At 41.4% G+C, this 60,948-nt stretch overlaps 2 protein-coding genes across 4 annotated transcripts; one reads left to right on the forward strand and one right to left on the reverse strand.

Moving 5' to 3' along the window:
* The first annotated feature begins 11,856 nt into the window (after window positions 1-11,856).
* MED4 (mediator complex subunit 4) lies at window positions 11,857-25,157 on the forward strand. The gene is made up of 7 exons (XM_036889702.2): window positions 11,857-12,016; window positions 14,380-14,446; window positions 18,098-18,268; window positions 20,132-20,189; window positions 21,426-21,512; window positions 22,470-22,601; window positions 24,433-25,157. The coding sequence occupies exons 1-7, from the start codon at window positions 11,892-11,894 to the stop codon at window positions 24,603-24,605; spliced, it is 813 nt and encodes a 270-aa protein (XP_036745597.2). The 5' UTR covers window positions 11,857-11,891; the 3' UTR covers window positions 24,606-25,157.
* Window positions 25,158-41,723: 16,566 nt separating this feature from the next.
* On the reverse strand, window positions 41,724-59,599 carry NUDT15 (nudix hydrolase 15). 3 transcript variants are annotated; one of them, XM_036889725.2, is made up of 4 exons: window positions 59,408-59,599; window positions 54,633-54,829; window positions 51,506-51,618; window positions 41,724-41,768 (listed from the first exon to the last, which is right to left on the reverse strand). In XM_036889725.2, exons 1-4 carry the CDS (start codon window positions 59,563-59,565, stop codon window positions 41,739-41,741), a joined length of 498 nt encoding a protein of 165 aa, XP_036745620.1. In that variant the 5' UTR covers window positions 59,566-59,599; the 3' UTR covers window positions 41,724-41,738. The 3 variants fall into 3 exon arrangements, with proteins under 3 accessions (XP_036745620.1, XP_036745617.1, XP_036745619.1); XM_036889722.2 differs by lacking the exon at window positions 41,724-41,768 and adding an exon at window positions 50,560-50,717; XM_036889724.2 differs by lacking the exon at window positions 41,724-41,768 and having other exon boundaries at window positions 50,560-51,618; window positions 59,408-59,598.
* Window positions 59,600-60,948: the final 1,349 nt, after the last annotated feature.

Below are 60,948 nucleotides of genomic sequence, written 5' to 3' on the forward strand. Positions count from 1 at the left end.
TGAAAAGGGGGCTGCTAGTGAACACTTCGGTGGAGGGAGGAAAGTGAAGGTACAAAGGCTCGGAGCAGCCTTTCAGAGGGCAGTCTGATGTGGCAATGAGGGTAGTAACTTTTGTTTGATGCTGTGTGTAAGTCTGTCTGACCTTGAATCGCCATACAAAGGAGGCTGAGGTGAAGGGGAAGACAATAGAAATGAAGAACGAGAGCAAGAGAGCAGTAAAGGAAGAAAAGGTCATGATTCGGGTATGGATGGCAAAGGGGGTGAACGGGAGATGAGGAGTTTCAAGGGATCAGAGGGATGAAGCGTGGAAGAGTAGAAAGCATCTTGGGCTTATCCGAAGGACTCTGGGTTGGGTCTTGGGTGTCCAGAGGAGGTGGGTCCTGGGTGTTTGGTTTCAACCTGGAGATATGAATCCAAGGGGGTGACAGAGTTATCAGGCAGTGAGAGCTTAGCGGCCGAGGGGGTGCAAAGAATGACTGGGTGTGGACCTTCCCATTTTGGGGTGAGAGGGGGCTTATTTTCTGGAGGCTTATAAAACACTAGTTGACCGGGTCGTAAGACAGGAGGGTTTTGGGAAGCGGATGGATCTGGGAGGAGCCAATCCTGATATTTCCATAATTCAATGCGGAGGAGAAAGAGTAGCGGAAGGGCCATGTTGGGAGGAATTGGTCCTTTGTGGGGAGGGAGCACTGGGGGTAAAATTGGGCGGCCGTACATGATCTCAAAGGGTGACAAGAAGGAAGGTTTTTTTGGGAGGGCCCGAATGCGGAGTAGAGCTAAGGGAAGTAAGCGAACCCAGTCCAGGTGTAATTCCAGAGATAGTTTGGTCAGGACATCTTTTAGAGTCCTATTGGCTCTTTCTACTTTTCCCGAAGCCTGTGGTCGATAAGGACAGTGCAGATGCCAGGGGAGTGAGAGTGACTTGGAGAGGTTCTGAATGATTTGGGCAGTGAACTCAGGGCCGTTATCTGATTGGAGGGAAGTGGGCATACAGAACCTAGGAAAGATCTGGGTGAGGAGGATAGAGGCAACCGCGGACGCTCGTTTGTTAGTGGTGGGGAAAGCTTTGACCCATCCTGAAAATGTATCTACTAACACGAGTAGGTATCTGGTATGCCGTATGGGGGGCATGTTAGTGAAGTCTATTTGCCAATCTGCAGTGGAGACATTACCCCTTGCTTGATGAGCTGGGAAGGGTCAGGCCTTGAAGGGGGTATTAGGGTTAGTGCGTTGGCAGATGGTGCTCCTGCGGGTGATTTGGTTAAGTAGGGTTTTGTCTTCAGGAGAGAGAGAGAAAAAAAGGATTGTAAAAAATGGATCAAGGATTGGGGGCTAGGATGGAACAGATCATGTAAGAGGCAGAAGAGAGACTCTCTGTCCTGGGAATAGAGGGTGTCTTGTGATAAGGCTAAAACCGCAAGGGCAGACGGATCGCTGTCTCGTGTGTCTTCCAATAGGGCAACTGACCAGGCTACTCTGTCAGCTTTGTTGTTACCCCTTGTAATGGGGGAGTCATCTTTTTGATGTGATTTGCAGTGGACTATTTCCAGTCAGTGTGGGAGTTGTGAAGCCTCTATAAGTTTGGTAATTAAGGCTGAATTAGTGATAGAATTTCCTTTTGTGGTGAGAAGGCCTTGTTCTTTCCATACTGCTGCATGGGACAAGAGAATGTGGAATACGTATTTGGAATCAGTGTACAGTGTGAGAGATGTGGCCCGGGCTAGAGTGCAAGCTCTGGTGGCCGCAATGAGTTCGGCCTGTTGATTGGTTGTACCAGAGGGTAGGGCTTGTGCTTCGATGACATCTTTGAGGGAGACTACTGCATATCCTGCATAGTGGGTGCCCTCATGTTTAAAGGAGGACCCATCAGTAAACCAGATGAGGTTGGAGTGTGAGAGGGCTCCTCCGGAGATCATGGAGTGGCACGGAAGGAAGTTGTGAAGGGCTTCCAGGCAATCATGCAAGGGAGTATGAGGAGAGTAGGGTAGAGGAAGAAGAGTGGCCGGATTCAGGGGCAGGCAGGGGAGGAAAGAAATGTCTGGATTTTGGAGGAAAGAGGACAGTAAGGTCAGGAGTCTGGAGGGAGGGAGAGTCTGTAAACTTTTGTAGGTTAAGAGATCCTTTAGGTGATGGGACAGAATGGTAAGGGGCGCCCCGAATGTCAGTTTATGAGCTTCCTTCTGCAAGAGCTGTCCAGCGGCTAATGCCTGCAGGTAGGGGGCCCATCCCCGAACTGTGCAGTCTAATTGCTTGGAAAGATAAGCTACTGGGGCAAAGGATGGGCCATAATGTTGGCCTAGGACTCCTAGAGCTTGACTGGACCTCTCATGAATGTATAATGAGAAGGGCTTCAACAAATCAGGAAGATGGAGAGCTGGGGCTTCCACAAGGGCTCCACGGAGCTTAATGAAGGAGTGTCGGGGTGAGGAGGATAATGGTTCTTCAGGGGGGCCCTTGCTGAGGTTGTATAGGGGTCTTGCCAACAGGGAGAAGTTAGGGATCCACGCTCTAAAATACCCAGCCAGGCCTAGAAAGAAAAGGATTTCTGTCTTGGTTTTGGGAATGGGCAGGTCAGAGAGGAGTTGTTTTCTGTCCAAGGTAATGGACTTTCTTTGTTGAGATAGAAGAAATCCGAGGTAAGTGACAGAAGAGGAAGAGATTTGAGCTTTGACAGGGGATACCCGGTAACCTCTGGAAGCTAGAAGGTTAAGTAGGGAGGCAGTGTCAAGTTGAGACTGTTCCCACAAGGGACTGCAGAGTAGAAGATCTTATTGTAGAAGCAGAGAAGAAGCTTATTGTAATAAGGTGGACTCAGAGTGATCATGATGAAACTGTTTGAGGTCCTGAGCTAGGACCTGTCCAAAAATATGGGGACTATCTCAGAAACCTTGTGACAAAACTGTCCAAGTGAGTTGTTCAGAATGTCTTGTGTATGGGTCCGTCCATGTGAAGGTGAAAAAATCTTGGGAGGAGGGGTCCAGAGGGATAGAAAAAATGCGTCCTTGAGATCTAGGACTGAGAAGTGGGAGGCCGAGGCAAGGATCCATGATTAAAAGGGTGTATGGATTTGGAACTAAGGAATGGATAGGGACGATGGCCATGTTAATGAGGCGGAGATCTTGGACTAGGCAGAAAGATCCGTTGGTTTTCTTAACAGCTAATATGGGGGTATTAAACGGAGAGTGAGTGGGTCTGAGGTAATTTCTGTTTAAAAGGTCCTGAATGATGGGTTGGAGGCCTATGAGGGCTGAAGTGGTTAGGGGGTATTGGGCCTGACAGATATACTGTGAGGGGTCCCGTAATTTAATAGAGGCAGGAGGACATAGAGCCATGGAGGGACTTGTAATGTCCCAGACCTTGGGATCTACAGGGTGTATGAGGGTGAAACTGGAGCTTTCATTGGATAGAGGGGGGTCATCGGCTATGAGGGCCATCAGAAAGGGCATACTGGGGACTGTGGGAGTGGATATAGTTATGGAAACATGGAGGAGAGAAAGGATTTTCCGTCCTAGTAAAGGGATGGGACACTGGGGCATAACCAGGAAGGAGTGGGAAAAAGGTATGGGATTGTCCTGGATTGTGCATAAAAGGGGAGGGGTTTTCAATGGGAAGATCTGTTTTCCTCCTACCCCGACTATAGGAGTAATGGCTGGCGTGGTAGGGCCCTGGTATTCTCGCAAGACTGAGAAGGTGGCTCCTGTATCTAGGAGGAAGGAGATGGGGCAGCCGTCTACTGTTAAAGTAACCCTGGGCTCCTGTTTGGTGATGGAAATGGTCGGGCGAGAAGACCCCGGGGCCTGTCAATCCTCCTCCGCCAGTCCCACTATGGCGGGCTTAGGATGGGGGTTGTTCGTCCAGTCTCCCCTTCCGGTGGCTGGGCAATCAGACCCCCAGTGGCCCTTTTTGTGGCATCTGGGGCATGGGGGTGGTAGGAGATCTGCGGGAGGGGCATGCCCTTGACCAATGTCCTTCTTTCCCTCACTTGAAACAAGCTCCTGGGGGGTGCTTATTTGTGGAGGGGCGCCCAGGTTGTGGTTTTATCAGCTGGGCCAATATCTGAAAGTTGGCCTGATCAGCCTTTTGTTTACGGCGTTCTTTCTCCTCCTCGCAGTTATGGAAGACTTTAAAGGCCACTGTTAGGATCTCAGTCTGCAGGGTAGTGGGGCCCTGTTCTAACTTTTAGAGTTTAGCTTTAATGTCGGGGTAGCTTTGAGCCAGGAAGTATGTCATAAGGATATGTCTTCCGTCCAGCGTTTCTGGGTCTAGGCTGGTAACTGTAATAGGGCTTGGGTGAGTCTATCTAGGAATTCGGAGGGAGTTTCTTCCTTTTTTTGAATTATGTCCTGGAGCTTTTGAAAATTGACTATTTTATGAGCTGCCTTTTTCAGACCTGCTATTAAGCAGGAGGTGAAAATATCCCGAGAGCGGAGACCTACAGCGGTGTTATAATCTCAGTGAGGGTCTTGTTCGGGGACAGTGGTGGGGCCAGTGGGATAGGTGGGGTCAGTCCTGTGGGTTTCGGTAGCGTGTGTTTGGGCAAAGTCCCAAACTCATCTATGCTCTTCAGGAAGGAGGGTATTGTCTAGGAGCATGAAAATGTCATGATGTGTGAGGCTGTAAGACTGGAGGGTCCACTGAAACTCCCTGATATATGTCGTGGGATCAGTGGAAAAGGAACCAAGGCGTTTTTCAAGTTGGGCTAAATCCCCTAAGGAGAAAGGTACGTGAACTCGCACGATGCCTTCGGGTCCCACACCTCTCTGAGGGGGGCGATAATTTGGGGAGGCCCCCGGGATCGAGTCTGAGGGGGACTGAAGGGTTCTGGCTCAGTCTGTGGGGGAGAAACAGGTGATGAGGGCAAAGATGGAGGAGGCCCCTGGGACCTAGTTAAAGGGGGGCTGAAAGGCTCAGGCTCAATCCGCAGGGGAGGGGCAGGTGAGGGGGGTGAAGGCGGAGGAGGTGAGATGGGGGAGGAGATGGTGGGAGAGGAAGGGGGAAGGGCTGTTGTAAGAGAAGAAGGGGAAGGGAGTGGGCGGGAGGCCTCTGCAGGGGAGGAGGTGGAGGTGGCGGCGATGGCGGAAGAGGGTGGAGGGGTTTAGGAGGGGGAGGGGCTGAAGGAGGAAGCCTGTATGGCGGAGGTTTGTCAGCTGGGTTAAAGGTAATCGAAGAGGGACTGGGAGTGTGTGGAGGGGAGGGAGGCGGCCTGCAGGCTAGGAGAACTTGGGGCGGGAAACAGGTGGTGCAGAGGCAGGGATTTTGGGCTAGGAGGCGAAAAGCCTCGATATAGGGAATCTCCTTCCATTTTTTCAGGCGCTGGCAGTAGTTAAAAAGATCACGAGTGATGTTAGGATCAAGAGTTCCCCCTGTGGGCCATTGGTTGTGATTGTCTAGGGGGTATGTCAGCCAATCTTGGGAGCAGTATTTATGGAGAAGTTTTGGTTTTATATCAGGCGTCAGGGAGAGGGTGGCTAGATGCTTGAGCAGGCATTCAAGAGGTGAGCTTCCAGGGAGGGATGAGGAGGCTCCCATGGCTAAAGGACAGAGAAGGAGACACACAGGCGAAGACGAACGGAGACCCTCGGACTGGGAGCAGACGGCAAGGAGACAGAGGGCGTCCCCGATGATCTTTGGGGGTCTGCGGAAACTCGTATACGAGTCGGAATTTCTTAGGAAGTGTGGGTCGTCACCCAGACTTCTCTAGGAAGGCAGAGTGCCGGAGTCACGAGGAACCTAGTACTAGGAATTTTGGGCGGAAGGAACGGAAGGAGAAATGGGGGAAAAAGGGAGCGTTCTCATCCGCAAAGGAGTCTCCTCGTTTATGGCTGTTGAAGGGGGGCCTGAGGGTCTGCCGCAGCCGTGAAAGCCTGAGGCGGGGAGAGTTCCCTCCTCGTCCCCGAGCGTCAGGGCCTTGCCGGACGATCACGGTCAATGGCACTGCGATAGCTCGGGGAAGAGCAGCCTGCTCTGGGGGAAAACTTACCCAAAGGCCAGAGAGGAGTGGTGAGTGTGAGGAGCCAGCGCCGGAAAAAGAGGACGAGGGCAAGCTGCTGCTGGTGTCGGGGGAAGACGGGGCCCAGTTGGGGTGTCCCGTCTCCCGGGTTTCAGCACCAAAATGAAAGGAAGGAGCAACACACAGCAGCAATTCACCTGAGAGTTCCACTTTATAGGGGAAAAGTACTAGGTTATATAGGGAGGGACATAAACTGATTGAGGTGTCACTTCAATGGGACTGGTGGCTATTGGCCAGGTGCTGGGATTGGGGGGTGGGGGCGAAAGGTGATTGGGCCTCGGGTGGCGCTGGCGGGAACCAAAGACCCAGAAGAGAAGCAGGAAGTTTGCCATCTTACGCGTGGGGGCCCTTCAATACTTTTCTCTAAAATCACCCTCATTTTTATTAGAAGTAACCAGGTTAAGAAAATAATTAACAGCTGGCTTGATTATTTGCATAAGTGCAGCAAGAAGAGCAATTGATTACACAGGCTCTTTTAAATACACTTTGCTGAAACTTTTTGTAAGGAATTTCAGATTAAATTTTTAAGGGCTTCTTGAGGCCAGAAAGCCAAGCCAGACTTGCCATGAGCTTGTGCCTTCAGTACCTGTAGATTTGGGTGAATTCTTCTCTTCTTGAGGTTCCTGCACCTGCCAGGAAGTGACCTTCCTTACTCACCTGGTAAGGCTGCTGGAAACTCTGTAAGCAAGGTACCAGGTCAGTTCTTCTAAGGGGCTTTGTTGGCTTTATAAAGTCAATCTTAGTTCCTTAAAGTTGTTCATATCTGAGTTTATGCACATGTCTCTCAGGTATGACATTCCAGTCAAAGCCTTGGTAGTATAAACGGTGTTTTTAATTAGTCTTCTTACAAGGAAAGCAGATTCTTATTGAACTTGTGCAACTAAACATACTGCCATGGAATATAAAAATAGTCACTGAAAGTTTTTAAATTCTGGAGGGATGAGGTAGAGAGAAAGATAAATGTTTCAATTCTGCTTATAACGATAGTCATTTACTAAACTGTTGTCAGCTTAAGAGAACAAGCTTAAAACACTTTATCAGCAACATTTGAAACAAAAAGACACAAAATCATTTTCTTTAGTTTATGTAATCTTATGTAACTAATACCTGTTCTGCTGAAATCCAGTTCTTTACTAGTTTAGGAATAATAAAACAGTGACTATAAATGACAAAAGACTTACAAATGACAATGGCTAAAGACTTGATGAGAACTTACTGTAAGAGTTGATATAAGAAAATTTGGGTATTTCTGTAACACAAAACATTCAGTAACAAAGTTTAGCATCATTCTCTTTGACAGTGCTTTCCTGGTAAATATATGTATATATCAGATAAATAAGCCAAATTAGTCAAATACTTTCTCCAATGAGAAAAAATTCCTCTGACATGTTCCAGGGGCCCTCTGGAAAATATCAGAGTTAACTAGAGGTAAAAGCACCTTTTTGCATTTGATTTTTTTTGGGGGGGGCACTTGCTTAAATAGGATTATAGGTTGCTATGAAGCAATACTTATCTATTTAACCAGAATGATAACAAAATATTTCAAAGGCAAATAAAAGTTACACAGTTGTTAACAAACTTTAGCTTTTAGTCTTTTTAATATTAAGATTTCATTAAAAAAAAAATATTCCGGCAACTCCCTGAGACTTTAAGCATGAGAAACTGCTTTGATAAAACAATTAGAGAACCTTTTGCAATCTTTCAACATTTAGAGCTGACTAACAGTTAAAGAAAACTTTGTTTTTTTTTAAACTGGAAACAAAAATTCTAATTTTGCTGTGCACTTGATATCAAGACTCACTTTCTTTAATTTCACTTAGCACGACTATATCTGTAAGAATATAGTAATTTATTCTTCATTTGCCCCATGGTCCCAAGCACATAAGCTGGTGAGAATTAAGCAACAGGCTGAGAGGATCCACCACAACAAAAGGCACCACGCTGCTGCACCACACTGCTCTCTCTCTCTTTGTTTCTGTCTCTCTGTCCCCCTTTAAATAAATAGCTGTAGTTTAGAACAAAGTTACTTTCTTTTATCAAAAAACACATTCTTTAGCATGCAGATGAGTTTTCATTCTTTATACCTTCTCTTATTAAAACATACATCTTTTAGCATAGAGAAATGTTTTCCTTATTTAAGTAGTTTTCATTAGAACTTAAAATCATTTGATACTTTAACTTTCAGTGAACACTGAAAAATAGGCCACCGTAAACTGTTACACTAGCATTCTTCAGATTGATACATCTATGAACATATAGTATCATTTTTGGAAATGTGCTTTACAACACAATTTCTCATTAGGCACAAAATATGTCTATATAACTTAGCAAACTTTAAAAATTTTGGTTACCACAAATATTCTCAGGCTGTTTGCATATATACACACTGTTATACATTAATACAGTATTATTATTAAGATGCTTATTTGCTACACTTGTTTACTTATTTTTAGCAACCATGCTAGATTACTTAGAAAACTTTTACTAAACATTAGACAAAGTCAAGCTTTTCTTTAAGCATCTTCTTGAAATGTTTAACAGGTAACATCAACTTAAATGACTTTAAGTAAACTTTGGCAGCTGATAACTATAAGGACATGCACGCCTCAGCCAAACCCAAATTAGCATTAATGCTTAACATTTTTTATCAGATTTTCTGGAAGTTTTAGAATGCCCAATTTTCACAAGCGCTTGTCTTTAAATCAATTTCATTAATACCATCTGGAGGTAGAAAGATATTTTCATTTACACACTTAGACACACAAACATACAGACTGAGTATTAGTGATAAGGTTCCCTCTGGCAGCCATCCGACATTGAAAACTGGCTACTCACTAGAACAAAAAGTCTGCCACTGACCCTTCTGGACTTCCACACTGAGGTAAAAGAGTGGTTGGATTAAATGTTCCCTCCGGCAGCCAGCCAACGTCAAAGGACGGCCACTCGGAGGTGCAGAAAACACAAAATTTTCCCTGACGTCCGTGCTCAAATTGTGAGCTCTCTCCCTAACATCTGAGAAAAATGGTCTGTCATGAGAGAAGGGGGTCGTCTGAGTCTGTCCCATTTCTTCTGTCAACAAGACTAAGACAAACACGACAAACAACAAACAGGCGCCTACAGAGAAGAATCTGCCACGGCCGTGGAGGCAAAACTGAAAGTAAGTTGAGGGCCTGTTGGACTGCAGCAGCAGCCGACTTTCCTCACAGATGAGGACTTCATCCTCCAGACGGGGGCAAGGGACGTCTCCCAAGACCCCCGGTCGACGACCTGCCAGCACATCCGCCTAAGTCAATGCCGACCCTGATACAGATTGGAGCTCCTACAGGCTTATACAGGCTTCAGGCTTGTTCGAAAACAAAAACAGTGAGACACAGACAAAGACAGACAGATAACTGAGTGCACTCACCAGCCGGCACAGGGCTCTCCCGGTCGGGGGTCCTGGGGGTCTCTGGGATCCCGGATGAGCCCCCAAATGTTGTGCCCAAAGTCGCGAATCCCAGAAGACCACCAAGGAGCTAACACCGATGCAAAAGCAAAGAGCCTTTATTCGAGCTAGCTCGAGCTCAGTCTCTCATCTACACCAACGCAGTGGCAAGATGCCAGAAGGAATTTCCTGCCTTGATTTCTCTTTGAGATACTGGAGTCTTGGTCTGGGAGCATATCAAAAGGCCGCCTGCCCAGCCCCCAAGGTGGGCTGAGGTATTGTCTGTTTGCTAAAGAGTAAGTTAAGAATTTTACTTGTTAAACTTCCTGGGTGTTAAAGTGCAATCTTATCTTTAAGGTGGAATCCTTCCTGCCTTTTACTATGTTGTTTATACCTGGGCTTACTTGCTAAATCAGTTGCCCAGTTTGCAAATCACTTCATCAGATCTGAAGGAGGAAAGACAGCACATAGCCCTGGGCCTTTTAGCATGCTAAAGTGAATCTTACACGATTACAAATGATTAGCATAATAAAAACATGTGCTACTCTTCTTTATCTGAGGAATATTAACTGATCTCACTGAAGAATGACTCTAGAGCTTAATGTTTAACACAGAGTTTTGGTAGGGGGTTTCCTTGCATGTAGTTACATTGCTCTGACTGTAAATATCCTGCCTTGCTTTTTCCAGAGGCCCTCACCCTACTCTAAGTCCATGGTTCCTGTCTCAGTACTATATTGATTCATTCAGTTCAACAGTCATCATGAACGATGAGCAAAACATTTTGTTGGAAGACACATGATTATAACGATGGATTATGAATATGTGGAAATGGTCCAAACATCTATTGTCAGATGAATGGCTAAGCAAAATGTGATATATACACAGAATGGAATATTAGTCTTAAAAAGGAAAGAAATTCTGACACATACCAAAATATGAATGAACCTAGAAGACTTAATGCTAAGTGAAATAAGCCAGTCGGGAAATGACAACTACTGTATGGGTTCACTCATCTGAAGTACCTAGCACAGTCAAAATCATAAAGACAAAGTTAGGACGGTGGTTGCCAAGGGTAGGGAAAGAAATAGTGGGGAGTTTAACTGATACAGCTTTAGTTTCGCAAGACGAAAAGAGGTCTGGAGATGGATGTCTGTGCTGGCTGCATAACGATATGAATTATACTTAATGTCACCGAACTGTACACGTAAACATAGTTAAGATGGTATATTTTATGAGTATTTACCACAATAAAGAAAAATTGAAGGAAAAAAAGATTGATTATGGCTGTTGTCTTAAGGTGCGTACAGCCTCCATGAGAGTCTAAACAGGAGAGTGGGAATAGCGTCGTGGGGATGCAGGCCAAGGACAGGTTAATACTGAGACTGCAGCAATACTATTAGGAAGGAAAATAGATATGAGCCGGGTGGAAAGAGAAAAAGGCCAGAAAGTCCATTAAAAAAGACCCCAAATTAATCAATTAAAGCTCAAACAGCCAAGAGCAACTTGGCCTGGAATCTTTGAATATTTCCCAGATAAAGGAAGGTCCCTCAGCACTGCCCATGTCTTTCTTGTGTTAATCATGCAGGCCCAGGTTACTTTCTTTACTTTTACCTATATGTTGTTTTTTCTCCTTCCGGCCCTAATTAAGTAGTTTGTAACCTAGGCAACTAATTTGGCATGCAGGCCCAGCCATAAACAACACCGCGAAAGGCAGGAAGGATTCCATCCTAAAGATTGTATTTTAATACCCAGGAAGTTAAAAATGTAAAATTCTTAACTTACTCTTGAGCAAACAGACAATAGCTCAGCCCACCGTGGGGGCTGGGCAGGCAGCCTGTTTGATCTGCTCTGTGTTAAGTTAATTCTAAGTATTCAAAGACCACTTGACAAGTCTGCACCCCCAGCCCTTAGTCACATTCCTAAAGAATCCTAAAAAGTGGGAACCCCCGGCCTTTCGGGACGCTCCTCTCTCTGAGGTCACCCACACTTTCTAAGTGGGTAACCTTTTAATCTTAAACTTTCTCTCTCTAAACCTTTCAGGTGCCTCTCCTTGCTGAGGCCGCCTGCTGCACTTCTCTATGTCACTTTAAATAAAACTTTTACTCTGCTTCACTACTGTGTCTCTGCCCTTCAATTCTTTGTCGCGGCAGGGACAAGGACGGAGGAAAATACACAACGCTCCCCCAACAATACATAAGTCATTACGTAATTCCCTCAAATGCTTAAGATCCGCTGAGCAGAAGGCTCCCCTTCCTGCTTGAGAACCAGAAGGCACAGGAGAAAGCGGGCCGTCGCGCCCCCAGCTGTCTGGCTCCGCTCCCGGGTCGGCCTGAGCCCGTCGGACGCACCTCCACGGGCGCAGGGGGCGCTCTGGCCAGCCTCTCCTCCCGCCGCCTCGGTGACCCTTTCTTTCGTCCCCGCCCGCCGCGCGCGGCTGCACAGACGCCTGCAGGGACCATGGCTACGGCCTTGGGCGGTGAGAAGGAGAAGGAGCGGCCCGGGGGCGGCTCGGGAGCGGCGGGCGGTAACAGCACGCGAGAGCGGCTGCTGTCTGCGCTGGAAGATCTCGAGGTCTTGTCGAGGTAATGCCGTCGCCAGAGGGCCAGGCTGGGGCTGGGCTGCGAGGACTCCCTCCAGCCCGGCCGGGCCTGCGTTGGCGCGGGTTCCCGGGGCTCGGCCGGGAGGCCGTGCACGAGTGTCGTGGGCCTGGCGCCCGCAGTCCGCCCGGGCGGCATCTTGTCCCCTTAGAGGACACTAATAGTGACAGTGACCCCGGAAGCCCCAGACGGTCAGACCCTGGCGGACCTTAGAGGTCGCGCGGTGTGACTCCCTGCATCCACAGGCGTTTAAGGAACTTGTCCTGGGTTACTTGCGCCGAGGGACGGTAGTGTTGGGGGGACTGCATGCCGACGTGGAGGAGCCCTGTGTCAAGGGGAAGAGACTCGAGTAAACAGTGGGGCGGAAGCTGTTTTTATCAGAGGCGTGCGCTGCGTGCTGCTGGAGCATTAGGACTGGGCGCCTCTCCCGGTTGCAGTAGGGGGAAAGCTGCTTGGAGAAAAAGGACTGCCTGGGAAAATGAGTTCACCGGAGTCACTAGGCGGCAGGTAGCCGGAACAGCCTGTGCAGAGGCCAGGAAACATGAACACGACCTACTTGTTGGAATTGCAAGCTTGGGTTAGTTGGAGTGCAGGGTGTGTCGCAGAGGAAGGAGTGAATTTGTATGTCATTCTCCTTATCCTGTCATCTTTTATGGTAACCTGTTAGGTTGAAGCTTCCTTAAGTCCCTCACATTCACCTCAATGTTAAAATTGTTTGGTTTATCTTTGATCTCTTCTTCCCATCACCACTGTCATTACTATTTCTTGTGCAGCCTCCTACCAGTTTTACTTGCCGTAATGCTTCTGCACTTTATCCTTTGACATTGCCCAAGAACAGAGCTATCTTTTTAAAAGGCATTTTGTCTCACTTTTCTGCTTTGAAATATTTGGTAGGTTCTCTTTGCCCAATGAGATAAAATCCATACTCCCTAGCTTAGTGTGTGATAAGGCCATTCTCTATCTCCTTTTCATCCATCCTGTTACCCTGATTTGCTGCCACACTCCTCCGCCTTCCATACCCGTCTCTCTAGCCTGGGTGCATGTTCCCCATTCTTCTTCATCTTCAGTGCCGTTCTCGCTCCACCTCCAACCTGATGGATAATTCCTTCATCCTTAAGAATCCAACTCACATGTCACCTTTTCTGTGGCCAACATTCTCTGACAGCTTTAGGATAAATCGTATATATTGTACTACCTGATTTGTTCTTAGAGCCTTTTATCATTGCTGTGAGTTTATTCTTGCCATAGCAAGCACTACTTACAAGATTACTAGGTCATGATTGTTTATAGTTCATAATGCGTGATCAAAACCGAAAGTTTCTGTGATGACTGCCCTTGTACTGTTCACCATGTAAGAACGTATTCACTATGTAAGAATTTGTTCACCATGTAAGAACTTGTTCGTTATGCTTCAGAAGATTGGAGACTGACGAGAATTAGGCTTGGGGTGGATTAATGATTGTGCATTGAGCTTTGACTCCCCTATAAAGAATTTTATTGTTAACAACCATTTGATCAATAAATATGAGAGGTGACCTCTCAAAAAAAAAGAAAAGATTACTAGGTCAGCACAATATTAAATGGTGTAATAAAGCCTAAAATCACACAAACACCAGAAGTTAAATACTTACATGTTTAATCCACTATTTAGACTGTGTTAGAGTCAAATACTGCCTGACAACAGATAGGACACGTGGAATTTTCGGCCAGACAGCAGTCATTACAGTGAGCAAGAAACTCACAAAGGCAGCTGTCTAAATGGGTTGTTCTATGTAAATATTTACACAGATTAATGCAAGTGCTGTCTCCTTCTTTGTTAGTTTTGTAGTTTGTGATGGAGAACTTGTTAGTGTCCTCTAGTTAAGCCTATCAAATGAATACTAATGAATGATTTTTTAGTAAAAAGACCTTAGCAAGATAGAGTTTGTGGTATGAAGTTTGCAGTTAAATTGTATTTAGTATTAGGGCAGACTCTTGATGAATTATTTTGATTTTTCCCTGGTTCTTTACATTTGTCCTTTGCAAATTTCTCTTGAATCTTCCCTAGCATTCAACAACTCTGTTTACAATAATAATTTATTGGCATTTCTGTAATGGATATGAATTTATATAACTGGAGTGACAAGTAAAACTTGCATAAATGGATCTGTTAACAGGTACAACTGAGTCTCCATGAGCATTCACTGCAGCAGGTAAGAGCTGAAGTCCACAGTTACGGTGGACTGTGGGGCAGTGGCTGTGAGTACTCAGCATGTTGTGGGTACCGTGAATCCAGCAAGACAGGCTGAGATCAATTAAGAAAGGCTCTATTGTATTTATTTTGCTAAGGTTTTTTTTTTCTTTTTTAGAGAACTTATAGAAATGTTGGCAATTTCAAGAAACCAAAAGTTGTTACAGACTGAGGAGGAAAACCAGGTAAGTGGTTTCTTTTTGAATTAAAAAGAAAAACCTTCATCATTTCTGAAATTTTCCTATTTATATTTATTTTGTAAGAATAGGAACATTTTATTCTACCAAATTATTAATTGCAACTTGTAAATTGATTTTTTTTGCATCGTTTAAATAAGATAATGTGCTTGGGAAGAAATAGTTGACTAATGGTTTAGCAGTATTTTATTATTTTCTCTCATAGTTTCTAGGTACACATTTATTGATTTTTGTCTTTTGACTTAACCAACGAAGGTTTGTTAATGGATATTAAAACAGTATTTGGGATCAAAAAAGTTAATGCTGTCATTAAGTAGCTCTTATTGTAGGCTTGGTTTCCCTAATGCAGCTTGAGAATGAAGACATAAAAGTGCATGTAAGTGTTAATAGAGGTTATTTTGTGGGTCTTGAGTTTACAAGTAGTTTTTATTAATACCTTTCTGCACTTTGTAATTTTTCACAATGAACAGATTTTTTTTCTTTTTAAAGAGGGTATCTTTACAGGAAGACTATCCTTTTTAAAGATGCGAACAGAGGAGGAAACAGCCCCTAGTAGATCTCTTCTCCTTACCTTCTGCCCCATGTTATCTTAGTTTTATCTTATGATGTGTTTTGAGGGCAGATAAATTTGATGTACTCTCAATAGTGAAGTGTCAGAAAACTTGTTTTCTTCAAGGATTAATCCCCTCATGAGAAGAGTGGGAATCAGGTAGGGCTACAAGTTTTAAAAAGCTGCTAATTTTAGGGGTATTAGGGTTGTTTTTTGCTTGTTGATTTTGTTTTGAGAAAAAGAGCCTACAGAGAAATGTGTTAATAGAAGAATCCCAGTCTCAGATACTTTATTAATAATTACCCTGTGGGATTAAATAGGAATTTATTACAAAATGAGCACAAAATCAAATGAGCAAGTTTTAACTTCACTTCCTAGGCACTATTACCCGTTTACTATGAGCCAGGCACACAGATTATTCGGTAGGTCATAACTAAGACCTGCATAATCAACACTAATGTTTCTTACACTTTTCAAGGACTACCAGTTCTGTCCTTAAAAATAACAGTACCTAATCACCTAAGGTTGTTGTGATGACTGATGATAATATATGCTAAGTATGCATAGGAAGAGCTCAATAAAGGCTAGTCATCATCACTATCCCACTACAGAATTAAACCTTGGACTTACTACTGTGAATTCCTATAAAACTTTCATTGAAACTGTTAAATTTTAGTGGGATGTACCCATTTGAAAATTTTCTAGCCATCATTTTATTTGAATTTTCATATATTCATATAATGTAGACTTTTAGTTAGAAAGGATCTTAATGGTCTTCAGTTGAATCTCCTGTGGATTGAACTCCAGGGGTGGATAAGTGAGCTATAGGTTAATGGGTGAAAACTGAAACAGTGTCTTCTGACATTAGTTGAATAGTTTTTCTCTATTCAGTAATAAAGTCTAAAAAATAATCTTAACTATTCTCTGGAAGTATACAAAATAGGTCAAACTGTAAACTTCTTGAAAGTTGTCATGGAACTAACAAGTACTACCACTTTGGTTATTAACTTTTTAAATGTAGCTTTTTTAGAAATGAAAGCCTAGCTTTCCTCTCCTGTGACTTGAGTAGAATGAGAATTACAGGTCTATTAAATAAAATACACATTTTTTTACAGAAATGCTTTCTATTATAATAAATACTCGTTCTAGTAAAATACTCTTAATGCTTTCTGTGTTATGCTCTTTAACCCTTACAGTTTTTGCTCTATCTGTATACCTTTTGAAATTCCCCCCTTTTTAAACCATCTTCATCCTAAGGTACTGTACATGAAATCACAGATTTAATGTTAGTTTTATTTTTTCTTGAGCATATTAGCACTGATGTGTAACTGAAAGTTTTTAAGCACCATAGAAATACTTATCATAAAAGATAATATTTCTTTATCAGTTCAATTCTGAAGTAGGTAAAATGAGGCATTCACTATACTTGTATTTTGTCAGGTTTCCTTATATTATATTTTATTTTACTCATTTATTTGCTATAATAGTTGGTTATATACAGTTTGTGACTTTAAAAAAAAATTGTGCATTTTGTCATAGTGTCTTTGCTCTTGTTTAGTGCTTTGAGATTTTTTGTTCAGTTTAACTGAGACGTAATTGATATAGAATACTGTATCATTTTTAAGTGTGTAATCCATGATTTGAGATACATCTATATATATAGATAGAGTACAGATATAGGTAGAGTGAAATGATTATTACAATAAGTTTAGTTAATATCCATCACCTCACATAGTTACATTTTTTTTTCTTGTGATAAGAACTTTGAAGAAAATAGCAGGGAAAGTGACACCTTTTCATGTACCTATTGGTGATTTGTATGTCTCAAAATTTTTTTAATTCAGTTTCTTTGCATGGTTTTAAGAACGTTTTGAAGTTGCTACAATTTAATTTCTTAGCAACTTTCAAATACACAGTATAGTATTATTAACTGCAGCCACAATACTCTGCATTAGATCCCCAGAACTAATTTAACTTATAACTGGAAGTTTGTACCTATTGACCACCTTAATTCTTCTTCCTGCCCTGCCTCTGACAATGACCAGTTTGATCTCTTTTTCTGTGAGTTTGGCTTTTTTGGATTTCACATGTACATGAGATAATATAGTATTTGTCTTTGTCTGTCTGACTTATTTCACTTAGTATGATGCTCACAAGGTCTATCCATGTCACAAAAGGCAGGATTTCCTCCCTTTTATGGCTGAAAAATATTCCATTGTCTTTACACATTTTCTTTATCCATTCATCCATCAATGGACATTTAGGTTGCTTCTATGTCTTGTATTGTAAATATTGCAGTTGTAAAGATGCCTGAATATGTGGGTGTAGGTATCTTATTGAGTGATTTTGTTTTTCTCAGATAAATACACAGAAGTAGAATTGTTGGATCATATGGTAGTTCTGTTTTTATTTTTAGGTAACCTCTGTACTGTTTTCCACAGTGGTTGTACAAATTTACATTCCTGTCAACAGTGTACAAGGATTCCCTTTTCTCCATATCCTTGCTTTTCTCCATTTCCACATTTCTTGTGTTGTTGACATTAGTCACTTTGACTGGTTTACAGTAATACCCAATTGCAGTTTTGCTTTGTATTCCTCTGATGATTAGTGATGTTCACTGTCCTTTCATGTACCTTTGGCCATTTGTTTATCTTTGGAAAAATGTCTGTTCAGTTCTTCTGCCCATTTTTTAATTGTATTGTTTTGTAAAAGTTTTGAAATTCAATAAATGATCTCAAACACCAAATTGGGGGGAACCTCCATTACATTATATTTTTAAGGATAAACTTTAAATTTTTATCTTCCCAGGAAATTTAATAAATCTGCTTATTTTGGCATATTGCTAGTTCTGAAAGGCTTGTTTTGTATAAAAGCTTAGCATATAATTAGGAAAAGTAGAAAATCTTTATATTAATATGTTTCCAAATAATCATAGGTAAGGTAATTTTATTCTTAACAGTGCTTAGAAATAATAGCTTGAAGGTGTTAAAATTTTAAAGCCTAGCTAATTCACATTTGGATTCTTTTTTTCATTGGAATGTAGCTTTTCAGTATTCTCCTGTCTGCTTTAATCAACCATTATCTGACAGGTCCTGGAGATGTTAATTCACAGAGATGGGGAATTTCAAGAGTTAATGAAATTGGCACTTAATCAGGGAAAAATCCATCATGAAATGCAAGTTTTAGAAAAAGAAGTAGAGAAGAGAGACAGTGATATTCAACAACTACAAAAACAACTAAAGGAAGCAGAACAAATACTGGTAAGTTGACAGAGGCTGATTCTTAAAGTTAAAAAAGATATTGCCTAATCTATTTCTGAAACGTAAATCTATTATCAGTATTTTGAAGTGGCAGGAAACTTGTCTTTCCAAGTCTGAAAGTGACAATTTGTCAGTCTGATTAAATGAGAGGTCATTGCCATTCCTTTTTTTACTTCCTGTTTTCAGGTAGTCTGCACTACTTTTGAACCATATTTTCATTATTTAAAGATTTCACAGGATTAAATTAATAGAAATGGTAAGTTTTACTTTTAACCTGTACTGGTAAAAGTTTTCAGTTATTAGTAGTCTAAACCTTCAGCTTTTAAAATATTTTGAAATCAGTAAAATATGTACCAATTTTATAAATTGGTTAAAATTTACATTAGTTTATTTAGTCTGTCATTCTAAACTAGCTGGGATTTGAATATATGTCAAGGACTCATGTTTTCCTTTCTTGTTTTTGGCTGTTGTTTAAAAGATGCAATTTATTTGCTATTATTTGCCAGTTATTTCACTAAATACTAACTAATATAATTTTATGTGGTGGTATTGCAGACAGCTGAGTTTGATTCTCATATGAACCAGACATTGCTGGCATCCTTATCCCTGATGAATCTCTTCAAAATGTGTCAAAATGGGCTCTCATACATAGAAACCTGTGTGGTTGAGGGTAAATTAACCAGTCCTGCTGAAGAAGCAACCTTGAGTGAATGCTTTTTCAGAAATATATTGTAAAATCTGTTTTCCATTAGGAACATAGTATTTGCTTATTTAAAGGTACAGAAAGTATAGTAAAGTAGAAAGAAGAAAAAATAGGGACCGTTATTTCCACGGTTCAAAGACTGTCACTATTCACAGTTTTGTGCATTTCCTTTTAGTCTCAGATATATTAATTTTTTATTTTGTAATTAACAGGGCATTTTTCCTTTAATTATATCCTCTTCATTTATTTTTCCAAATTCCTGTTGTAAATAGTGTTTTGATGAATATCCTTGCAAAACAGCTTTTTTTTCTTCTGTATTTTGGAATATATTCTTTAGATGAGATTTCCAAAAAAGTAATTATTGAGTTAAAGAAAGTGAACACAAGGACCACAAAAAGATTGAGTTTTACGGTTTAGGTAAATAGCAGCTAACATTTATTGAGCACTTGTGCACCAGATACTGTGTTTGCATTTAACATGTTTTGTCTCAATCTTAACAATTATAAGAGGTTGATAGTATTATTCTATTTTATAGGTGAAAAACCAAGATTTTAATTGAATAACTGCATTGCTTATGGAGGGTAAAAAGTAGAGATGGAACTTAAACCTGGATCTCTCTGACTCTAATCACTGCGTTATATTTGAGAATGCATGTACTGGATTAACTTACCCTTTAGTGTACTTTTGTGAGGGTGGGGGTTAGTGAGAGTTTTTCATTATACTAGTCCTTAAGCATGGAGGTAATGGTAATGTATAAATGAATAAAGACTGTCAATCTAAGAATGTATCTTGTAAACTAAAAAAAAAAATTTGATATTTTATCCTTGAATTAGGTACCAGAATAGGATGCTTTGGGGGTGGTATGTAGTCTGGATCTCTTCTGCATGTTTGTGATAGACGTTAGGAAGCAATCCAGCTTATACTTTAACAACAAATTTGTAAATGGATACTGACTCATGAATGTATAATATTTTCTCATTAACTAACTGATGCAAATGATACTACTCACATGGTGTTTCAGAACATTACAAATAATTTGTGGGGATTTCCAAATTTTGTATATCGTGCCTATGGGATAAATTACTTTGTGAAGCCAAAAACTGTACTTGATGTAGCTACGAATAAACCATACTTATTTTTTTTAATGTTGTTTAAATTAGGCAACAGCTGTTTACCAAGCAAAAGAAAAACTCAAATCAATAGAAAAAGCAAGAAAAGGTTAGTACTGTGAACACTGAACAACATCCTAAAAATCCAAGTTTTGGTTTCAAGAAATTGATGAGAGTATTTTTGGTAATCACGCTGCTGTTGAAAAGGTTCCAATAAATTTTCATTGTAAAGTGTCTGCTGTGTTCTAGCACTGTGCTAGTTATTGTTAGAGAGGTATCTCATCTCTTTTCAGGTTATAAGAAGCAATATAAAGCAAGTTATGGCTGTGTACCCCAATGTGCAGTACAGATGGTGGGTTTATAAAATTGTTGGGAGAAGGGAAGACAACCATGGGCTGGAAGCAAGTGGGATTTCAGTTGGATCTTGCAAGATAGGACAGAATGAGAGGGAACATCTATTGGACAACTGGAGTGGGACTAGAACCTGAAGTCAGAAATAGACATAGACGTGGCTTTGGGATGTGTGCACTTTTAGTAGTGCAGAAGCCTGGCATGACTCTTTTTTCTGGCCCTGTTTCTCTCTCTAAAAGGCTTCCATTTTTGATCTTACAGTTTGCATACTAAAATCAGATTAAAATGAAAACTTTGGCCACTTGTTTTTCAGTTATTTGTAGATACAATTTACATTTAGTCATCTCAGTTGTCTGACTTTCCTCTTCTTTTCCTGTTTCACATAGCTATTGTTAATGTTGGGTGTGTGTTTCTTCCAGATTTTTTTTGATCTGTAATCCATACATAACAAGAACAATAGCAAATACATACATGTACATATATTCTAAAACAAAACCAGGTCATGCTATATGTATTTATCAGTTTTCTTTTTTCCACCTAATGAATATATTGTGGACTCTTTCTACCTACATCTACTTATACAGCCTTAGGGTGACATTAAGCAAACAATTGAGTGGTATAGTGTGAAGTGCTGCCCTGATTTAATAGCTTGCATGTCATTGGGAGAAGAAACACTTTTCTCTACTTTATTTGTGTTTACTGTTGCTTTCAGAACAATAAGAGTATTTAATGATAGTTAATAATTGACATTATTGAGTGTAATCATGCTAGTGTCCCAAATTTGATACTTGAATTTTGTTGGCTGATTTTTCTCAATATCTTGCCCTTTAGTTTGGAAATACATAATTTTAAGTTTCACTGTACATAATAGGCATTATTAGGGAAGGGAGGTAACTCAGATTATCCTGTTTTCAGATAATTTAAAATTAGATGTGATATATAACTGTGATGTATGTTTACTAGACTAAAATGTTATGCTGTCCTCTTGACTCAGGTGCTATCTCCTCTGAAGAAATAATTAAGTATGCACATAGGATTAGTGCAAGTAATGCTGTGTGCGCCCCACTGACCTGGGTTCCAGGTAAAAATACTTCTCTTTTTATTAGATACATGTGGTTTTGAAAAATCTTAGGTGACTATACATTAAAGCAAGAAAGAAAGATTTAAATATAGAATATCCTTAAAAACAACTACTACATATTTTCATGTCTTTAATGTCTTATAAGTAATAATATAGGGCCATGGGTTTTATCATTTTGGTTTCTACAAAACTATTGCCACTAGGGACTGTGTTTCTTTCCTTTTTAAAAAGTAATAACTAACTTTAGTACAGGGTAATATGTGATGATTCTAAAGCTATAGATTTATATGCCTGTAAAACCCAGGCTTCCCGGAAGCCAGTTTCTTAGAGCCATTAGGATTTCCACAAGAGTTCCAGCCTGGCAAACAGGCCATCCCAGCCCTGAGGTGATGAAGCTGAAGCCCTGAGCACCCAGCAGCAGAACACAGGCCTCTGCAAAGAGCTGGAGTGATTACCAACAGCAAAAAGTAACTAGCTGCAGCCTATGTTGGCAGTAGGGAAAACATTCATAAGCACAGACCTAAGATAGAGCAGCAGTATTTTGGGAGGAGTGGGAGATAGTTACTCAAGTTCAGTAACTCCTGATGGTGGCATTTTACCATACTAAAAACACTTAGGGTAACTGCAGTTGTGGCAGGAAGTAATCGAGTTTATGAGAAATACTACCAAAAGGTTAGTCCAAATCTAGCCAAGTTTTGATCAGTCCAAAACTGAACAGTATGATTTCCTGATTGGAAATGAACAGTATTGGCCTTATATTCCACTGGAAGTTCTAGGAATTCGTCTTTAAAGAGGTTGGTTAGAAAAAGGTTGTAATTCAGACAACCCTGCCAATAAGCACTCCAGTCCTTTCTGTCTTATAAAAAAAAGTGTCAAGATCTGTTTTCCCTCGAAGTATATACCATTGTGATTTTCTTACTAGAAAATGCAGGTAAATCAGTTTTTATTTTTTTTTAGGGGACCCACGGAGACCATACCCAACTGATTTAGAGATGAGAAGTGGATTATTGGGTCAGATGAACAATCCTTCCACTAATGGTGTGAATGGTCATTTACCAGGGGATGCACTTGCAGCAGGCAGATTGCCAGGTAACATTAATCAGAATGCTTTCAAACAGACCAAGGGTTTTCAGGCATCATGACGGAATATCTGGCTGTTGAACAAGTTTCAGGCTCCATACCCAACTCATTTTAACAGCTAGGTTCTCTGTCAGTTTATTGTGCTCTCTGCTGAGTTGAAAGATGTTCTAGATGGAGGTTATGAAATTAGAATAAAGTGACTCTTTCTCTCCGTTTGTTAATATGCCATTTTCCTCAGGCAGTTAGGCCTTCCCTCTTTTGTTACTAAGCTTAAAGCTTTTTTAAAATTGTGAAACATATTGTATAAGCAGAATAAGAGATGCAAATGTTTGATTAAAGAATACAAAGTGAACACACTCCCGAAGAACCCAGATTAACAAAATTACTAACAAATCTTTTTATATACATTTTAATAACTGAATAAACTAACGTTTTTGTAAGACTCCCTTTCATTCTCAGCTTCAGCCTTAAATTTTGCATATAGGTTTGTGTTATTCTGTATTATAGTCTATAATTTATATTATGTTCTCCATCTATTACCTCCTGGGGTGAGTTGTTTTGATTTGGTAGAACACTTAAAAGTAAAAAGAGCCATAAGAAAAGGAAAAATATTACCCTTTTTTGAGTGATTATTTTATCTTTTTCATTTTTCCTGTATTTACATATTGTTAAAAACATGCTATAGATAATGCTTTTTTAAATGTTTCATTATAAGGATGTACTATTATTAAAAATGCTACTTTGTAAGCATAAGCATTGTTTTTGTTAACCACCTAAAGTACAAACTGGGAACTCAACTATACATTAGTTTCCCTGGATATCATTCTTCCCATTGTGATTGTATCATATCTATGTCAGTCCAGTCAGGAGAGAGAAACCACACCAGCAATATGAATCAGGAAAATTTAAAGAATTATCAGCTATAGTAACAAGATATTAATGACTAAAGGATTAAGATAACTATTTTTTATAAACCAGTAATAACAGATATGGGGAGCAGCTAAGGCCAAGGAAGGGGCCAACCGAGACGACTCCTCCCCAGCCCCAGCCCAAGCCTGAAGGTCAGACATGGTACCTGGGGTGGAGAAGGTATAGCTGTGGCCCCTACAGAGGAGGCATTCACAGGTCAGAGCTGGCAAACAGGAAATCATCTCTTAGGGTTCTGGGGAGACATGCTCAGAAGCCTACCTTTGGAATAACAGTTAAACTTACTGGGAAGCCACCCTCTGGGGTGCCACTGAAACTTGTTGGGTTTGAACACCACTTGATGGTCTGCACACCAACCAGGCATCACAGAGCAGGAAGGAAAACATCGGATGCAGGAAGAGATGCCTGTTCCTCTTGTAGACTCCCTCCAGTAGCCCCTACTAACAAAGCCTAACATTGTGGCTGCTGGCAAAGCAGAAATATTTTCAGGTTCAGGGGGAAGAAGAGTGGATCTGAAGCTGAAGAGGCAGTTTAAACTTAATACTTAGTATATGACATGTTATTAGTTGTTTATAATATATATAGAGAGAATATGTATTAGACATAACACATGGGCATATAATATATGTAGATACAGGAAGTATTTGATTTGTAATTGTGAATGTCTTACAAAAGAAAGATTAGGTCAACTGACAATGAATAGTTACAGATAAGTCTGTTATTTTAAAAACAAAACACAGGTTCTAGTTACTAATATGTGATTTTCCTTGATAAATTTGGCTAGCTACGTATTTTGATTTCTAGCCTTAAAACAATATTTACTTCAGATTATTTGCTTGAAGGGAAAAGTACTTAAGAAGGAGATTAATTACTAGTAGAAGTGTTCTTACATTTGCTGATTTCTTTTCCCCAGATGTCCTTGCTCCGCAGTATCCATGGCAGTCAAATGATATGTCAGTGAATATGTTACCACCAAATCACAGTAACGACTTTTTGTTGGAACCTCCAGGGCATAACAAAGAAAATGAAGATGACGTAGAGGTCATGTCCACAGACTCCTCGAGCAGTAGTAGTGATTCTGATTAAAAAATACCATAAAAGACAAAAAGCATACAGAATTGTATGCTGTAGAATTCTGTGTCTTAAACAATAGCAAACTTGTAAAAGTAACCAGGTAATAATGGCTATAGTGGAATTGTGCAGCCCGTTAAAATCACAGTGGACTTTCTTTTTAAAACCAAAAATCATGGTTTCAGTTCTAAGCCACTAGTTAAATTTTTAGGGAATAATCCAAAACTGTTGGAAAAGATGATTCAGTTCATTACCATCTAACCCTGTTCTGGTTGTGTTGGGCTTGTACATAGTAGTTCTGGAAGTAAGATTTGAGGGAAATGACCCATGTATGTGTCACTAATAGGCCCCTTGGGATTATTTAGAAGAGTATTAAAGGCAGTGGATCACTGAATGTGCAACATATCTCAAAGTAACAAGAACTAAAGTAAAGGCTATTAGTTGCTGTCACAGGGACAGAAGAATTCTCAATTTGTACTATTTGTAATTATTGTAATTTTTGTAAATAAACTCACTTTTGTTTGTACTCTGCTTTTTCTCTAATAAACCTTCAGTGTAGGTAGGAAATTATTTCTGTAAATCTAGTTGCATCTTACACATAAATAGAGTTCTTTAGTGTGAATGAACATGGTGTAATGCATACATCTGAACTGGTAATCATAACTGGTAGGTTTCTCAGAGGTCCATATTGCCATTCTTAGAAGAAAAAAATGAAGTAGCTTTTGAATAATTGAAAACACTTGTAATATGTCTGATCTTAAGAGTTACAAATTGTATGAAAGGTTTGAGAATGGAAACTGTCTGTCTCTTGCCTTCACTTCCCATCTTCTGCAGTTCCCAGAAGGAATCACTTTAAACCACTTTTCACTTCCCCAAATCATGTTCACCAACCCAGGAGCTCTCGGAACTTCATCCTTTTGGGTTTTTATGGAGGCTTCATTACATAGCACGATTGAGTAAATCATTGGCCATTAGTGATTCAACCTCCAGCTCCTCCCTCCCAGAAGTTCGAATGGGACTGAAAATTCCAACCCTCTAATCAAAAGATCGGCTCCTTTAGCAACCAGTCCCCATCAGGTGCTTTTCTAAAAGTCACTCATTAACATAACAGTAACATCTCCATTCTCAACACTTAGGGAATTCTAAGAGTTTTGAGAGCTGTGAGCCTAGAACTGTGGATAAAGACCAAATATATATATATATATTTCTTATAAATCACAGTATGTAGGGCATGACTGGCACACAACTCAGCCAATAACATCACCCAAGAGCCTGTATAAACCTAGTAATTCATGAATGTTTATTGTAACGAGATAGTTGCTTTTTTATTTTAGATTCAGATTGGTATGTAAGTTTGCATATTAAGTCCCTTGTTTAATCAATGTATATAATACACTTAAGACCACTATACTGAATTCAGTTAATCAATGTTTTAATTAACATGTATTTTTGTTGTATCTTTTAACAAATTTGTTTTTTCAGCAATTTTTATAAGACCCAATCCTTGGTCATGATAATTATCTCCCCAATCATGTTTGTATGGGTAAATGATTTTGTTTTTAACTACTGACTTTATGGTCATTCAATGGATTTTTGTTGCCCCAAAGTGGGTAATACTTATATTCCTTAAATAAGGCATACTAGCTCGTAAATCTTTTGCTGAAATCTCCCTTTTAAAGTCAAAAAAAAAATCAAAGAATTAGTGATCATATGGAATAGGTTTCAGTTACACTGAACTCCCATTGATTGGTGCTGGTTGCTGTTGAAAAGTCTTCCTGGGCTGATCTGGGGTCAGTCAGTGAGAAGGAATATTTGCCATTACGATGCTGTCTGGTGCCCACAGATACCCATAGCTATCTCCCTTCCCTCCCCTCTCCTTATGTTTGAACACCTTCCAGATGCTGAGGATTCAGTAATGTGTAAGCCCTACCTTTCTGGACTTTATGAGATGGGGCATGGAGGGACAGATAATAAGCGCTTACATAAATGAATAGGACAAATCCAGATAGTGGTAAATTTAGTAAGGAAAATAAGTTCCAAATTCAACACTTATGGCAACATCCTTGCTTTTCAAATAAGGTAAATACCTCCTAAGTTGTGTAAGGGACCAGAAGGGTGTCCAAAGACAAATACATATATAAGTGTTAAAGTTATTATGATTAAAGATATTATGGCAAAAAGTTAGAGTTAAAACACGAGTCTCATGATGAAGGATAAGCCAGGTTTGCATAATTTTATTTTTTAAATAGAATCAAGAAATATGCTGTTGGATGGCTACTTTTCTTATACTGAAAAGTTCATCCTTTGATCCTGGAATACTGAAAGGAAAAGTCTGACACCTACTGTAGTGAACACTTATTTAAATGAACATGCCTGATGTAGGGGTAGAAAGCTTTTCCCTTCTTCCCTTCCAGATTCTTTGGCAGATCTAAATAATTAAATTGACCTAAGACAGATTTAAAGAGAAAACAAAGCTTTGCATATATGGGAGCTCCATAAAATATGAGACTCGGGACAGTCAGGTAACTGAAGCTTCTGTACCTTCCTGAGCTGAGGTGGGGTGGGGAGGGATCCTTAATGGGGGCAGTGGAGGGGCAGTTCACAGGATCTCAAGAAGGACATATGCTTGGTAAGTAAATGTCTGCTGTGCTATGCAGGTAAGTCAGGGTATGACAGGTTATTTTTGGTAATAGCTCTCTTTCTGGCAGAGGCCTTCCTATCTAATTTCTTTTAAGCAGTTAAGGTGGAGGTAAGACGCTCTTCCTGAGTGTGCTGGGCCTTGTCTGTCTTCAGGTCAAGATAATCCACAAGCCAACGTGGCATTCTGAGGGGGGGCTTGTTCTGAACCCCCCACTGACCTGTATTTGATGCTATTATGTGCTGCAAGTGTGAGAACATGTTTATCTGAAAGGTAAAGAAAGTATGTCCAATATTATGGTTCTCAGACAAATCTCATTTTCTTAACAACAAAACTATCCACAAAGTCAACGATCCATGTAGGGAAGGAAACCTTTTCCTTTCTTACCTTCTCAGTTCTTTGGCTGGTCTAATAATTAAATTGACATAGGATGGAATAATAGGAGAAAAACAATTATAATTTTGTATGTGTGGGAGCCCACAAAATATGAGACTCAAAGAAGTGACCAAGGCAGGCAGCTTTTCTACCTTTTAGACAAAGAAATGGTAATTTTGTGAAGAATTGATGAGATAAAGGGGTTTGGGCTGGGGAAATAATTAGTGAAGAAGTAACAAGGTATCTTAATACAGCCTTCTCGGCCCTGAATTCCATCTCTGGTAATAAGGATGTCTCTTTTCCCCCTGGTATGGGGAGGACATCTCTCTTAGGTTAGATTTACTTTCTGCTTTCAGGGGGACAAAGGAAGGTCAGAGATCCTTCTTGTACCAGCTGTTTCGTAAGTACCCTTAATTCAAAATAATCAATATGACAAAATAGTATATTATGTGGGGTGGCATATTCTGCTCCCCTTCATCCAACATTACTCTTTTCTCTGTCATTGAAAATATAATTGCTGCACATTTGGTATGGAAACATCTCAGGTATGACTATTTTGTGCTGTAAGAATTGGATTTTTCAAGATTCCCTCTGCTCATTTTTTTTCTAAGCTGGGAAGTCTTCCTGTATATCAGCAGAGTACTGTGTGCCTCTTTACTGTGTAACAGTAGGGTTTCATTTTGATCAAGTGTGAATGGTAATGTTGATATTTGGCCAAATTTATTATAATAGGATTCAAAGTATTCAAAGTTTAGAATAATGTGCTTTAGTATTACAGTTGCCTATAGGAAAAGCACACCCTTATTAAGGATGTTAGACTCATGCAAAGCACAACAGCCATATAGGTTATACTGCAAACTGTCTCAAAAGCTCTATTTCTCTAAGTGTGCCCAAAAAGCCAAGTGCATCAGAATCATCTAGGTGGCTCTTAGAAGGTAAATTCAAGAACCTGCTCATTATCTGCTGAATGGGAAATTGTGAAGCATTCCCATTCAAGTTTGAGCAATGTAGCCCTAAAGCCTTTAAGAACCACTCTCAGTCACAATCCAGGAAACTTAGCACCTCTTCACTCTAGGTGTTTTCACTTGTAAACCAACACAGACAAAGAACTAAACAACAAATAAACCCAAACAGAAAAATAAATAGGACTAAGTAATATCTCAATTCCTTATGAGCATTTATGGGGCAGTGGATTGGATAACAAATGAGAGTTTCACATGTACCTCAAATAAATCAAATTTCTGTATACAGGTTCACTTTGCACTTGTGTATACAGCGTTAAGAGCCCTCATCGAAAACCTTTGGGTTTGAATGTATTTCACAATTTGGTGTGTTAAAATATTCTAGGAATTTAATAGGATTTAGATGTCACATGTTATATAGTACCCTTAGCAAGGTCTAAATTAAGCATATTAAAATTTCCTCAGAAGAAAAAGGTGGCAGCATGAGACGTGAGACAGAAGCGTCCTCCCAAAACCACATATACTATGAAAATACAGCAAATACAACTAATCTTGAAATAGCAACAGGAAAGAAAGCTGCAGCAGACTGACTATACCTGGGGAACAGAACAGACCTTATGGAACATGGTAATGTACCAGAGCCATAATCCGGAGGGACTCAAGCCCTTCCCCGATCCCAGGTCACCCGTGGGAGGAAGAGAAACAGAGCAGGGAGTGGGTGGAGGCCTAGGACTGCTGAACACCCAGCCCTGGAGATCTGCTCTAGGACCACGGACCAGAGGACCATGGTGCTCTGGAGATTAGTGGAGCTGGAAAACTAAAACAGGCAGAATACTTGGGAAGACAGATTCCAGCCGCTTGTGGAGAACTGGTACCCACAACTGGTCACTCTAGGGCAAAAGAAAGGTGGGCACTCTGAGAGACTTCCTAACAGTAAGGGCTGCTTAAGGGACAAAGACTGCACAGAGCTTGCTGCTCAGGAGAAAGGACAGGTGGACATAATTGTCCCAGGGAACTTTGCCCAGCAGGTTGGGAATCTTCAGGAGCTTCAGGTGCTCCATCCCCATGGCTGGCAACCAGATACGAGGACCCCCACCGCAATACACAACCTCCCACTCATTTCTCCCAGCCTGCATTGGCTAGCAAACCATCTGTCCCTGCCACTGTGCCAGGCCAGTCAGAGGGTGGCCCTGCCTATGGCAGCTACAAGTGCATAGGATAGAGGCTCCTCCTTGCAACCTTGGCTCACTGGCCCTGGCAGTGGATGCAGGTACCACAGCTGGGAAGCAGGAAAGAGCTCTTTCCTACCAGCAGGCACCAGCACAGCTTGCCTGTGATCCTCATCATTACACCAGGGGCTGAGCAGCTCCAGAAAGTGGAGCTTCTGGGCACTAGAGGGCACCACCTACAAATATGAAATGTCAAAGGAACCTAGTGCAAACCAAAATCCCATGAACACCAGAAAGGGCCAAGTGAAACTGAACTCAATATATTCCTGAAGATTTCAAAATAAAAATCATAAACATGCTCACAGAGCTACAGAAAAATATTCAAGAACTCAGGGGGAAATTCAGGAATGAGATACAAACTTGGAAAAATACAGTATATAAAATAAAACATACAATGGAGGGATTTAAAAGCAGATTCGAAGTAGAGAAGATGGTAAATGAAATAGAAATTAGAGAACAGAAATACAAAGAAGTTGAGGCACAGAGAGAAAAAGGATCTGTAGGAATGAAAGAATATTGAGAGAACTGTATGACCAATCAAAACAGAACAATATTCACATTATTGGGATACGAGAAGAAGTAGAGAGAGAAAAGGGAAAGTGACTTTGAGAAAGCAATTGATGAAAACTTCCCCAGTCTGGGGAAAGAGATAGCCTCTCAGGCCTGGAGGTGCACAGATCTATTTTGCATGATATATTTAATGCAATGAAACAGAAGAGCCTCAAACCAAGAATACTCTACCCGGCAAGACTATCATTTAAATTTGAAGCAGGGATTAAACAATTTCCAGATAGGCAGAAGTTGAAAGAATTCACCTCCCACAAACCATCTCTAGAGTGTATTTTGGAGGGAATGCTATAGATGGAAGTGCTCCTAAGGCTAAATAGCTGTCACCACAGAAAATAAAACCACAGTAAAGAAAGTAAACTAATTAATTACTAAGCAAATGCAAAATTAAACCAACTACCTCCAGTCTGTCAACGGACAGAAAAAGAGTGCAGAATATGAAATCTAGAGTATAAAGAAAGAGGAGGAAGAAAAAGGAGGAAAACAGAAAACTTTTAGATTGTGTTTGTAATAGCATACTAAGTGAGTTAAGTTAGACTGTTTGATAGTAAAGAAGCTACCCCTGAACCTTTGTTAGCCACGAATCTAAAGCCTGCAATGGCAATAAGTACATACCTATCGATAATCACCCTGAATGTAAATGGTCTGAATGCATCAATCAAAAGACACAGATTCACAGAAAGAATAAAAAATAAGACCCATCTATATGCTGCCTACAAGAGACTCACTTCAAACCCAAAGACATATACAGACTAAAAGTGAAAGGAAGGAAAAAGATGTTTCATGCAACTAATAAGGAGAAAAAAGCTGGAGTCACAGTACTTGTATCAGACAAAATAGACGTCAAAAGAAAGAAAGTCACAAGAGACAAAGAAGGACATTACATAATGATAAAGGAGTGCAGAGCAACAAGAGAATATAACCATTATAAATATCTATGCACCCAACATAGGAGCACCTACATATGTGAGATAAATACTAACGGAATTAAAAGGAGAAATAGAATGTAATGTGTTCATTCTAGGAGACTTCAACATACCAGTCACTCCAAACAACAGACCAACCAGACAGAAAATAAGAAAGAAAAAAAGCACTGAACAACACATTAGAACAGATGCACCTAACAGACATCTATAGAACTCTACACCCAAAAGCAGTAGAATACACGTTCTTCTCAAGTGTACATAACACATTTTCAAAAACAGATCACATACTAGGCCACAAAAAGAGCCTCAGTAAATTCAGAAGGATTGAAATTGTACCAACCAGTTTCTCAGACCACAAAGGTATGAAACTAGAAATTAATTAGGCAAAGAAAACAAAAAAGATCACAAACACATGGAGGCTAAACAACAGGCTCCTAAATAATCAATGGATCAATGAGCAAATAAAAACAGAGATCAAGCAATATAGGGAGACAAATGAAAACAATATGTCAACACCACAAAATCTGTGGGATGCAGTGAAGGCCGTCCTAAGAGGGAAGTATCCTGCAATACAGGCTAACCTCAGGAAAGAAGAATAATCCCATATGAACAGTATAAACTCAAAATTAAGAAAACAGAAAAGAAGAAGAAATGAGGCCCAAAGTCAGTATAAGGAGGGACATAATAAAGATTAGAGCAGAAATAAATAAAATTGAGAAGAATAAAAGAATAGAAAGAACCAAAGGAAGCAAGAGCTGGTTCTTCGAGAAAATAAACAAAATAGATAAAGCCCTAGCCAGACTTGGCAAGAAAAAAAGAGAGTCTACACACATAAACAGAATCAGAAATGAGAAAGGAAAAATCACTACGGACACCACAGAAATAAAAAGAATTACTAAAGAATACTATGAAAAATTATATGCTAACAAATTGGACAGCCTAAAAGAAATGGGACAACCTTCCACAGAAATGCAATGTGCCAAGCCGGACCCAGGAAGAAACAGAAAATCTGAACAGACCAATTACCAGCAAAGAAACTGAACTGGTAACCAAACACCTACCTAAGAACAAAAGCTCTGGACCAGATGGCTTCACTGCTGAATTTTACCAAACATTTAGTGAAGACATAATACCCACTGTCCTTAAAATTTTCCAAAAAGTAGAAGAGGAGGGAATACTTCCAAACTCTATGAGGCCTGGATCACTCTAATACCAAAACCAGGCAAAGACACCACAAAAAAAGAAAATTACAGACCAATATCCTTGATGAACATAGATGCAAAATACTCAACAAAATATTAGCAAACTAAATTCAAAAATACATCAAAAAGATCATTCAAGTGGGATTCATCCCAGGGATGCTATGGTAAAACATTAAAAATCCAACAATATCATCCACCACATCAACAAAAAGGACAAAAACCACATGATCATCTCTGTAGATGATGAAAAAGCATTTGACAAAACTCAACATCCATTCATGATAAAAACTCTCAACAAAATGGGTATAGAGAGCAAGCACCTCAACATAATAAAGGCCATATATGACAAACTCACAGCCAACATCATACTTAACAGCAAGAAGCTGAAAGCTTTTCCTTTAAGATTGGGAACAAGACAAGGATGTCCACTCTCCTCACTTTTCTTCAGCATAGTGCTGGAGGTCCTACCATGGCAATCAGACAACACAAGTAAATAAAAGGCTTCCAGATAGGTAAAGAAGAAGTTAAACTGTTCCTGTTTGCAGATGACATGATATTGTACATAAAAACCCTAAAGAATCCACTCCAAAACTACTAGAATAGCAAATTCAGCAAAGTTGCAGGATACAAAATTAATACACAGAAATCTGTTGCATTCCTATATACTAATGATAAGCTAGCAGAAAGAGAAATCAGGAAAACAACTCCATTCACAATTTCATCAAAAAGAATAAATACCTATGAATAAAGCTAACCAAGGAAGTGAAAGACCTATACCCTGAAAACTACAAGGCCCTCATGAGAGAAATTAAAAAAAGACACCAATAAATGGAAATACATCCCTTGCTCATGGATAGGAAAAATTAATATAATCAAAATGGCCATCTGCCTAAAACAATCTACAGATTCAATACAATCCCTGTCAAAATAACAACAGCATTTTTCAATGAACTAGGGAAAATCATTCTAAAATTCATATGGAACCACAAAAGACCCCTAATAGCCAAAGCAATCCTGAGAAAGGAAAACAAAGTTGGGGGGATTATACTTCCTAACTTCAAGCTCTACTACAAGGCCACAATAATAAAAATAATTTGGTAGTGGCACAAGAACAGAGCCATAGATCAGTGGAACAGAATTGAGAGCCCAGATATAAACCCAAGTATATATGGTCAATTAATATATGATAAAGGAGCCATGGATATACAATCAGGAAATAACAGCCTCTTCAAAAACTGGTGTTGGTAAAACTGGACAGCCACATTTTAGAGAATTAAACTGGATTACTGTCTAACTGCATACACAAAAGTAAACTCGAAATGGATCAAAGACCTGAATGTAAGTCATGAAACCATAAAACTCTTAGAAGAAAACACAGGCATAAGTCTCTTGAATATAAACATGAGCAATGTTTTCCTGAATACATCTGCTTGGGCAAGGTAAACAAAAGCAAAAATGAATAAGTGGGACTACATCAAACTAAAAAGCTTCTGTACAGCAAGGACAACATCAGCAGAACAAAAAGGCATCCTACAGTATGAGAGAATATATTCATAAATGACATAACTGACAAGGGGTTATCATCCAAAATATATAAAGAACTAACACATTTGAACACCAAAAAAGCAAATAAGCCAATTAAAAGATGGGTGCAGGATATGAACAGATATTTCTCCATAGAAGAAATTCATATGGCCAACAGGCACATGAAAAGATGCTCCACAGTGCTAATCATCACAGAAATGAAAATTAAAACCACAGTGAAATATCACCTCACACCAGTTAGGATGGCCAACATCCAAAAGACAAAGAACAACAAATGCTGGCGAGGATGCGGAGAAAGGGAAACCATCCTTATACTGCTTGTGGGAATGTAAATTAGTTCAACCATCGTGGAAAGCAGTATGGAGGTTCCTCAAAAAATTATAAATAGAAATATCATTTGACTCAGGAATCCCACTCCTAGGAATTTACCCAAAGAAAATAAGATCCCAGATTCAAAAAGACATATGCAACCCTATGTTTATCGCAGTACTATTTACAATAGCCAAGATATGGAAGCAACCTAAGTGTCCATCAGTAGATGAATGGATAAAGAAGAGGTGGTCCATATACACAATGGAATACTATTCAGCCATAAAAAGAAAACAAATCCTACCATTTACAACAACATGGATGGAGCTAGAGGGTATTATGTTCAGTGAAATAAGCCAGTCAAAGAGGGACAAGTACCAAATGGGTTCTCTCATTTGTGGAGTATAACAACAAAGCAAAACTGAAGGAACAAAACAGCAGCAGACTCATAGACTTCAAGAAGCTACTAGAGGTTACCAAAGGGGAGGAATGTGGGAGGGTGGGTGGGTAGAAAGGGAGACAGGGATTGAGTGGTATTATGATTGGCACACATGGTGTGAGTGGGGGGTCACGAGGTAAACAGTGTAGCACAGAGAAGACAAGTAGGGACTCTGTGGCATCTTACTACACTGATGGACAGTAACTGCAGTGAGGTATGGCAGAGGACTTGAAATATGGGTGAATGTAGTAACCACAGTTTTTCATATGAAACCTTCATAAGAGTGTACATCAGTGATGCCTTAATAAGAAAGAAAGAAACAAATTTCCTCAGAAAAGGTATATATATTCTACGACCCAGTCTTTTCATTTCTACGATTATCATCAACAGAAATAAGCACACCCCCCCAAAACCATGCTCTTAGCAGCTTTATTTGCAGTAAACCCAAAACTGGGAACAAGCCAGGTGATCATCAACATGAGATACTTGAACAATGGAATAGTTCACACAGTGAGAATTAGTGAACCACAGCTACATAACATGAATAAGTATCTCAAAAACAATGGTGTTTAAAAGATGCCAGTCGCAAAAATGCATATTACATGATTTTTCCACATATAGCAAATTCAAAAACAAACTAATCTATGATGAGATGATGGTCATGGTGGTTACCTTTGGAAGGGGGTACTTGTAATATATTCCATTTCTTGATCTAAGTGGTGGTTACATAACTGTGTTCATTTTGTAATAATTCATTAAGGTACTATATAAATATGATACACCAAATAAAGTTTTAAAGAATATGCTCTCAAGTTTGCTATTATCTTGTTGCCATAATTTTATCTTTCAAATAGATTTAAATATTAATGAGGTCCTACTAATATGCCAGGCACTATGCTAGGCACTAAGGTCACCCAGAAAATTTATTTAGCACAGCAGATTGCTTAATAAATACTTAATGGCCACATTATTTGCCTGTTTTGATAGACACCATATAAACCAGCTCTTAGGGGGTAGAATTAGCTACTGAGTCAGCAGTGTTTCTACCATAATTCTAACCACTGGTTCTCAAACTATGACCCCTTGGCTGTCACACTTCTAGCTCTTTGGGTCAGTCAGACAGACCCCCACACGCTTTACCTGGGATGGCCCAGGGACACAAATCCATACACAGTAACAGCTGGGGTGTGAGGGTGACCACTCAGGGGCTTACCATACTCCTCTATTTTTACTTGCCGACCCAGTCCGGTTTCCCTGGCTCTGGACACCTCACTCCATGCCCTCATCCCTTCACTCCTGCACTTGGGCCCTTCCTCAATGTGGCAACATTTATTACTGAGCCTGCTAAATAGATTGTTTCTTTCCTTTGAATTCAACTCTCTGATGGTGTAGGCAGGGATGCAATTAAGGCAGTGGGCAGCTGCAAGTACTTATAAACTCAGCATTTTCAAAAGCCCTTAAGAAAATGAAAACTCTTCAGCCCAGGGTTCCTTCTATGTAGCAATGCCAGTAAGATAGATACATGCAGCAATACGAAGCATTGTGTGGAAGGGAACACTTGGTTTATTTTCACTGGTGGCAACCAGAGCCAAGGGAAAACCAAAGGGAGGTGTGCCCAGCAGTTTTCTAACTTGTGGCCTTAATGCATCCCTTTTTGAATGCACCCCAATTCAAGCCCTCCTCATAATCATCATCATTTTCCCCTGAACAAGTGTCTCCCGAAGTCCACCAAGCTACTCCCCAAGGGCAAGCCTAGCCAGACCATGGCTCTGCTCCCACTACTGGATTTCCAACTGTGCTCTTGGCTTACTCTCTTGATATCGCGAGGATATCTTATCTAAACAGCCTTTTTCTCTGCATCCCATGTCTTGTTGACTGAAACATCTTCTTACTGTATGAGTCAGGTTTCTAATTATGTTGATTTGATATATTTTATTTTCATGAACAAAACGTAACTTACAAGTATTCTTTTGTGAATACTTGTAAAAGTGACAGATGGTAACTAGATATATTGTGGTAATCAATTTGCAATATATACAAATATTGAATCATTATGTTGTACTCTGGGAACTAATATAATGTTATGTGTCAATTATTACTCGATAAAAAAATATGCAAAAGTAAAATGTTTTATCAAATATGCACAACCTCATAATTATAAACTTCCTGTAATACAGAACCCATTTAAAGTACATTTCACATATAGGCTATTTAGTAATTTCTCACTTCAATACAGTATCTCATCTTCCTCCTGGCATTTGGATTTCAGCTTCCCCACCTAGTTTTGGAATTTGTGAACATCTTTAGTTAGGGCAACTCCTCTGTTTCTATTTCAGACTCTAGTTCCTCTCTCCCTCCATCTATAGAAACAGCTCTCCTTTATGTCCCTGCAAATAATTAAAATGCAGTATTTGCTTTTCCTACTCTGAGATCCTTAGTACTATTTGTCTTATTTTAGCCCAGGAAAAGGACTAGTTAAGAAATACTAGAAGGTCATTTTTTTCATTCAACCAGTACACATTGGGCATTCGGTTTTACCAATCACCACTTTGGCTGCTATGTATATTACAGAAAGACCAAGTCTCTAGCCTAAAGGAGCTTACTTTCTACTGGGAAGACAAGCAATTGATAGAATACAACATGACATTGTGCTATAAAGCCTAAGACTGCAAATAACCAAAGGCTGCGCTTGGCCATAGTAAATACTCTCCAAGAGTCACACTTGATCTCTGAAATGTGAATGTAATTCGTCTTCATTAATACATAGTTTATGTAAACTATGCAACATAAATGAGCACCCATTTTTAGCCATTTTTAGCCTCTTTAGGAAGAGGCTGATTTGGGAGCATTTTATCTGCAGAATCTGCTGCTTCACAAATGAATCAGAAGTGAACTCAAGCCATTAGAAATTTTTAAAAAGTTAGACAAGAAGACAGAAGTGGGTGTTTCTAGAACACAATTTCTGTCACTTATCACTTAAGCCTGGAGCCTTACTAATTCAAAAGCCACCTCTGAAGTTGAGATATGGCAGAAATAGTGTAAGGCGTGGTATTATCAGTCTCCTCAGTTGACTCCAAAAGGCTTCACAGAGGAAGGAAACCTTGAAGTGAGGTATGAAAAATGGGTATGGCTTCTAAGAGAGATGGAGGGTGGGGGTAACGCTCAGTTCAGAAGGTGCTGCAGACACACTAGCAAGGAGGTGGAAAACTACATGGGGGAAGCACAAAGAAATATGCATAGAGCATCGTGTGTGAGAAAGCGGTGGGCTTCAGACCTTGTCAGTTAGGTTAAGAATTTTATCCTTTAGGTGATGGAGAACTTCTAAAGAAGTTTGAGAAGACAAGGGATATGACAAAATTATTGTTTTTGAGAAGTCACTCTAGGAGTACTGTCAAAAATAAGTCAGAGATGGCAAAATTTTATGGTATGGTATGTGCATTTTACTTCAATCAATCAATCAGTCTAGGACTGGGGATTAAATCTACCTGATGTCTGTGGAAAAAACGATGAAGAACTAGAACAGGGAGAGGCAACTGGGACTGTGTGACAGATGATGGGTTCAACAGACATGAAAGAAACAGAACGGACAAGCGAGAGACTGATTATGTGAGGAAATGAAATCTAGTTGGAGCAATTCAGCTGATGGTAGAGTCAACATCTAAGAGGAATACATCAGAAAATTCAGTTTGAAAACATCAAGTTAGAAGAAAGTAGAAAAATTCAGGTGTGATTGGGTCAGGAGCTTAGGAAAATGGTCTGAGCTGTAGATGATGTTTAGGTAGTCATCAAATATAGGTGTGTCGTGCTAATGGGTTTCAGCCCAGGGCAAGTTAGCTAAGAATTCAATGTGACCAAAGAAATTCACAGCAAAACGTTCTTTGGGGTGAAAGGGTTTATAAAGGGTTTATTACCCGGCTTGTTCTCCAGTGGTAGGTCGAGCACTAGCGTCTCTGCCTCCACACAGAGCACTGGGCCGAGCTCTCTATATAGCACAATAATAGCTTATTGCCTGAAGGTGTGGAAGCGGTAGCCTAGCAACAGGCCAGTTCCATCATCAGGTGGTTGAAGCTCAGTGAGGATCCTGGCCATAGGAACCCCAACTTCCCCACACTCCACCCCTCCAGGATTCTCACCTTACAATCTACATGCTTTCAATCTTCCGCAATGGTCCCTGTGTGAGAAAGCTGGAGCACTGTAACCAGATTCCACAACAGCAACAGAGGATAACAACAACTTAGAGATAACAAAAATTAAGATACAACAAGATTTTGATAAACTTAACAAAAATTATAATAACCCCCAAGCGAGAGGGGGTTTCTAATAACAAAAATTATACTAATCCTCAAGCCAGAGGAAGTTCTCAATCCACAATACTTCAGGTGTGATGAGACACATGTTTTAATGACAACAAATAGGCAAATCTTGTCTATCAGGTAGGATGGCCCTGTGAATAGGACTGTAGCAGGAAGGGGGTCCCTTCCAGGTCTAGTACACCATACTTTTACTCATTTCCCCATAGGGGTTACTGAAGGGTCTATATATAGTGCTACAGGAGGTGCATGCACTGGCCATAATGATAAAACAAAACTCCCCGGTAAGATGATCCTCCCTTCTGGTTGTACAGGGTATATACTGTGACGTTTGGGGAACAGTCTGCTGTTACTCCAGGAATACACAGGAGGCCAGCTTCCAGGCCTTGTCCCCAAGGTGCCAGGAGAGCCAGCCATCATTGGTCCATGTGTCAAAAGGTCTAAGGCCACGTCCACTCAATGCAGTCTCCGCGGTTCAGGGTAGTTGGTGGTGGCAGCAAGATGTTATTCTGGTGGCAGAACCTCGGCTTCAGTGATTCTTCCTTGGTTTGTACTTGAAGATGTATAGGGCAGGCAGCCATATGCATTAACATGTCTACAGGGCTCAGGGCTCCCTTTCGAGGTCTCTCGTTCAAACACTGTGGCATGGTCCATAAGTGGACTGACCATCCCCGCAAACTATTGGTATCTGACTTTAGTCTGGATTTTAACAAGCCAGTGTGCCTCTCTGTCATGCCTGCTGTGGTATGATTGTATGGCACATGAAACTTCCATTTGATTCCCAGCTGTCGCACCCATTCTTACAATATATGTCCAGTAAAATGGGTGCCCTGATGACTCTCAATTACCTGTGGTCAGCCATAGGCAGCAAAGAGATGCTCCAGGCCTCTTTTGGTCATCTGCTGGACTGCACAACGGGTAGGAAAAGCAACCAGAAGTCCAGTAGCTGTGTCCACACAAGTCATGGCATACTGATATCCTTCTGACACAGGTAGAGGCCAATATAGTCTATCTGCCACCTGACGAGGGGTATAGGCTCCTTAGCTATTGTTCCATGTTGCTGTGGAACTCGGTTTAAGTCCCTTTTAGAGCATACGACACACTCGTGCCGGGCTCTACTAACTTCTTCGAAGGTCAAAGGCAAGCCCCACCAACAGGCTACAGCCCACATTGTCGTTTGCCCCACATGCAACAAACGCTGATGTAGCCATTGGGATATATCAGAGGCAGGCTTTCCTTCAAACCAATGTATCTGGGCCAATTTACCTGCTTCATCATTTCCTGGGGATGCCAGTGGCAAATGACCTGTCACATGGTATACTGTAATTATTTTAGTATGACCACAGGAACATAAGTCTTCCACAATTCTTGTCCCCAAAGTGGTCAGTGACCAAGCAGCCAGTTGGCATGGTACCAGGTTGGTAGCCACAGGGTCAAGCCCCAAAAGACAGCCCAGCTGTCAGTGCAGACAACTATAGGGGAGGGCTCCTGGCTGATCACAAGCCACACAGCCCGCAACTCTGCCCATTGGCTGCTCTTCCCCTCACCATCTTCCATCCATATTGTCTCAGTCATAGGATGGAAAGCTATGGCTCACCATTTTGGGGGCTGCCCATGGCTGGAGCCATCTGTGTACCATACATCTTCAGGTATAAGGGCTCTTCCCTCCCGACAGGGACTCTCTGCTACTATTAGTTCAAAGTAAGTTCTTCCTGCTTTTCACTAGTATATGTCACCAGCCCTAATAAGCATTAGAGTTCTTTACTCAAGGGGCTACTAGAGACGGCACTACACTGCTTTAGGTAAGTGCCCCACTTGGCCAGCATGCACATTTGTGCCACACCACTCCTTGGCTTTTGGGTCCAGTCTTGTACCCACTCCAAGATGGAATAGGTGGTTATTACCTTTATTGGGGCCATTCCAGTGATGGGTTCTGTAGGCAGCAAGGCATGATACATGGCAGCCAGTTGGTTTCTTTCAAAGCGTACTGTATCTCTGCCCCTTTCCAGAGATTTGACCAGAATCCAATAGGTTGGCAAGTTCATTCAAACCACTGCCAGTGATACCAACCATACCCATCTTCAGTCACATGAGCATCCAGCTCACAGGGTCTTGATGGGTCTATCACACACAAGGCCTGCATTGGCTTGACGGACCGTTTTGCTGTAGTAAAGGCAGATGCACATATCTCAACCCAGTACCACATGACACCCTTTTGTACCAAGTGGTATAACGGCTTCAGAATTTGTGCCAAGTGCGTGATAAACACTCTCCAGTAGCCTAGAAGACCCAGAAACTCTTGTAGTAATGCTACAGTTGTAGGGGAAGAAAAGGCCTGGACTTTGTAACTGTTTCTGGCATAACTTTGATCTTAGCCAACCGGACAACCCCCAAGAAACTGAGACAAACCAGGTGCCTGAACCTTGGTGCTATTCACAGCCATTCTTTCTCCTGTAGAAGTTGCAGCAGTCTAGGTGCTGCACCTTCTAGATCTGAAAGAGAATCTGATGTGAGCATGACACCATCAATATAATGGTACAGCCACACCGTTGGCGGTACCAAGTCCTGGGCTACAAGTCCATGACAGATGGTGGGGCTGTGGAGGTGTCCCTGTGGGAGGATGGTGAAAGTCCATTGCCGTCCTTCTCACATGAAGGCAAACTCTTCCTGGCTTTCCTGCTCAATGTCAGTGGAAAAGAAGGCATTAGCAAGATCTACCAAATAAGGGTATGTTCCTAGTTCATGGCTGAAGGTATCCATCAGGCCTGCAATAGAGGGGACAGCAGAATGCATAGGGAGTATGGCTTTATTCAATTCTCTGTAATCCACAGTCATTTGCCAGGAGCCATCTGGCTTTTTTACTGGCCACAGTGGGGAATTGAAAGGACTATGGGTGGGCTTTATAATACCCACCTTTTCCAGCACCTGGAGAGTTTCTCCACTCTCTTTATGCCCTCCAGGCAGTTTGTATTGTTTGGTATTAGTCACCTGCTGAGGCACAGGCAAAGCTATGGGTGGGTGCCTAGCATGTCCCCTCAGAACTGCCTTCAACACATGTACTCTCAGTCTGAACTCACCTGCAGTGGTCTGCAACCATAGACCCTACAGAGTATCAATCCACAAAATATACTCAGGGATTTGAGATATATACATGGTACACTACTTTGGGGGTGCATGCCCTATTCACAAAGGGATTTGGGCTTTTTCTACTCTGATAGCTTTCCCCCTGTATCCATCTATGATAGTGGGGGACCCAGGGAACCGCTCAGGGCTACCATGAATCAGTGAACATTCAGCCCCTGTGTCCACGAGAGCCAGGACACATTGTATGTTCACTGGGGACCAATGGATAGCTCTTTCAACATTTGGCTCCAGTCCCCCCCTGGTCCCTCAGGGCAGGTACACTGACCTCCCTGTCAATCACCGTGCTCCCCAGTCACCTTCCTATGTGGGCGCGAGTGAGGTTGGCTCATTCTCCAGCAGAAAGCCTTGCAGACACACAGAACAGACTCGTGGCTCTGTCTCTGACCTCTGCCTCTTTGTTCTTAATGGCTGGAACTGCTGCTCTGGTTTCAGCTGTTGCCATAGCTCTAGTAAGACCTTATTTGACTTCCCATCTAATTTCCTTCCATCTGCTCCTGCCCATATTGAATCGAACAACATCTGGGTCCTCATAACCTTTATGGGGACCTTTAAATTCTTCTTGTGAGTAGAAGACCTTATTTCTTTCTATGTTCTCTTTGGTTCAGCCTAAGTCTGGTACTGTATGTGTCACATCGCTTATGGGATCCCCTAACGGAGGGGAAAGAATGGCCATTAGAGACCCAAAGACAGATGTGGGAGCCATTTGAAGCACTGTATTTCTCATCCCAGTAGTGAAAATCTCTTCATCTGGGCCATAATTCTCTGAACTATAGATGTCATTTATTATGCCTAGCTCTTATAACACTGGTTGCAGCTCAGCATATGTCTGCTGCCCTTAAACCGGATTGTATGAAAGGGCATCAGGTGGAACTGGGATGAGACATGTGCATCTGCCTTTACTACTGCAAAACAGGCAGTCAATGCAGTCAATGCCATGCAGGACTTGAGTGTGATAGACCCATCAAGGCCCTGTGATCTGTATGTTCATGTCACTGAAGATGGTTCATGTAAAAAAAACTGGCTGGGGTCTCTGTCAGAGGCTTGAACGAATTTGCTAACTCGCTGGATTCTGGTCACACCTCTGGAAAGGGGCAGAGGTACGATACACTTTGATAGAAAAACAACTGGCCGCCATGTATCACGCCTTGCTGGCTACACAACCCATCACTGGAATGGCCCCGATAAAGGTAATAACCACCTATTCCATCTTGGGGTGGGTACGAGACTGGACCCAAAAGCCAAGGACTGGTGTGGCACAAACACCCACACTAGCCAGGTGGGGTGCTTACCTACAGCAGCATAGTGCCCTCTCTAGTAGCCCCTTGAGTGAAGAACTCCAATGCTTGTAGGGGCTGGTAACAGATACTAGTGAAAAGCAGGAAGAACTTGCTTTTGAACCATTACTAGCAGAGAGTCCCTATCTGGAGGCAAGAACCCCTATACCCAAAGATGCATGGTATACAGATGGCTCCAGCCGTGGGCAGCCCCCAAAATGGAGGGCCATAGCTTTCCATCCTAAGACTGAGACAATATGGATGGAAGATGGTGAGGGGAAGAGCAGCCAATGGGCAGAGTTGTGGGCTATGTGGCTTGTGATCAGCCAGCAGCCCTCCCCTATAGTTGTCTGTACTGACAGCTGGGCTGTCTACCCACGCTTGACCCTGTGGCTACCAACCTGGTACCATGTCAATTGGCTGCTTGGTTACCAACCCCTCTGGCGCAAGAATTACGGCCAGACTTATGAGCCTGTGTCAGAACTAAATAATTACAGTATACCATGTGACAGGTCATTTGCCACTGGCATCCCCAGGAAATGATGAAGCAGATAAATTGGCCCAGATACGTTGGTTAGAAGGAAAATCTCCCTCTGATGTAGCCTGATGGCTACATCAGCCTTTGTTGCATGTGGGGCAAAAGACAATGTGGGCTGTAGCCCATCGGTGGGGCTTGCCTTTGACCTTTGAATAAGTAGAGCCAGGCAGGAGTGTGCCGTGTGCTCCAAAAGGGACTTACACCGAGTTCCACAGCAACATGGGACAATAGCTAGGGGGCCTATTACCCTCGTCAGGTGGCAGATAGACTATATTGGCCTCTACCTGTGTCAGAAGGATATCAGTATGCCATGACTTGTGTGGACACAGCTACTGGACTTCTGGTTGCTTTTCCTACCTGTTGTGTAGACCAGCAGATGACCAAAAGACGCCTGGAGCATCTCTTTGCTGCCTATGGCCAACCACACGTAATTGAGATGATCAGGGCACCCATTTTACTGGACATACATGGCAAGAATGGGTATGACAGCTGGGAATCAAATGGAAGTTTCATGTGCCATATAATCCTACCGCAGCAGGCATGATAGAGAGGCACACTGGCTTGTTAAAACCAGACTAATGTCAGATACCAATAGCCTGCGGGGATGGTCAGTTCGCTTATGAACAGTGCTACGGCGTTTGAATGAGACACCCCAAAAGGGAGCCCTGAGCCCCGTAGACATGTTACCACATATGGCTGCCTCTCCTATATAACTGCAAGTACAAACCAAGGAAGAATCACTGAAGCCAAGGTTTGGCCACCAGAATAACATCTTGCTGCCAATACCAACTGCACTGAACCCCGGAGACTCCATTAAGTGGACGTGGCCTTGGACCTTTTGAGACATGGACCAACGATGGCTGGCTCTCCTGGCACCTTGGGGACAAGGCCAAGAAGCTGGCCTCATGTGTATTCCTGGAATAACAGCAGAGTGGCCACCAAAGGTCACAGTAGTATATTCTGAACGGCCAGACGGTAAGAGCATCTTACCGGGGAGTTTTATCATTATGGCCAGTGCATGCACCTCCAGTAGCACTATATATAGACCCTTCAGTTACCCCCACGGAGAAAGGAGTAAAAGTATGGCATACTAGACCTGGAAGGGACCCCCTTCCTGCTACAGTCCTATCACAGGACTACTCTCTTGCATGCCTCATACCTGATGCACAAGATTTGCCTATGTTGGTGACACTAAAACATGTGTCCTATCACTGCTAAAGTCTTTGTGAATTAGGAACCTCCTCTGGCTTGAGGATTATTATAATTTTTGTATCAAAATCTTGGTGTATCTTAATTTTTATTATCTCTAAGTTGTTGTTATCCTCTGTTGCTATTGTGGAATCTGGTTACAGTGCTCCAGCTTTCTCGCACAGGGACCGTTGCAGAAGATTGAGAGCATGTAGATTGTAAGGTGAGAATCCTGGAGGGGTGGAGTGTGGGGAAGTTGGGGTTCCTATGGCCAGGATCCTCACTGAACTTAACACCACCTGATGATGTAACTGGCCTGTTGCTAGGCTGCCGCTTCCACACCTTTAGGCAATAAGCCATTATTGGACTATATAGAGAGCTCGGCCCAGTGCTCTGGGCAGAGGCAGAGATGCTAGTGCTCGACCAACGGTTGGAGAACAAGCCGGGTAATAAACCCTTTCACCCCAAAGAACGTTTTACTGTCAATTTCTTTGGTCACGCTGAATCCATAGCAAACTTGCCCAGGGGCTGAAACCCACTGGCAAGACACACTGTCGCACACAGCACGTGGCGGAGCTTTTTTTATATAGAGTCAATAACGATGCATTGCCCACTGTTGTGCAGTGAGCTAGCAAACCAGGGCCAGGTGAGAATCCTGGCCATAGGAACCTTCACTTTATCCACAAGACACAAATTAAGCATTGATAAAGGAATTTCAGTACGGACTTACATGGTCAATATCTTAACATCCATAAAGTTGAAGGCTTGGTAAATACCTCTCAGTCATTCAGTGCATATCGTTATCTTTAATTTGCAGTTTTCAGAAACACTACTCAGATGCAGCACTGACTTCCAAGTACAACATAAATAATCTGTATTTTAAAGAATAGAGAAGCAGTATCAGTATGTGATTGATTTTGTTAGAAAACTGTTTTCTCGCATTTTGATGATTTCCTGAGCTTTCCTTCAGGTTAACATGATACTTGGTGCCCCAAAGAAGAGAGTATTTCATCTGAAGGCATTTGCCTTATTTGGAAGCTGACAGTCAAGATAAAAAACTATCTCTTCCAAGTAGATCTAAGAGACACCGAATTCCCATCATGCTCCACTGAGAAGAGCTTTGTTAGCATGTTGCACTTGCTTATCCTGGGATAGAGCCCACCTCAGGACTCAACTTAGCCAGTACATGAAGAGAGACTGCAGACTCCCCAGCAACCAGGCAGAGTTTGGTGTACATCAGGAACTCTAGCTGACAATTTTATGAGAATATTGCTATTAATCAGCATTAATTTTTCTGTTAAAGGCAATTCTCAAACCATCTGAGAATTAAGTACTTAAGAGTTCTAAACACTATTCCATTGATTTGTTCATTTAGAGAAAGTTACCAAGTGGTTGATAGATTCCATCTGAGCATATTAGGTGCTGAGGTAAATGCAATCCTTTCCTAATATGAAACTTACCTTTTTACTTTTTCCTATAAATAAGAGCCCAGGTTAGTTTTTTCTTTCCATTATAATAAACCTCATGTCTAATTGGGTGAATTTAAAATAAACAAAAGACCCTACAAACTTCTAATAAGTCTACTAAAAATTTAAAGTAGCAGATATGGAAAAACTCTACAGGTTTGTGGTAAGTGTTTGAAGCTATACATTTGCTTGGGTAAGTACTAGCATAAAGAGATAGCACAATGAATTGCCAATCAACTATATCAGAGATAAGCCTATGGAAGAGTTTCATAAAGCTTACCTGGTTTCTTCTCAAGCTTACCTGTCTATCATTTAGGGAGGAGCTAGAGACAGAGATTAAGCCAATTGAAGAAAGGAATTAAAATAAGGAGCAAGCAATATAAAGAAGTAATCAAACAGGAGTGAAAAATTGTGTGAAATTCATCAGTGTAGCTGAAGTTCAAGGACTAATCACTTACTTGTACTGGAGCTCTCCAAACATTCTAATGTCAAAAAAGTATGTAAAATAAAATAGGAAATGAAATTTGTAAATGGTAAACAATTCAATGTACCCATAATATTTTGAAAAATCAAGCAATACAGTAAAACCTTTAAAAATAATATTCACTCACTGGAGAGGTTCTTTTGTAGCACTGTGGATAAAGTGAAGGTTCCTATGGCCAGGATTCTCACCTGGCCCTGGTTGGCTAGCTCACTACACGCATGTGGGCAATATGTTGTTACTGACTCTATATAAAGAACTTCACCCAGTGCTCTGGGCAACATGGCTGCAGGAGAGCAGAGACTGGAGTGGTGGTAGCGCTGAGGTCAGAGACTGAGACAGGTGTGTGGGTAGAGGGGCCTGGAGGAAGAGACCAGCTTGCTGCCTGCAGACTCGCTCTGAGAGGACAGAATTCTAGTGACTGACCTGCCACCATGGAAATAAAGTTGGGATTAACCCCTTCACCCCAAGAACATTCCATTGTCATTTTTTGGTCTCATTAAATCCAAAGTGAACCTGCTCGTGGCTGAAACCCACTGGCAAGACAATTGCCGATAGTCAACAGCCAAGGAAAGGAAAAGGCTGCCCTCATGGGAGGAGTGTTTCAGCACGCTGCACCTATGGATGGGGGGACATTCGAGTGCCCACCAGTGGACATGTGGTCAGACATGGCTTGCCTCCTAGAGGACTGGGCCCTACCCTAAGACTGGGAAGGGTTGGAGACAACACCTGAGGCAGTAAAGTTGGCCCTCAGCAAAATAGGGGATTCCCTAGAGAAACAGAGTGCCCATAAGGCCGCGGGAATTGTGGGCAGTTTTCTTCTCGCATTATTAAGAAAGGCTATAAGGGAGAAAGATGCCGTAATGCAGAAAGCACAAGAGGCAGCGTGAAAGTGTGAGCTGCGAGGTGCCGTTGAGGTAAAAAGTTTGTTGGTGACTGAAATGGCATCACTGTGACGTGCTGTGGAGATGGAAAAGGATGTTGTGGTAGCCCAGGAGGAAGCAGAACTAGAAGGAGCGGCAGGCTGTCAGGTGCCACGGGGTAGGTGAAGGATGTAGTGGAGCCATCAGCCCCAGAAATGGAGGAACAAAGGTTTGATGAACAGGTTGGGGTGCAGGCCCAGCCAGTGCCAGAGGCATCAGCCCCTCCTTGGTTGAAACCCCACCTGGTTGAAAGCCGGTGGAAAGCCAGAAGGAAAATAAAGACTCAGCAACCCTGGGTTCCTCCAGGAGAGGTGCAGCCCCCTCCTCAGGTCGTGGAGTGCTCCATGCTCTGCTTCTATCATCAGGCTCAAGCAATGACAGCACAAAAGGAACTATGGTCTCCTTCTTGAAGGAAGAATTTAAAGGACCCCGTGAAGGTTATGAGGCCCCAGATGTGGGTGATTTGATATAGGGAGGAGCAGACAGAGAAATTGGATGGAAAGTAATCTTACTGGAGCTGTGGCAACAACTGAGACCAGAGAAGTGGTTCTGGCTGCTGAGGATGAAGCAGAAGCCAGACAAAGCACAAGACAGGGCCTGTGCCTGCAAGACTGGTAAGGCTGGAGAAGGTGGGTACTGTAAGGCCCATGGTTCTTTCGGTTAACCTATTTGAGTAGAACTGGTTTGAATACAGCCAGGATGACACTTAGTGGCAATGGATCTCCTCAGGTTTGAGGGTTATTATAATTTGTCATAATTTGTTACTTGTATATTATATTATGTTGTTATGGATTTGGTTACAGTGTTCCAGATTCCTCGCACAGGGACCATTGCAGAGGATTGAGGGCCCATAGACTGAGGGGTGAGAATCCTGAAGGGGTGGAGTGAGGATAAAGTGAAGGTTCCTGTGGCCAGGATTCTCACCTGCCTCTGATCAGCTAGTTCACTACACACGTGTGGGCAATATGTTGTTATTGACTCTATATAAAGAGTTCTGCCTAGTGCTCTGGGCCACACGGTGGCACAGCTGTACGGCTGCAGGAGAGCACAGACAAGACTAGAGAGGTGGCAAGGCAAAGGACAGAGACTGAGAAGGCTGTGGGTAGACAGTCCCAGAGGCAGAGACCGGCTTGCTGTATGCAGACTCACTCTGAGTGGACAGGATTCTAGTGATTGACTTGCTACCGTGGGATTGAAGTTGGGTATAAACCCTTTCCCCCCAAGAATGTTCCATTGTCATTCTTTGGTCTCATTCACTGAATCCATAGTGAACTTCCTGGGGCTGAAACCCACTGGCAAGATGAGCATGTATTAAAATAGTACTTGAATCTTCGCAAAGGGCAAAATTCAAATGTAACCAGCTCTAGGAGAAGGGATTTTACAGAAGTGATCCTGTGGAGAAAGTGAAGGTTCCTATGGCCAGGATTCTTACCTGGCCCTGCTCCACTTGCTCACTGCACATGTGTGGGCAATACATTGTTACTGAGTCCCTATAAAGAGCTCCGCCCAGTGCTCTGGGCTGCTGCACTGCTGCAGGGCTCCACAGCTGCAGGACAGCAGAGACTGATGGGTGGCAGTGTCAAGGACAGAGACTGAGACGGCTGTGGGGAGCAGAGAGGCCCAGAGGCAGAGACCCACTTGCTGCAATGAAGACTTGCTCTGAGTGGACAGGATTCTAGTGATTGACCTGCCACCATGGGAATAAAGTTGGGTATAAACCCTTTCACCCCAAGAATGTTCCATTGTCATTTTTTTCGGTCTCAATGAATCTACAGTTAATTTGTCTGGGGCTGAAACCTATGGCAAGACATGGCCTCATCAAGAAAAGGATGTGATTTTATGGTCTAATCCAGTAGTTCTCAAAACTTTTTGTTTTGGATCCTGTCTTGCCAATGGGTTTCAGCCTGGGGCAAGTTCGCTATGGATTCTGTATGACCAAAGAAAATGACAGCAAAATGTTCTTGGGGTTAAAGGGTTATATCCAGCTTTATTTCCATGGTGGCAGATCAGTCACTAAAATCCCATTCACTCAGCAAGTCTGCATGCAGCAAGCTGGTCTCTGCCTCTGGGCCTCTCTGCCCAGACAGCCATCCTCTGGGCCTCTGTTCTCAGCGCTGGCACCACTCCTGCCTTTGCTCTGCTCTCCTGCAGCCTTGCAGTCCTGCCACCATGTTGCCCAGAGCATTGGGCGGAGCTCCTTATACCGAGTCAATAGCAACGTATTACCCACATGTGTGCAGTGAGCTAACCAACCATGGCTGGGTGAGAATCCTGGCCACAGGAACTCTCATTTTATCCACAATCCCTTTACACTCTTCAAAATTACCAAGGATGTGAAAGAGTTTTTCTTTTTGTATGGTTTTTATCAAGCAATATTTATCATAGTAGGAATTAAAACAGAAATTTAAATAATTCTTTTCTTCATTTATAACTAATAAAAAAATAAAAAGCCATTAAATGTTAACAAATAATTTTTATGAAAAATAGCTATTTTTTTGAAATACACACCCAAAAAAACCAATAAGACCAGTGCTGGAGAGTTGGATTCTCATGTGTTTCTGCATTCAGTCTTTTACAGTATCCCACTGTAGGTGGCCTCTGGGAAACTTCTCTGTACTCATAAAGAATGGGAATAAAAAAGGCAAATCATGTCTTAGTGTTACAAAAGCAGTTTTGACCTTGATTACCCTTGGAAGGGGCTCAAGGACTTCCCCAGACCATACTTTGAACCACTGCCCTAGTCTAATTTTGTATAAGGGAGCTGCATCTCCCAGAAATTAGGTGAGAAATCCAAAACTACATGGCCTGTTAATGATAGGGTATAAATCCTAGATGGTTTGTCCCACTTTTCTTGGTTTAGGTTCTCAATTAAAAAATCTAGGAAATATACCCTAATAACCTGTCCTTTTGTTCTAGTTGCAAGGACTGTCACAATGTATTACCAGAAAGTTTTTGTTTTAAACAAAAAAGAGGAAAACCAACAAACATGATAAATTCTGCAACAGGCACAGCGTGCTAGTCTTTGGATTAGGACCTGAGCTGGAACACTAAGGGAAATCTGCATTCCACTCCATGTGAGCTGATAATGAAAAACTGCAGAGCAATTATCACAGAAATATGGAGAGTAGAATTGCCACAATATCACCCTTTATCGTTTTTTCTGAGTCTGAAATACAATTCATGACATTATCCTGGAAAAATTTCCACAACTTCTGGCCGATAGTGTGGTAGGTATATTAAGAGACTACAAATAAATTGGCAATCATGGGACTTTTTAGATAAAATGGAGTTGTTTTGAAACACACATATTTTCATTCTCTAACTGGACATTACTTTGTCTTTTTAAAATAAGTCAGGCCATCTTCCTGCTCACTGAGAGACGTTTCCTTTGTATCCTACCAGATGACCCAGATCTTCTTTGAAGGGATCATAGCCTTGTTCCTTTAAACAACGCAGTGCCCAGAAAAGCTGGTCCAGTGGAGGAAATTCTTCCCAAGGAACCCATTCCCAACCTAGAAAAGACAGATACCAAATCAATTTATTTAGCTGAAGGGAAACAAAGGATGTTTATTTTGGCAATTTAACTTATACTTAGAAAAAACTGATTAAATTTAAAAATAATTTGCTACTAATAAACCAGTAATGCTATGCATTAGCTTGGCTTCATAAACAATGGGTTTAGAATGAAGATCTTAAGAACAGAATGGTGATCATTTAAAACATGCTTTTATTTGTATGTGAAGCCAAGTTTTTAAGGGCCACAGTGTAGTAAAATCCATATTTAGTACCATTCATTTTCATTTAAATATTTGGCTAAAGAAAATGCATAGAACTTCATGTTTTACAGGTTTCAACATTTGAAAAAGTTTCCTTACCTGTAAAATAAGGTAGACTACAAAATTTCTAAGCTATCCTAGATCTCTTTAAAAAGTAATGAAAGCTAACCATTTGATCAATAAATATGATGCCCTCTCAAAAAAAAAAAAAAGTAATGAAAGCTATGCAGAGAATAAAAAATATTCTCTGTGCTGTGGCATATTTTAGATAGAAAGACAATTATGGAGGGAGCTGATTAAAAAAATCCATTGAAATAGGAGAGATTTAGCTAAGTTTGTTATTGTAAAATACAAGGAATCCTATAAACACATCTGAGGGAATGGTATTTTCTTTGATGATTTAAATGTAAATAACATGAAAGCTCATGGTAAGTGAATATATAAATATGATGAAGATGTACACCCCGTGTTCTACATACGTTTCTTAATGATTACAATTTTTATACCTATGCAAGTACTGTTTCTTCCATTAATCTTTGCCTATAAAATACAGGTATGTAGTTTCACTCTAGGAAGGCAGGGGGCAAACAATCCATAAAAGTGGAACAGTGCAGGAAAGGGTGATTAGCAACTGTGACCACACACTAACAGAGAGAGCAAGCCAACATGCGCTGCAGGAAGCTGAATGAACTGTCTCAGGATTGCTCTCCGTAAAGTTTATCCCATCTCCTAAAACAAGCATCTGGATGATCCTCCTAGTTATAATCAGATGGCTGGAGGAAGGGTGCAGTAACTAGTGACTTGAAGCAGGACATCCAGCTGCGAGGCCTGCTGAACATGGGACAGAGACCCACGCAGCCACAGACCCACGCAGCCACCACACCTGGGCTAGGCTGCAGCTGGTTTTCCGAAGGGCTCTCAGCTGGGAAAAAAGCAAACATAATTCCTGTTATATTGTTAACAAGGGGCTGGAGATGAAGTGAATTGCGGAAGGATAATGATTTAATGAATTTTAGTAATAATAATCTCATTACATAGGAACCTCCATAAAAACCCTATACAACTGGGTTCAGAGAGTTTCTGAATTGGTGAACATGTCAGGTGCTGGGAGGGTGGGACATTTGGAGAGGGAATGGAAACTTGTGCCCCTTCCCCATAAGCCTGCCCTGTGCATCTCTTCCCTTTGGCTGTTCTTAAGTTAAATCCTTTATAATACACTAGTAATGTTAAGTAAAATGTTTTCCTAAGATCTAACAAATACTGAACCTGAGGAGGGGGGTCATGGGAACCCCGGATCTAGAGCCAGGTGGTCAGAAATACAGGAGTCTGGGATTTGAAGTGGGAACAGTTTTAAGGGACTGAGTTCTTCAGCTTTTGGGATCTGACACTAACTCGGGGTGGACAGTGTAAGAACTGAATTGTAGGAAAACCAGTTGGTGTTTGGAGAGTTGAAGAATTATTTGGCGTGAGGAAAATACCCACACTTGTGGTGTTGGAAGTGTTCTGAGTAAAAACAGTGCAAACTTTGTCAATTCATTTTAGATGATTCCAAGTAGTTACCTATTTAAAAAATCTTAAATGACTCAAGGCCTATAGGTGGGGTATACCTTTCTGCTCATTCAATCAAATCAATCTGTAAAATGCTTTAGACATGATTTATTCATTCTGGAAATATCACTTCCTCTAGCCCTTTGCATGTATATGTCCCCTTCTAAGAGACCCCCTGACCACCCTACCAGATACAGCACCCATGCATCACTATCCTTACACAGCTTTACTTTATTCTTATTCCTTACTATTACCATTTAAAAATATCCACTAATTTGTTGCCTTTTCCCTCAATAAAACCTAAAGTTCAGGAGGGTAGAGACTTTGTTCTATACACCACTGTTTCTTTAGTGCCTAGAACAGTGTCTGGCACATACTACTCAACATGTATTTGTTGAAAGAAAAGATTCTTCCATATTAGAAGAGAAATTAAATGTTTAGAGGGGAGGTCCAGTACATATGACCACTTTAATAAGGTTTCATATGGCAAATAATATATTCAATAAGTTTAATATTTTACTCTTTAGTTTTCTCATGGTTTTATTAAGAGAGATGAAACATGCAAAAGCCCATAGAACAATGGTTAGCACACAGTAAGTAATAAATACCAGTTGTCATTACAAGTTTTCAGAGCACTCAGTTCAGCATAAGAGGTAACAGATAACTCTTTTGCCTGGTTAATCTTTCTCTAAAAAAGGAAGTTATTACCTCTTGCACAGGTGAGAAGACTGAGGCAGGCACTTTAAATGTTTTATTTAAAATCAGTTTGAAACAAAATTAACCACTAACATCAAAACTAACAATCACTGAGTAATTACCATGTTCACTAGGTTCTTTACTTGAATTAACTCATCTCATCCTTAGAGAGCTCATCTGAGGTAGTTACTGTTACCACAGATGAGAAAAGAAAACCAGAGACATTAAATAACTTGGCCAAGGTTACAAACCTCTAAGCAGAGGAACCAGGATGTAAAGCAAGTAGTCTGGCTCCAGAGCCAGTTCTCTTTCCCACTATGACCTTATGTATCCAGGATTTAAGTATATTTACATTTCTATATGAAGAGAATTCTCCATGAAGAGAATTGGTTTTGGGCACAACTGGCTCCTCATCAGGAGAATTGTCTTCATATGGCAACATAATATGATACTCCTTCAGACACTATGTACTCCTCAACAAAAATGCATTATTATAATTTTCTTACTTTCGTTTTTATCAGGCTCTACATTCTTTGGTTCTGAATCATGAGTCACATCCACCTCTCCTTTCATTAATATAGTGACATAATGGTAATTCTCTTTCTCAATGAAAGAATTCACAACCGAGGCAAAGCGAATATTTTTCAGGTGAAGAGCTGCTTCTTCCCAGGTTTCCCTTCGAGCACATTCTTCCCAACTTTCACTGGAAAACAGAAATACATCATTGTATTCAATTCTATTTAAGTCACTTTTTTTTTCCCATGAAATTCTTGGCTGGAAATATCAAGTGTAAAGCAAAAACAACTGCAGTTGGTTCATGCTTCAAAACAGTCAATCGACAACCCTGCCTTTGACATTGTTTATCCTGTATCTAGTTACCTGAAGTCCAAAATGACTTCATATTGAACAAAAAATGGAGCATTTAGCCAATTCAGCACCAGTTCACATGCCTGTAAACAGTGTGCAACCAGGAGGCAGTTTAGTATATCAGATAAAGGCACAGACATTAGAGTCAACTAGACCTAGGTTTGATTTAAAATCCATTACTTTTCCTCTTTGGACATAGAGATGATGCTGCTTTCCATGGGGTTGTTGTAAACATGTGGAGGGCCAGATGTGATGTCAGGTTCAGCTGTTCAGCTGGTCTCTGCATAAACACAGCAAGAAGAGGACGATTTCTTTTCCTATCATTTCAGAATTTTAGTTTAAGCCTCAAATTGAGTACGATAGGCAATAAGCACCTCTAAATTCTAAAAGATATGGCAAAAGATGCCATCTAAATTCGGGGGATTGCTAAGTAAGGCCAGAGTAGTCTTTTGACCTTCACTCTATCCAGTTTACATAAGAAAGGCAAGAGATCTTTGGAATGGAGGAAAGTTATGAGTTTTCAGCCTTGTAGAAATATTTCCCTTCCTCCTGATGAGGAGCCAACTGTGCCCCAAACCAAGTGATGGGTAGGTACCCCAAGAGAAGTAAGTGGTCACAGAGATTGGGTGTGCTGCTCTCCTGCTGCAGACATAATAAGCTGCCGAAACTCACAGCCCTTCCCCGGTGCATCAGAGGAGGGGTGGTGGGAGGGTGAGAGCTCTGGGTAAGTCTGAAATATGTCCCTTGGTGTTTAGGGATGTATGTGAATAAGATGCTGAGGCTTATTCCCACTTTGGGAATTTGGAAGGCAGGAGACTGGCTAGTGCAGCCCATGATGTTTGAGCAAGATAAAAGGGCAGCAGGGAAACCTTATTTCCATTGTGAATTTCCCTTGGGTCAAGCAGATGCTATAAGAGACTGCTGGGGACTCCAGCAGAAACAAAATGTAGGGTGTGCTGAAAGCAAAAGCTAGAGGAGGGGGGACCAGTGTCACAATAAGTCAGTCACCTATGTCAGGGAACTGTACAGCACAGAAATCCTTGTTGGTCTTCCAAATAACCAACAAGCACACCCTGATAGACAGCACACATGTGAACACTGCACCGAGAAGGCATCAACAGATGGATCACAGCAGCACTGGTCATGTAAAACGTGTGCCAACACACTGGGGAAGGAAGAAAACCAGAAAGTGAGAAACAGGAGGTAAGAAAGAGCAAAACAATAGTCCTAAATGCTTGGAAGTAGGTCATAATGACTAAAATTGATTAATTTTTATAATCAGGTTAAAAGAAAACAACAGAATTTGCAGGAAATATCATGGAGCAGCAGAGAAGGGAAGGACATGTTTGAAGACAATGAAAGGAGAAAAGCCATTTCCTGTTTGTTTTCCATCAAATTTATCCCACTGACTCTACCAGTTATATAAAAATAAGTGAAAGCATATATGTGAAAAGTTTAGCATAGTGTCTAGGACTTTGTAAAAAAAACTCATTAAAGTTCAATTTTGGTTATTATATGATATTTGAGTCAAGATTCCAACATTTTTGTGTGTTATTATTAAGATAGCTATCGCTAGCCACTGCTCTGGTAATTACACATTCTAACAGTGCTTAGTTTGTATCTAAGTTAGGCTAATGCCCATCAACAACTGTCTTGCCTAAGGAGGACTGCCACTGGGCAAGTTCATTCTGGATTTGGTGAGACCAAATAATATTAGGGGTAAAAGGGTTTATGCCAAGCTTTACTCTCACGGTGGCAGGTCAAGTACTGGAATCATGTCTGCCTCTGGAGCAATCTGCATGCAGCAAGCCGGCCTCCATCTATGCCTTTGGGCAAAGCACTGGGTGGAGATTTTTATATAGTACCAGTGACAGTAATGGCTCATTGCCAATGGATATGTAAGCATTAGCCTAATTAGCATTAGCAGTAAGCCAATTACATCATCAAGTAATTTAGGGTCAGGTGAGGATCCTGGCCATGGGAGCTTTCATTTTCCCTACAACAACTGAAGTACAATATGGAGTGTCTGTCTAGGCAATTTGATTATTAATCTAGAAATCCTATTTATTAATTGATGGTTTATCTTAATTTTCTAAAAATGATAAACTTAATGATATTCTTTAGCATTTTGAAGACCTTTAAAAAAATTCATTGCACTGAAAGTGCATAAGAATTCCATAGCTGATAAGGACAAAGCCTGATTAAAAGGCCCTGGAATCAAGCTTCTACTTCTAACTACCACTTGGTAAGAAATAGGTGGATTAGAAGAAACACAATGTGAGAAACTCTTTGAATGCTTCACATTCTTCAACATGGCATGGGAAAAAGGGGGATGGGGATTACTGTTAGGTTGAGAGACTTAAAAAATTTACCAATCACATGCAGTATGTGTCCTTCCTGTGATTTTGATTGGTACAAAACAGTAAAAAGACATTGTCTTGCCCATGGGTTTCAGCCCCAGACAAGTTCACTATGGACTCAATGAGACCAAAGAAATGACAAAGGAACATTCTTGGGGTGAAAGGGTTTATACCCAACTTTATTCCCACAGTGGCAGGTCAATCACTAGAATCCTGCCTACTCAGAATCCCATCCGCTCAGAGCGAGTCTGCAGGCAGCAAGCCAGTCTCTGCCTCTGGGACTCTCCAATCCCACAAACTTCTCAGTTTCTGTCCTCAGTGCTGCCACCACTCCAGCCTCTGCTCTCCTGCACCCCTGCGGCCGTACCACCATGTTGTGCAGAGCACTGGGTGGAGCTTTTTATATGGAGTCAATAGCAACATATTGCCCACATGTGTGTAGCGAGCTAGCTGATCAGGGTCAGGTGAGAATCCTGACCACAGGAACTTTCATTTTATCCACAGACATTTTCAAGGCAACTGGGGAAAATGGTACAGACTGGGCATCAGATATTATTAAGGAATTATTTTGTTCACCTGTGAAAAATGGTACTGTATTTTTTGAAAAAGCCTCTTACAGATACATACTAAACTACTTAGCGGTGATATAATAGGGTGTCTGAGCTTTCCTTTAAAATGATCTAAAAAACAAGGTGTGTGTGTGTTGTGGGAGGGGAACAGTAAGATGCAACAAGAACAAGCTGAGTGATAAGACAGGAGGATTCACCTATTTTCTCTTTTATTTATGTTCACACTAAAGGGAAAACAACTGCCACATCTGAACACTTTACATGCTATTTACCTGCTACAGACTTTTGACTGCATTCTCATTTCAGAATCCACCTTTTAGGCCCTTCCTAGGCTTTATTCACCCTACAGAACTGACTCTGACTTTTTCAGTGTGATACACCAAAGCAGAAAAGGACCTTAAAGAGTACTTCATCCAACTCCTCTGTTAGGTAGATAGACATGAGCGGCTGGGGAAGGGGAAGATGAGGTTCAAGGAAGAAAATTCCCAAACTTCCCAGGTAGGAGTCCCACTTGAAGACGACGAGGCTTTACAGGGAGATAACTTCTTTACCTACTAGGCCCATGCTAAACTGGTCCCAACCCGATCCCAGCCTGTGCGCAATTGAACAAAATTAAGAACTGCCCAAACCACACTCACCATAATCTCATCAAAATTGCAGTTTTGCTCCCCTGCCCCACCCCGGGGCTCTTCTACGCGCATTTTGGGAAAAGACATGCACACCAACAGGAATGGGTGTATAGATAGTCAATCAAATAACCTCACCCTGTTAATCAAGTAAGCGCCTCCAAGCAGGTCATGAGAAAGAGACACTCCCTAAAAGTTCAGGACCTTTGTCTACATTGACTCTGGCCCACTTCTCCCTTGGGGTATTTTCAAATAAAACTCACTCTGCTTAACTATTTTATCTCTGCGTTTCAATTCTTTGTTGCAGTAGGTGCAAGAACCGAGGAGAACAAACCCAATCTGTAACACCCCCACTTTAAAAATAGAGAAACCGAGGCCGAGTTTCACCAGCCCATTTGCTTGGTTAGAGTGCAACTAAACCTACACGAAGGCCTTTTAATCAGACTGTCCTTTATAAAATACAGAATTATTAGGCTCTTTTAGTACGTGGAATTCTTTAACGGTCTTCAGAGTTTTAAGAAGCAGTGAATAGTATATATACCAGTGTACATGTAAAGCTCAGGCAAACCACGCAAACGTCTTAGCTGACAAAACAGGGCTGCTAGAGGTGCCTGAAGAGCCACCTTCCATCTCTTGGGTAAGAACTAAGAAAGGCACGCCCCGCAAGGCAGCTGCCAGCCGCGCCCAGGGGGCGCAGAGCGGACGAGAGCCAGCAGAGGTCTCCAAGGCGCGAGGGGAATGCTGTCTCCCGCCTGCCCAGCCCGGCGCCCTAGGCGGGCCAAGAAACGACGCCCGCGGAGCGAGCACCTCCTTCTCGTGTACTGTCCGCTTTCCGCCAGTCCGAGAGGCGGCTGCTCACCCGAACTCCAGATGACCGCCGGGAAGTTGGAAGCTGCCGGCTCCAAACGATCCTTTCCTCTTCCCCAGGAGGACACAGCGAGGATGGCTGCGGCTTGTCACCACGACCCCGACCCCGACCCCCGGCCGCCGCCCCTGAGGTTCCGCGCAGGTCGTCATATCCCTGGTGGGCCGGCGCCACAGCAGGAAGTGACGTTCTCCCCGGCCCGCCACCAATGGCTCCCTTCGCCCGCGCGGGCGCCGGAAGTCAAGGCCGGAGGCCGGGTCTCCGCCGTCTTAGCGTTGCGCGTGGTGTGTCTTTCTCACCTAGGGATTTAGTTTGTGAAGTGTCCTGTGTCTTCCAGCAGGACTGCGTGTTAAGGGCTTCGTTTTAACGAATGCCACTTACGGTTGAGCTTTCAACATTCTTTATCTTCTCTCGGATTTCTCCAAATCATGCATTTACAAAAGCAGCTTTTGTAAACCTCTGTACCTTCGCACATTCTATTTTTGTTTCTGAACTTCACCACAGATTCTCAAGTAAGCGTGGTACCAAAGCAAGCACAAATAATATGTATAAACAACCTAGTATAAATGAGTATTAGCAAATCATGGGGAAAAGTAAGGACTAATGAATGAATTACACTAGGACGACGAGTAAGTTGCCTAATTGGAAGGGAAAGCTTTGTTCCATTTGTTTGCACACCATACACCAACAAATAATTCCAGGTGAATCAGAGTTGTAATTAAACTAAATACAAATGACTAGTATTTGGATGGGATTTACTTGTTAAAAATAAATTATTTTATCTCCACCAAAGTAATGTGCACGTAATTAAAAATGTCAAATGGTACAAAAACAACAAGAATACCTTGTCCTCTACTGCTGCCTCCATTGACTTTTAACTCTTTGAAATATTTTTTCTGGTATTGGCCTATTTTAAAGCAATGTGTTGATTCTGCATGTTATGGTTAATGAAGATGGATTAAACATTTTTACAGCATCTTTCATACAACCCACAAACTCACAATCCTTCAATTATATTTTTCCAAATAAAAATTGGCAATATATGGAGAGGATAATATATGGTGACTGAACGGAGTTATTTCCAGAAATACAAGGCAGGCTGTAATATTTGAAATCAATCAATGAAATTCACTATTAAAAGAGGGAATGAGTAAACACATATAGTCATCCTACTAGATGTAGGAAAAAAAATTGACAAATTTCATTACTTTTCATGATGCAAAATTTTTAGAAAGTAAATTAGAACTAAATGAGAATTTTAACAACCAGATATAGGGCATCTACAAAGACCTACATTAACATCACATTTAATGGTTGCTATGCCCTGAATCATGTCCCCTTCAAATTCATATGTTGAAGTCCTGACTCCCAGTACCTCACAGTATAACTTTATTTGTAAATAGGGTCTTTAAAGGGGTTTTTAAATGAGGTCCTGAGGGTGAATGCTAATCCAATGTGACTGGTATCCTTAAAAAAGAGGCAATTAAGACACAGACATGGAAGGAAGACTGTGTGAAAACATGGTAGAAGACAGC

The sequence above is a fragment of the Manis pentadactyla genome, chromosome 17 (assembly GCF_030020395.1).
Source record: "Manis pentadactyla isolate mManPen7 chromosome 17, mManPen7.hap1, whole genome shotgun sequence".
In the NCBI taxonomy this organism is placed as follows: Eukaryota; Metazoa; Chordata; class Mammalia; order Pholidota; family Manidae; genus Manis; species Manis pentadactyla.

Coding starts and splice junctions, on each gene's coding strand:
- MED4 (XM_036889702.2), top strand. CDS start 11,892: ATGGCTACGGCCTTGGGCGGTGAGAAGGAGAAGGAGCGGCCCGGGGGC. Junction 12,017..14,379: donor GATCTCGAGGTCTTGTCGAG/GTAATGCCGTCG, acceptor TTTCTTTTTTAG/AGAACTTATAGAAATGTTGG. Junction 14,447..18,097: donor AGACTGAGGAGGAAAACCAG/GTAAGTGGTTTC, acceptor ATTATCTGACAG/GTCCTGGAGATGTTAATTCA.
- NUDT15 (XM_036889722.2), bottom strand. CDS start 59,565: ATGACGACCTGCGCGGAACCTCAGGGGCGGCGGCCGGGGGTCGGGGTC. Junction 54,830..59,407: donor GGCGGTCATCTGGAGTTCGG/GTGAGCAGCCGC, acceptor TCTGTTTTCCAG/TGAAAGTTGGGAAGAATGTG. Junction 51,619..54,632: donor AGAGCCTGATAAAAACGAAA/GTAAGAAAATTA, acceptor TGTCTTTTCTAG/GTTGGGAATGGGTTCCTTGG.